Raw genomic sequence first — 66,021 nt, 5'->3', positions numbered from 1 at the left:
GTCACCCCTGACACGACAGTGGGGCAATTATTTTATTTTAAAAAGTGTAGCATGAACTAATGGGTGGAAAGGAGTTAATAGAGGAGTGCTCGTGGCTAGAGACCGGGGCTTTGAACTGTGGGGTACGGTGATGCTTAGCAAGGTCATACGCAGAGTTTAAATAAACAGCCCAGGGGTCACAGACAACCATTAGCTTATGTCAAACCTTTTTTTTTGGTTTGGTTCAATATATTAAAATTATGTGATTTTGATGACAAATGCTACACTAAACTCCAGTGTTTTGTTTATGGGAAAATTTCTCACGCAAACAAACCAACATATAAATTCCATTATATAAATGCAATTCATTACAAGAGAGATCAAGGGACTCTTGACCAATCTGTTTCACAGATCGGCTTCTCCGTTGCGCTCCCAACAACAGCCCGTACGTGTGAACATCGTAACTTGATACTTTAAACAAGACACACAATCGAATGTTGTGACTGTCTGTCGTCTGCAGCGGCTCATTGGGGGAGTCTGGCTCTCAACGGCTCCGCGCTGACCTCCGTGTTCCCTCGTAGACACCGCCCTCCCTGGGTTCATGTGCCTATCGTTACCAGTCGGGCCAAATCCTCCTGGACCTCTGAACTGACCCCGTCCTCCCCCCAGAGGATTGAAAAAAAAAGAAACCCACCATTCCCCAGGGGAGTGCTGGAGCTAACAAGAAAACCGCTGGCCCAAGTCTCTCTTAGAAGTGCCTTGTTTTCCCACAGGACCACTTTCAGCTTAATAAACATCTTAACTAGCCAGCGGTCCCACAGGAGCTGCTGGGAAATCCTCGGAGCGGCCAGAGAGAGCGAGATCCTGCCCGGCCTTTATGGCATCCAGGTGGTTGGTTAAAAAAAAAAACTAAGGGCCGGCCCTCTCATAAATGTCCAATAAAATGCATGTGGCACCTCCTAAGGTGGACGGGGTCAGCGCACCTGTCTGTGGACGGACGCTCCCCCCCCGCCCGACCCCAAGGCCGCCCTGGTGTCCAATCAGTGGGCCGCTGCCCTCGTCTCCGACGCCATCGCTCGTCCGGTGCACACCGTGCAGCTGGCTGTCCGTCAGAACAGCTGACGGTGAGTGTGAGAACAGAGAGACACCTTTCTCCCCACGCTAGATGTTTGATTTGTTGTCCTGGTGAGTTGAACACGAGATGAATAAACACGTTTTTAATGAAAGGATCGACCAGATTCTATAGTGGTCAGGGAGTTTCACTCAAAGCAAGAAGGTTGTCTGTTCGAACCCCACTTTTTTCAAAGTCTCACTAAAGCCATCTTTACCCTGCTCATCAATGAGATGTAAAATGAATTCAGTCCACCACAAAATGTAACTAAATAATAACGCTAATTCCTCATCATCTACTCTGTATCTTGTGTTCTTTCTTTCTGCTAACATGAACACCAAAACAGGAAAGTCTCAACAACAAAAACAAAAGTCTGGCTTTTATATTGGCGGGGGCCCGCTTGGCTCCATCAGAAGGCAGTGTACATCATGGGGGCCCGTCAGCCTCGTTAAGGCCGCTCACACGTAGGGGACCACAAGGACTCCCTTGATCCTCCCGATCTGGCTGCTGTCCGGGCAGAGGGTTAATTGTTGCGCAGGTTGAGGAGAGACCTGCACGGTGTATCGGGCCTTTGATCTCACTTGAAAGGAGTTAATTGATCTCTGTGTTAGGGCCACTTTATGTTGTACTTTCTTGTGAGGGAGGGAGGGAGGGAGGGAGTGAGGGAGGGAGGAGAAAATAAATAGAAGAAAGGAGAGGGGAGGAGAAAGGGAGATTGGGGGATTCCAGTGGTCAACTCAAGGGAGGAAAATAAGAGGGAGTAACAAACAGCAGAAGAGAGAAATAAGCAGAAAGAGGGTGTAAAAAATGAAAAACAGGAAAGAACGAGGAAAAAGAACAGGGAGGAAAGGATGGATTGTGAAAGAAACGAAGGACAGAGAGCGAGGGGGAGAAAGAGTGATTGGGTCAAAAGAGAGAGGGATGGAGGGAGAGGGAGAGATCAGCTCACACCCCACACCATCCCTGCTCAATTACAATAATTTGACTCACATGGGCAGCGGGGAGTGGGAGGCAGGGAGGGAGAGAGGAAGAGGGGAGGACTGAACGGTGTGGGGGAGGAACACATCACTCACCCGACCCCGGGCTGAGGTAGGGCCGGACGGCTCCGATGTGCTGCTGGAGTGCAGTGCAGCCAGGGATCCTGGAAGTAGCAGCAACCGCGGCGCTTGGGAGCCCCTCTCAGTCCTCTCCCTAGGACCACTCACCGCCTCATGACATCAGCCCGGGACCGGGAGACAGGCGCTTGGGGGGCTGGGTGGGTGGGTGGGGGGGGGGGGGGGCGCTGAACCGTGAGCTGGGACTTCTGTTGACTCTTGTCTCAGCACAGGGAGAAGAAATAAATCGTTCCGGCTACATCTGTAGAGGAGTATGCCAGGGGACGTACGCATCTCTCATCCAGCCCTGTTGTACCAAAAGTAGAGGAGTGTGTGTACGTGTGTGTGTCTGTGTGTGTGTCTGCGTGTATGTGTCACAGCGGCAGATTGATTTTGAATGTCAAACAGCTCCCCCCGCCCCCCGTTCCCCTGCCGCTGTGCTCCATCACGCGGGATGCGGTGTGCGTCTCACATCCTCAGGGTGATGCTACAGTGGGTGGGGGGGGGCGGGGGTCTCTCAGCACCCTGGCTCTGACAGGCCTCCTGCCTTCACTCCTTCACCTCATCCCCTCCCACCCCCCCACCTCTCCATCTTGCTCTCTCTCCGGCCGCCCGCCCCCCCCCCCCCCAGCTCAGGGGAAGCAGGGCTGTCAGGGGGAGAGTGGCAGGCTAAGCTTGTCTTAACACAGCGCCTCAAACCACCTCATAAATACAGGCTTCCTTTTCCAATTTCCAGTGCGGGCCCCCCCGTCCGTCCGTCCGTCCGCCCGCCCGCCCGCTCGTGCACCGCTCCGGTGTCACGGTGCGAGGGGTGTGAGTTTAAAAATGACCGGCGGGACATCTGGCCGGGAGGAGGGCGGAGCTTTGATGTTCCACGCGGTCTCCGTGAAGGTGGGGTTCTCGCGGGCCGGGCGGGGGACGCCTCCATGCTCGGAGAGGAGCGGAGGAGGGAGATGATCAGGGGGCGGGGTGAGGGGCGTGGGGGAGGGATGACGGGGGAGGGAGATGACGGGGCAGGGGGGGACTGAGGAATATGAATTGGGCTTGTCGCGTGGTAGATGGAGAGGGAGTTTGAGAGATGAATACCTGGAAACAGATCCACCACATGTTGCAGCGCTGTAACGCGCGTCAAGCCCGCCACCGTCCCGCTCCGCTGAGCCCACATGTGTGTGTGCGCACGTCTGGTCCTCTCAAACCCGGGGTCAGGGGGAACACAGAGGTCTGCACCATTTTTTGTCAGAGAAGGCGGTTAGTGAGGATCTGCGTGATTCGCGGCGTCGTGTCCGCAGCAGAAGCAGAGCGGAAGCACGTGGGACGGCTTTGTGACGGGAGGCGGGGGACGAGGGGACACATGTGGGACTGGAGGTTCTGAACGCTGCGTTCCTCCAAGCCCATCTGGAGGCCCTCTGGCCAGCAGCTTCCTGAACTCTGGCCTAGAGACAAGGCTCTGGGCCAGGCTCTGACCTCACTAAAGGGAGTGGAGGAAGGGCTCTGAGCAGAAGCAGGGACGTCGACCTCCTCTTTGGGGTCAAAATACTTCATACATACAGTAGGACCTGGTCTTTGCAGATACTGCTATCAGCTAACGCATTGAAAGACTCCTACAAAGACACACGTGACCTTGATTATAATGCTATAACGTTTTGAGAAGCATAATAATATGAGTCCGTTTTCATATAAATATAATTTAAAAACAAACAAAAAGGATCTGAAGCAGTCTTTATATGATGGTATCCATTTGAAGCGCAATGCATTGCATCATGATGTAGGCCTACGATTACATTGTGCAATTTTACATTTATATCGATATTGATCAAATATAATATGTCAAATGAACACGTAGCCTACGTTTCTTGATGTTGGACGACTGCGTTTGGATATTTCCATTCGATACTTCAGTTCATACAGAGTTGTGATAAATGTGATCACTCTGTTCACATGTATGTTGTTTTATGTTAATCCCTGCTCTCATACAGCCCTCTTCTTCCTTGTGTGTAGACCGGAGTGGATTTGGCAGCGTGGGATCTTTACGCACGCAGGAGCGAGGGCTGTCAGACGAGTTGAGCTCACGGGGCTCCACTCCGGTGACATGCAGGGGACTGAGCGTGCAGGAGAGAGAGAGAGAGAGAGAGAGAGAGAGAGAGAGAGAGAGAGAGAGAGAAAGGGGATCCTTCACCGGAGGACTGCTCAGACCGTCGCTCTGATTCCAGCAGCAGAACAGAAGGCTCAGCGTGACGATATGTCCCACGGCAGCGGCTTCTGCCGCACACTTCGTTACACATCTGTGTGTACGATGGATGTGGGGAATGGCTCGTGAAATCCACTGAACGAAATTAACAGAAAGATATATATATATATATATATATACATGAATATATATATATATACATATATATATATATATATATATATATAAACATACACACACACACACACACACAGGAGTGGAGGTAACGCTATACCTTAATATGGATGTGTTTTTTGTTTTATAAAGGGTAAAGGGTTATTTGTATGTTTTGAACTGCATCTTTTTGTATTTGTGTTTTCAAGTTGCAAGTTTTGCAAAACAAAGCAAAACAAATGTAATGCTGCAGGTTTTGGTTGATGTTTAGCTTAAGACCCCTCTTTTTCTTATCTTGAACATAACCTTTGAACATAAAAAACAATCCTCACTAACTTCCACCAGGAATCAATGCACCCATACACATGCATCATCTATGCCTAGATTGGGTTTGACAGTATCTTCTACATACTGCATTAGACACGTTTAAAGTTTAAAGGCTCTCGTTCCTATGAGTTAAGACCAGTAGACCCCTACGTCTTAGCGTGGCTGCGTGGGCGTGGCTCCGAGGGGCCCCTAGGTTTCTACGTTCCAGGTTCTGTGATCCGCTCGCCGCCCATGAGGGGTTTTGTGATGAAGAGACGCTGTTCACCGGAACACGAGCGGTGTTGCCGTCACTGAGCCCAGGCTGGGGACTTGTATTCCCTCTTGTTTTGCTCACTGCTAATCTGTGACAGCGTGTTCCCGTTCCTCAGATGAGCAGCAGGGATCGAGCCTGAGCCAGAGCAGAGCCATCGTGGAGGACTCAGAGAAGTGATGGGGGCCACACTCACTTAAAAACAACTACTATAAAGGTTGATGAAACATTTTATTTCATGATTAATTAGTAAATATTTTCATCGTTTATTTTCAAGGATCAACAATTTCCATGGTTGAAAACTAAACATACGATAAAAAAATATGGTTCCTTGTTAAATGTTGGCTATTCTAATTTGATAAAAACAATTTAAAAAATTAAAATACTGAAATTGTTACATTTACAAACATTCGATGCTTCATGTTAAATTGTGATGGTTCAAAATTTACAATAAATAATCATTAAGCTATCCAGCTAACCAGGATTTATTGGGGTCACAATTATTTTGACCTTTAAAATATGTTAAGGAGACGTTCTGTTGCATCACAGCCTTGATGACACCGCGGCTCCTTTCTGATGAGTTGCTTTAAGGGAAGGTCAAAGGGCAATGCTTCTCTCTGTGCTGAAGTTGTATTGAAACTGGGGAGATAACCAAACACAGGATTGTAGCCTATGACAATACGGCAGTATTTTCTCAAAAGTTAAAAACAAAAACAACGTAGATCAGATGGATTAGGTGAAGGGCGTAGGAACCGGGGGGGACGGAGGGGACGTGTCCCCTCCAATATTGGAGACAGGCGCATTTGTCCCACCTAAAAATTATACCGGCGGGAGAAAAATATTTTATTTTATTTTGAAAGTGCAACAGAGTGTCTTGTCACCGCTTCTTATTCTAAAAAACTGGATGATTGAGCGTGCAATTAAAGAATTGATTTGATATTTATCAGTTCATTACTGCCATTCAAAATGTGTTTTCCTTTACATTTACAAATGTATCTTTTTAGTAGAATTAAATATATTTGTGAATTTTTTCAGTGTAGTTAATTTATGACATTTTTCTGTATTTCAAACCATTAACGGATCTGTCAGGTTTCCGGTGTGTGTCCCCCCCAATGTTAAACTCATTCCTACGCCCCTGGATTAGGTGTTTGTCAATAGGTAGGGATATTGAAATAAAGCCTACTGTGGTGTTTATAGAAACCATGTCATTTTAAGGCAGATAATGCAAGTCTAAATATGAACCCAAAGCAAACGGACATTAGCATTGTGAGGCAGGGACATGTTGTTTTGACTAGGTCCCCCAGTGGAACGGCCAGTGTACAAATGAGAACAAACACTGCCCCCTTGTGGAAAGGATAATTGTCTACAAGATTAACAAAGTAATGTATTTGCCTATGTTTAAAAAAGCAGCAGTAAGCAGCTATTTAGTATTTAGTTGTTAATGTATGATATAGAGAAAATATTGCTGTGATTGTTTTTATATTTATATTGTATATTATACTATTGTATTTGTTGAAATTTGTATGACAAGTAAGGCCTTGGTAATTACTAAGGCCTTAATTACCAGTGTAATTACCGACTCGTGGAAGGTTAGCCGTCCACAAGGCGGGCATATCAAACTGTTTATTGCCCTGCCTCTCGGTGATCATCCCTTACATGTTATGACTTGGCAATATTGACAGTAATTTAAATATAAATTGAAGTAGTGAAATAGGTATCAGATATCCCTTAAAGATGATTCAATATAACCATGCATTTACTAAATAACTTATTTCAATATAAGTATATGCTGAATAATAAAGGTTGCTTTTACAGAATCTCTACATAGCTATAGACCTACAATTATCTGTTTTTACAACATCTTGTATTCAAGTGCTTGTCATTTGTTCCACTTTAAAGGCAGAATTTCTAAACAGCAAAACAACAAATAAAAAGACAAGAATAAAATCTAAGCTACGGACCAACTTACCAACCCCTCTGTGAACTGTGAATAAAATGAATGATAAAACAGACAAAGTTCGGATAAAAAAAAGTGGACAAATGTGGAATACTAACCAAGGAATACTAACCAAGAAAACAAACCGATAGTTCAAACTGATTTATGGTTCCCAGCAAAACAAGGAATACATCTTGTGCATTACCGCAGCCAAGCCACTAGGTGATGCTGCATGATCGCTGATGTAAGTTTCCCAACACATGGCCTCATCAGATTCAGCCACCAAACAATAGAGGCTGGAGGTCTGCTCTTTCCAAGAAAACGAGTCTAACGCTCATTTTCATCTCCTTGAGATAGGAGGAAAATCCTCAGTGTAGCACATGCCTGACACACATCACACACCAGTTAGTTGTGAAAATACCCCCCCCCCCCCCCCCCCCCCCACACACACACACACACACACACACACACACACACACACACACACACACGTCCCCCACTACTCGACAATCCTAAAACCCAGTCTTAACATCTGGCTCTGTAAATAAATAACCACATGTGTGTATGCATGCGTATGCACACGTGCATGAGTGTAGATGTGTGTGTATGTGTGGGTGTATGTGTGTGTGTGTGTGTAGGTGTGTGTGTGTGTGTGTGTGTGTGTGTATGTGTGTGCGTGCGTGCAAGGGGGGTATGATGGATGGGGGAGTGGGGTGTTATCAGGGAGAGCATGTATCAATGTCTGCCACTTTTACACACGGGCTGACAGGACAGTGACACTCTGGAACATGGGCGGCAGTCACCTAGACGGGCAGACCTTCATTTCCTGTCCCTGCTCCACTGCCAAAAATATGTGACATGTTGTCTTCATTAATTCCACCTCTATTTGGAGCTCTCTCCCTCTCTCTCCCTCTCTCCCCCTCTCTCTCACACCTCTCTCTAATGCACACACACACACACACACACACACACACGCACACACACACACACACACACACACACACACGCACGCACGCACACGTCGCACTGTCCTCCCTGTACGGTCACATGGGAATACCTGCATGCCAACAACAAACACACACACACACACACACACACATATGGGCACACACAATCATCAACACACACACAAACACACACACACACACACACACACACACACACACACACAGACACACACACACAAGTTGGACCCATGTGGAAATATGCACACACACGCAAACACACACGGATAACTCTGCACCAACTTTTCAAACCCATCACACATAGGTGCTAATAAAAATCTTGTCATGTGCGCATACACAGTCACATCCCCACCAGCCCACTCTCCTGCGTACCCTCCCCGGAAAATCGTTAGCCAGCCGCCAACAAGATTTTTCAGCAGAGCAAACTACATAAAGATGTCACTTTAAATCGCTTACTAATTAACACTTAAAAAGACACAAATTAGATATGCGTGGCTAAAAGCAATTATAATATCCGCAAGTTTTGCGAGTCATTTGGGAAATGAAAAGAATGCCTAATTGCTGGAACCAACATCTTCTGAGACACGGCTTAAATGATGCCTGTTAGCAAATGGTCTTATCTACAACTATGTCTGTGGTTACAACACTGCTCCTCAATTACATGTGAATGTGTGCAATGCAAGCGAGTGCCACTCTCTTTGGTGGATTTAATAGAATTAGAAGCTTTGCACATTCATATGCCAATAGTGCCATTATGTTTCTTTCATGAGGAGAAAAAATAAAAGGCCAACAGTGACCTCTTCTGGACATTTAACCAAGGGACAGATGGTTGTGCACCTGGCAGAAGTAAGAACTGGTCTTTTTCCTCAAACTTTTCCTTTGGCTACAAAAATAACCCCCAATCCCATTGCAGTAAAGCTATATTAAAAAATGTGTGTGACAGTGAGATAAGGCTATATTTGACTATGCAAGTGAAAGTGAAATAAGGCAACAGGGACCACAAAAATAAAATACACAAAAAAATGGAAAATAAAATAACCTCAGTTTTCTATTCTTACAATTTGCTCTCAAAACTATTTAAGCGCATGAACATCACATCTCTTAATAAAAAAACATGACTGTTGGCCATTGTTCAAATATAATTGAATATTACTATTAATAATATAAATAATAAGATATCATATATATATATATATATATATATATATATATATATATATATATATATATATAGAAACACACACACATACACACACACAATAACACAATGGTGAGGGATGTTTCCACTTGGAAACTAATTATCAAGCTATGCGGTGACTTCATCCCAATCAGCCTGGCCCCGCCATTAATCTTGTGCTGTCGTCCACTTCAGTAAATCCTGTGTGTTACACTATCTCACATTTACTTCATCAGCTCCAGCGCGGCGGTAATTAATGATTCCTCGCGCCCTTCCCTCTTACTTCCCTTCCCTTCTCCCGCTCAGCTCGGCTCAGCTCAGCCCGCCATGTGTCCTGCTGCTAATCACAGACTCCCAGAGCAGGAGGAGCGGTTGGGGGAGGGGGGGAGGAGGAGAGGGTGGGGGAGGGGGGGAGGAGGAGGAGAGGGTGGGGGAGGGGGGGAGGAGGAGAAGAGAGGGTTGGAAGGAGAGGCGGGGAAGGAGGAGAGAGGAGGTGGAAAGGGGAAGAGAGGCAGGGAGGAGAAGAGGAGCGAGGAGGAAGGGGGAAAGGCGGGGGAGAGAGGCAGGCTGGTATTGGGGAGAAAGGGGGGGGGAGGCGGAGAGGAGAGGGGGTGGCAGGAAGTAGAGATAAGAACGGGGTAGACAGAGAAGGAGAGGGGTAGGGAGAGGAGGAGAGGGGTATACAGAGGAGGAGAGGGGTAGGGAGAGGAGGAGAGGGGTAGGGAGAAAGGAGGGGTAGAGAGAGGAGGAGGGGTAGATATAGGAGTAAATGGTAGAGAGAGGAGGAGGGAAAGAGAGAGGAGAAGAGGGGTAGGGAGAGGAGGAGAGGGGTAGAGAAGGGGGGAGAGGTTTAGAAAGAGGAGAGGGTTAGAGAGAGGAGGACAGGAGAGAGAGGAGGAGAAGAAAAGAGAGAGGAGAGGGACAGAGAGAGGAGGAGAGGGTAGGGGGAGGAGGAGAGTGGTAGAGGGAGGAGAAGAAGGGTAGAGAGAGGAGGAGAGGGGTAGAGAGATGAGGAAAGGGGTAGAGAGAGAAGGAGAAGGGTAGAGAGAGGAGGAGAGGGGTAGAGAGAGAGGAGGAGAGGGGAAGAGAGAGGAGGAGAGGGGTAGAGAGAGGAGGAGAGGGGTAGAAAGAGATGAGGAAAGGAGTAGAGAGAGGAGGAGAGGGGTAGAGAGAGGAGGAGAGGGGTAGAGGGAGGAGGAGAGGGGTAGAGGGAGGAGGAGAGAGAGAGTATATAAGAGAATAAGGAGGAGAGAAGAAAAGAGTTGAGGAGCAGGTATAATGGAGCAGAGGTTTGATGAGGATAGAGGAAAGGGAAGAGGAAAGGAGGTGGGGAGAGCTGGCAGAGAGGAGAAAGGAAAGAAAAAGAAAAGAAAGGAAGGAAGAGAAAAGGAGGATAGATCATATAGGATGAGCTGCCAGACTGGCTCAAACACAACACACAACTTTTTTATGGACATACAGTATACTCACACACACACACACACACGCATGCGCATGCGTGCACGCACGCACACACATGCACACACACACACACGCACACACGCACGCACACGCACGCACACGCACGCACACGCACGCACACACAAACACACAGACACACACGCACACACACACACACACACACACACACACACACACACACACACACAACACACACACACACACACACACACACACACACACACACACACCATTAATACCTGAGCTGACAATGAGCTTCGTTCGGATGACCAAATGACAAGATGGCGCCTGGGTGTGATTTGGATAATGCGTGACAGAAGACAGAGGCAGAGTGCAGAACAGACACGCGGTTTGACGGGGGACTGTTTACTCTGTAACACATCTCAAACCAAACAGCACCTGTTCTTTTACACTGCTCTGTCACTCGCTGGCTGTTCTGATACCGGGATACTGTGCTAATGAGAGAGAGGAGGGGATGATGGTGGTGCTGGTGGTGGTGGTGGTGCTACTGCTGCTGGCGATGGTGTCACTCTCTTTAATGCAAATAAACACGAACATGCACACACATGCACACACAAGCGCACACACCTTCACTTTTCTGTGCAGAAAAGTAGGCACAAACAAAAGGGACGTGAGCATATTAGAAAACAAGCACTTATTCCACACTCACTTGCTCACATTCACGCAAGCATACGCTCTAGTCACTGAAAGACCTTTTACATCATTTAGAATATTTCAAAATGGCTGCTGGCTCAGCCTCTCATCTGGAGAAGCACTGCCTGTGCTTTTCTTTTGACACGCGCACCTCTGCATAATCTCAGGGCTCTGATGACTACCAGGCTCTTCTGAAAAACAGCTAAAGTTTAACGGGCTAAGACTACATGTTGACATTGACTCCAATAGGGAATTACCCCCAAACTATGATTAAATAAAGCCAAATAACAATTAAACAAGAGAAAAATGTAAACTTTTCGACCCGCTGGATTGAGCTGTGCTGGGAATTAGTTAGGGTATAAACCCAGAGTGTTCTGGATGGGCAGATGAAGCGGCTTCCGAGGCTGGAACCTGCTTCTTATTCAATCTTGGGGGCTTAGTAGAGCCAACGGGGGCCTCGCCGTCCCACACACACTTAATTACAACCCCCAGACCATTTGCTTTGCATTCTGGGCCACTGGCGTCAGCGGCACTCGAGCGTTGCAGACCCTACTCACTTCCTCCTCCACTTCTGCCAGGGACTTGATCGTAATGCCCATTAAACTGACTCGCTGCGTCTGAAATAAAAAGCAGAGCGAGCGAGAGAGAGAGAGAAACACAAAGAGACAGGGAGAGGGAGAGGGACACAAAGAGAAAGAGAGGGGAGGAGAGAGAGGTAAACAAGGAACATGGCGGTCAGGCTCATGGCTAAGTAAGCATGCCTAAAATCTTTAATCCTCTCTTTCTCCCCCTCTGTGTCAATACACACTGGGCGTGAGGGTGGATGGGGGGACAGTACTAGTGACAACCGCCGCAAGCCAGCCAAATGGACTGCATTCAGCCAGTGCTGCCTGACTGCTTGAATTCATCACTCAGTCTGCAGCGACTGGAGTGGAGGGCAGGGGAGAGGCGAGGAGACGGGGGAGAGACGGGGGAGACGGGGGAGAGGAGAGGCGTCGGGATGGGGCCGGGGCTGGAGGAATGGGCCGTGGGGACTGAGGGAGAAGTAATGGCCGTACTGATAGACCAGAGAAGACTATAGTCTGTGTGGTTAATTAGGGCTGTAGGTGTCATCATCAGGGGGTTCTGCAGGGATCATGGACTGAAGGCTGAATGGCACATTCATTTGTGCCGTATGAGAGGCTATCACATGTAATCTAATCATATGTTAAACAAAGAGCCTGATATAATAGAAGGATATCTCATTTTGGCTTACCTCTTTGGGGGCGTCATTAAATCTCTCGGAGATTGTAAAGGGCACACCGTCCATGGCTGTAACAGGGGGGGCACAGAGACGGTTTTGACATGTTATTTCCCCATCAGAGAATACACCCTCTTCTTATCCCTAAGTGTTTCAAATAAACGTATCATTCAGGAGTCAAACAGCACAGCTATTAACATCCTACAGTACCACTGCATGCCTACACAAACAAACACACACAAATACACACATACGTACACACACACACACACACACCTTTTCAGAGCCATCCCCTCCTTCCCTCTCGGAATTAAAAAAAAGATGAAAGCTTTTTATTCTGGTCTGCGTGGAAGCCCTCCCCACCCATCTTCTCCCCTCTGTCCAACCCTCCCCATCCAACGCCTCCACTTTCATTACTCTTTATTATTCCGGATCTGCCTCGTCTCCGAGACGTTCACCTCCAAAAACAAAGACACTCCCGCACGGAATAAAACACCACGCCGAGAGAGAGAGAGAGAGAGAGAGAGCGCGTGGAGAACATTCACCGGATATCAAATTTGCATGAAAATAAGCCCCTGTTCAGTCGGCAAAAAAAAAAGAAAGTGGACTGAAATGAGGACTTGCCAAGAGCATGGTGGTATAATTAGCATTTGACCAAACAAACGAGCTTCAACAGAGCTATAATTAAGCAGGCCTGTAATTAAGTGTATGCCCTTTATCATAATGATCGTAGTTAAAATGGCGCGATGGCTGCCAGTTGATTATTAATGGTGTAACCCCGTACTGCTCACATCCTGCACTGGAATCAAGGTGTCACGACTGTCAGGCTAAGGAGCAGTCCTTTGTTTATAAAATACATCAGGGCCCAAATTAACACATGGTGACAAGATACACAAAGCCGCCGGGTGACAGAATGAAGGCGGAATCTGAGGCTGCTCGGCTTCATTACTAAACTCCAAACAGTGGGGAGGAAAAAAAGGAAAACACTTGCCCCGGCAGAGCCGAGAAAGAAACCCTGCTCACAATCCCCCCGAGAGCGAGCCTCCAAATGGCGCTCGTTTACCTACAGCCTCGCTGTAGCCTGCCGCCGCCGCCGCCGCCGCCGTGCTGGCAAGGAAGACGGAGCTCGTAAATGAAAGCCAGAGTGGTTTGTGAGTCATCGTTTTTTTGGAAAGGACACTTCTTTTCCACTTTCGCCCCGCTGTATTTAAATCTCAGAAATTGTGTTTCACGTATCATTCATCTTGACACCTATGTGATTTGCTTTCCTTTCGCGGGGACGGCATGGAATGGCAGCCCTCCACACACACGCAAGTGCGGGCACTACAATGTGATCCTTGTAATCAAAGCGCCGCGTTCTCCATCCAGTCGACGGGAAATTCCTTCCCCCCACACCCCCCATTTCGTCCGAGATGCCAGCACTATTCCTTTAGTCTTAATTGTCGTATTCTGTCGATAAATCTGTGGCATTAAGAGCATTGCTCGGACCGGGGGCTTAGCCCTAGCTCTGCCGTTCCATTGGTCCGTTCCACGCCTGGGCTCCAACGCCGGGCCCAACGCCGCGTTATTTAGTAACGTCCTCCATGAGGCAATCTGGGGCCAGGGGTTCAGGGGGATTGGGTGGACATGAAGACTTGTTTAGCCGCCGCCGAACACAAGTAAATGAGCTCATGCTACCACTTGGCCCGGGAGTGGCGCTAAGGCTAGGCAGCGGCCGGATGGGAGGCTCCACCGCGGCAACAACACTTGAATCAATAGGCAGCGATGGGATACCAGAGATTGTGGTCGCTGATGGATCTGCGGGGCAAAGCCAGACGGATGTACGCGGCCCGAAGGCCAGCAGGTTTATTCATTGTTCAAGGATTACATTTAAAAATCAGCCCTTGGTTGGTATTCCTGCACCATCCATACTAGGAAAGGCCATCTCACATGCAGACAAATGATGAGGTCGGACGACACCTCCGCTCGCTCAGCAGCGGATACCACTAGATATCACCAGCCGGGGAAAAATGGCAGCAAAGGGCAACGATAACGCGAATCCAATCATCTGGGCAGAGGATCCCAGCATGAGGCATGTTCGGCCCGCTCAAATAGCCCGGCTCCCGGCCCCTGAATCATGAGTGTGTGTTTGAGCACGGGGCCGTGGGTACCCATTCAGTCGTCGTGCGGGGAACGCTCAGGAAACATCTGGTAGGAATTTGGCGGGATGACTTCTGCGATGATGATGATGATGATGATGATGATGATGATGATGATGATGATGATGATGGCGGCGGCTGCAGCGGCGATGGTGATGGCCGCGGCGAGGTGATGATGCCGGCGTTAAGTAAGGAGGACCCCGTGGCTTGAGTGATGGGGATGTAAAGAACGGCGTCAGCACGGGCGCCGTGCGGATCATTGCCTTATTAATGGCTCCGTCAGGTGGGATGAGCAATGACTGCATTGTCATCTCCAGCCCCTGGGCACAGATGAATGGCTGGTGCAGGGCGGGAGAGGGCTCCCTCGCACGCTGGGCTAAGCACTAATCCCTCACGCTTCCATTGTTGGATGCACTGTCGCCCAGGACTCCAGCAGCAACGCACAGAGCCATACATCGCCCCGCCACGGCTGACGCACACGCCCGCACACACACATACACATACACACACGCATGCATATGCACAAACACACATGCACACACACATACATGCATATACATATATAGACACAAACACAAACATCCACCCACACCCGCACGCATGCATATATATATATATATATATATATATATATATATATATATATATATATATATATATAGATATATATATATATATAGTCATGCATTCACACAGAGATATATTATCATACATATCCTATTTTATTCAAGTAAATACGGAAACAGTTCAACAATTTCACAAAGACGAGTACACAGAAGTCCCCGTCATCACAAATTTGAGGGCAATTGTTGTGGGCACAATGTCCGTGCAGCCGTTGCTGATCCTGATGCACGCGGTCATATTCAGAGGCAAGCATATAGAGGGATAGAATGAAAGACACTCACATACATAGAGACACACAGGCGTGACACACACACACTCACACACACACACACACACACACACACACATGCACACACACACACATGCACACACACAAACACACACACACACACACACAGCGCCGGGTGCGAGACGTTGACTGATGGAACGGTGTGCGTGGCTGATCGAGCGAACCCTGCATTACCTGAACCACAACTCAAGTGTAACACCTCAGGAATGTTTGATGAACTTTTATTTTACACCTCACTAATTCTGCAGGATTGCATTGATCTCTGTCTACTATGATTACTCAGGTGAGTCTGTCCCAGGCGCCTGAAAGTCACACACTGTAACAAATCTCATCACCGCATGAGCAGTAACAATGCATATAGAAACAGCTTACTCCTCATACACACATTTTATATATATATATATATATATATATATATATATATATATATATATATATATATATATAAAATACACACGCATATACATACATATGTATGTACACACATACACATATATATATATATATATATATATATATGTATATATATATATATGTAGGTTTATACCGGTATAATAAAATGTTTTTATATATATGCATATATAAATTCATATAAATTAATATTTTATAATATAAATGCATATATATATATTCTTAATATTTAAAAAAAAGTATAAGACCTTCAAAAAGTTGCACCTATACCAACATGTTGAAACCTTCCCAACACTTAACTCCTTCCTCTCCTGTTGCAAACAATCAAAACATTGCCCAAAACATCCCAGGTGCCGAGGCTTTGCGATGGGAGACAGGTTCTTTATGCAGACCCTGAAAATGCTATTCTAGCCACAGACTGCTCTCTGTCAGCTCCACAGACCGCTCTCTGTCAGCTCCACAGATAATGGCGAGGAGATGAACGAGGAGCTGGGCGGCGAAGGACCCCCCTATGCCCACTCACAGCCCTTAAGCCCCCCCCCACCCCCCCCCCCCCCCCCCCCCCCCCCCTGCCCCCCACTGACATGAGCAATGGTGGCCGGCGCTGACAGCATCTCAGAGACATATTGTAGTTTATTTTGTCGCCCGGGCATGCCATCTGTGCCATTCCAATGGAGGGTGTGTGTTCAGCAAGGGAGTGTGAGAGAGTGTGTGTGTGTGTGGGGGGGGGGGGGGGAACAGAGAGGAAAAGGGAGAGAGAGAAACAGAGGGGAGAGAGAGAGAATGAGAGAAAAAGACGATGAAAGAAAGAGGCAAGAGAGGGAGAGAAAGAAAGAGAGGGAGAGAAACAGAGAACCAGATGAGAGACGAAGAGAGAGAGATAGAGAGAGAGAGAGAGAGAGAGAGAGAGAGAGAGAGAGAGAGAGAGAGAGAGGGAGAGAGAGAGAAAGAAACAGACGAGGAGAGAGAGAGAGGGAGCATGGCTGCCGGTCCCTCAGTAGCTCTGCAGCCACGGCAGGTCATTAGTCAAATTGCCTAATGAGAGAGAATACAAATGGCCCCCCTACCCTGACAGGAGGAATTTTGGAGGTGTCAGGCTCCTGACCCATGCTATGAGAACAGATGATAGTAAGTTTCTATTTCCAGAGTCTTTAATGACTACGGCTCTGTAAAACCCATTCTTTCCCTTTTATCTTTTTATATTCCCCTCTCCCCCTTCCAGATCCCCGGAACAGCAAAGTTTGAATATTCATTCAGTGTGTTAAAATTCTTAGTATTTTTTATTAAAATGTTTACTGCACATTCAATTCACATTTAAAAGTATGTATAACGTCAGAATAGAAAAATATACAATGCTCTCTGAATATCTATTTCCATTACATTACATTATTATTTGGCTTTCTGATTGCTGCATAATAGTAAATTCCCCGTCTGTGTGTGTTGACTGCAGACATATCTCTCATAAAATCCTTGTTTGACAGCTAGACAGGAATTGCAGTTATACACACACAAATAGAACCGTTTCAATGCTATGTTTAGGAAGGTGGGACATTTGCGACTTATACCATTGTAATAGTACTGTAACTTCTATTCCAACTATACATATATCTATGAAAATATATAAACATACAGAAGATATTTAATAATTAATTCATGTAATATTTTGACAATATTTTTGTTTGACAATATTATACTACAACAACTGCACTGCTACTACTACTACTACTACTTTGAATTATATGCCATTATTAAAACCCTATTATTTTAACCAATTTTTTTTGTTAATTATTTTATGGATTGCTAAAGATAAATAACTGACATTCACTCTGACTGAAATAAACTACTGGGTTTGCTCATTAACAAATGCATCTCATTAAAAACGAAAATAAAAATATATATTCTTACGGTTTGTAAGTATGAGGAGAGCATTCCACTCATTTCTCCGTCTATGACATTTGGCCCTTGAAAAGAGCCAGGGCCCCTATAGGGCCTTGTTAGGCCCCGGCCCACGCTGCATCCTGAGAGTGGGCACAAGCGGCGACCCCTACGGTGATTTGGCCCCACACTCTCCTCCTGTCAACTTACCTAAAGGAGCCCTGCGCTTTATCCCTTCTCCCCCTACACCCCACACACGGTATGGCAGCAAAGTAAGGCTAGGCTAGCTAATGCTACGCGCTAATGCAATAATACTGAAAATAATTATCAGTTTCCGTCGTAAAGTTAAACTCTTGACAATTAATCACGTATAACCAATGTGAGTGTTGTCAATAGCTAAACTATTGGATATAAATAAAGAACGTATACACGTGAACTGTATACCAAAGACAACCGTCCGCGTAGTCCATGAGTCATTTTTCTTGTTTTGTTGAAACAGCACAAGTGCCCATACGATACTGCCCACGCATTAGCATTAATGGGAGAGCTATTCTTGAACACAGCCACTGCGAGCCCTCGTGAAATTAAATGGACAATAAGACTTTAATCAGCAGCACAATGTGTTCTCAGACGCTGCCATGGCACCACCACCGATCCCCAGCTGTGGTTGCTAGTAAATGCACGGTTAGAGGGTGTATGTATGCGTGTGTGTGTGTGTATGTGTGTGTGTGAGTGTGTGCGTGCGTGTGTGTGTGCGTCTGAGCGAGTGTGTGTGTGTGTGTATGTGCGTGTAAATGGGGTATACGCCTCTCTGGACAAGTGTAAAAGCTGGCAGAGGGTTGACAGTAAATTGCATGTGCCGGATGGGACACAGCAGAAGGCACAATTACACAAATCCCCTCTTAATTAGCGGTTCTGTGGGCAAACTAACGCGTAATGATGTGAGGGATGTGGCGAGCCCCAGAAATCCTAACAAGAAACACTCGGCAACACTCAGCTGGGGGTCACGTGACCCCCCTCCCCCCCTCCCCGCACACACACACACACACACACAGGCCGGAGGGGAGGGCCGGGGTGTGTGGGATACATGATGTATATGTGCAGAGGGAGGATCCGTCCCCCTGCTGCCCGGTGCTCTCTGAACCTGCAGCCCCCTCCCGGCCTGCGGACGGTGGGGGGTGGGGGCCATCAGGAGCAGCAGGCCTCTGGGTGCCGTTGTTATTGAGTTCTCGGGGCGACCCAGTACCGGGCCATGTAAAGTGGCACCTCACACGGTGAATAATGAACTGTGCCAGAGCGGAAGCAAGGACGGGAGGGGGGGGGTGACAGCCAAAGAGGCCTCCCTGGCAGCCGCTAACCTGGGTATCCACCAATTCATCATCCCCCAGAACCAATCTACCAATGCCGTGTAACCATTTGTCATTAATTATGCTAATAAGGAAACCATCTCTTTCTATCCGGATGAAACAGGCGAGTGATATTAGTCCAGGGCACTTCATATCTCCGTGTGTGGTCGGTCTGGTACGGGCTGGGGGAGGGGCCTTGAACTTCAGGGCATAGGGTGTGTCTGTTTGTGGAGGGTGGTGGTGGTGCTGGTGGGGGTGAGGGTAGTGGTAGTGGTGGAGGTGGCTGTGGGGTTGGTGGAGTTGTTTGAGTTGCTGGTGGTGGTGGTGGTGGCAGAGGGGTTGGAGGTGGTGGTGGTGGAGGTGGTGGTGGTGGTGGTGGGGGTGGTGGTGGTGGGGGTGGTGGTGGTGGTGGTGCGGTTTGTGTAAAGAAAATGACTGCACAATAGAGTGGAGTTCAATGGTAGACCCACAAGAAATAAACATAGGAGTCAAAACCACAAGGAAACTGTTTGGGCCTCCACACGTGATACAAGCACCTTGTTTTCCTGAAGACGCCCCTACTGTCTGCAGCTGACCCTGGGGCTCTGCTCTGGGCCAGCCCCCCTGTTCCACACACCTTCTGGAAGCCCCAGATGCCCTGTCTCCGAAAGAAGTATATTTCCAGGATCTCATTGTGTTTCTGAATCACTCCACAGTATGTATTAGAAGATCATTAATTACAAACCTAACTAGTCAGCAGAGCCATTAAAAGATATTTAAGGCATATTTGACCATAAATCTCCTTAAACTATATTTAATGACTGGGTTTTTCTCTTTTTTCTTTTGGGGTGTGAAATATTTTTTTATCAAGTTGTAATTAGATGTGTGATAACAAAGCCCTGCTGTACATGGGGCAAATGAGGCGGCGGCGACAGGGCTATCCATTGAGAGGGTCCACGTCTGGACCCTCACACTAATAGAACATCAGCGCCGTCCCAGCGATGGATGCAGAACCGTGAGGGATGAGACTTCACCGTCCAGCCTGGCCTGCAGATTGGAACTGCCTTCTCTTTTTTTCTTGCATTGTTAATGAGATCCACAGCGTAATTTGGAGCCGAAACCCAGAAAGGCCATCATAATGGAGGGGTTTAAACTCTTACTGTATGGAGACTGATACTGGCACCTAGATTGCTGTATGGTTGCGTTAAATGTGATGGGGTTTTCTGTTGGATTTGAACCCACAAAAATATAACAATTCAAACGGGATCAATGTTCTTTTAAAAGTTTTAACTATGTTGTGTCATCGTTTGCATCTGTCCAACTCTTTGATAGCCATTAAAATATAAAACTTCAAAACGTGTTTCAGAGCTTTCTCCAGCGCCCTGACGCGAGCGCTGGCATCACTTCAAACGTCAACCTCGCTTTCTGAGAAAACCCCTGCTCCATCTCAGAGCGACGGAACGGCCGTAAATCAGCACCTCCCTCATAACACCTCCATCAATGATTCATCCAGCCGTTTAGTGGATGCAGAACCCAGCGTTTGGAGAGTCGTGGTGTGGAACCCAGGCTGCAGTGGCACCGCAACACCACTGCTGAGTAATCTAATCAGCCACCAGAGGAGAGAGAGAGAGAGGGAGGCACAACTTAACACAATAATAACTTCAGGGATACTCGGCCATCCAGGGCTGTGTTTTTTTTCTCTCTTTTTTAATGCTTCAGCCTAAAGAGAAGCGCCTCATGTGAAAATATAGCTATGGTCCCCACGGTTGCCGCGGCGATGCCGGAGCATCGGAGATCCATCAGGCGTGGAGATAAGCAGCGGCGGCGGCGGCTAGCCCCAGCCTCCTCACGCCCGCCCGGCCGCTGAACATCACGGGGGCGGAGATAAGATGGAACTTTTGTTTGAAACCTGATGAGAAGCCTCTTAATGAAAGTGCCGGGCCAAAAATAATCTTTTTTCTTCCATGTGAGTCAATCAGAAAAACGTGTCGATGGAGGGTGGGTGGGGGTAGGGGGGGGCGGCAGGAGAGAAAGAAAGAAAGAAAAGTAATTTTGCATAATCAGCGAGCGCCATCTGGAACAATTAACCAAATTCCACAGAACTCAAAGGATCAGTCATATTGGCTTATTAAAGATCCAGAATTATACAAGTAATAAATCCTTGCAAAGAGGAGCCGTGCCGCTGCCTGTCATGACTATTTTAACTTCAAATACAGTGGAATATTTGATAAGGCAGAAAAGAGGAGATTAATATATGCAAATTATGTCGAGCATTTAAAAGCCCCCCCAACAACTGTCTCTCTTTTTTTTCCTCCTCTTATTACGGGGGGCTTTATGTTTTATTCATACACCAACTCACCTGTCATTTCATAAGCTATAATATTATGGGGGTATTATTAAACAGCATAAAGTGGTGGTTTAATTGGAAAGCTCTGTTGCATTTTCCAATTATTTGCGGCAAATTAAAAGCAGATGCACATAGTTTAATAGGAATTCTTATATTGTTCTCTTCAAAAATAGAACAAAAATCATTGTCATCCTGCCAGGATGTTTTGCAAACCCGAGTCTTCCGCTCACCCCCACCCCACCTCCCCTCAGAAAGATGAACTGTCTAGCGGCTGTTAATTGAAGTTCTTTTAATGGATAGGGAAATAATTGCTCTTCATATTACGTTAGATCGGTGGGGGCCAATGTCAGGATTTCTTTTTGATTAATGCAATAGATATGTTAATGTATTACTTATTATTAGGTTTACTCTTTTTATCAGCGGGACGTCTGCCAGATCCCATATGTCGTTGACAAGGCAATAACGAAGGGAGGCGCCAGCTCGTCTTAATACTGTACATTGTTATCGGGATACTGTACATCGGCACAATGCCAATTTGATCCATGCAAACAACATTGTTTAAAGGCTGATTTTAAAAGTCGAAGTTCAGCAGTAATTACACCGCGGCGTCACCTGGCGCTCTGTCAGTGAATTGACAACAGGCCTAATTGGCAAAACAACTTGTCGGGGATCAAACAAATTCCAAAAAAAAAAAAAGAAAGAAATCCCATAACTCTTCAAATGAGCCCAACTGTCAAGTGAGAGAGGGGGGCTGCACAAATAAACGTGAATTAGTTTTTAATATTCTGGTAATAAATGTCAAGGCACCTGCGCATCACATTTGAACATGATGTGACTGGCGATGACAGATTTCCCAGACATGTTGCCTCTCCGCCCGCGACTCCCTTCTCTTTCTGTACGAGTGTGTGTTGGGCTTTTTTGTTTTGTTGCAAAGTGACGGAAGGTTTAATCAAGGAAGCAGGTAATTCATCAATCCTAAAGAAGGTGCCTGTACTACCCTGACAGAGCGCACATGGTTTTAGACCAACTCGAACCAGGCCAGCTGTCAAGCACACACACACACACACACGCAGCCGCACACACACACACACACCGCCGCACACACATACGCACACGCGCAGTCACACTAAACCAGACACACTCTTATTCAATGGTGCACACACACACACACACACACACACACACACACACACACACACACACACACGCACACACACAGACACGCACACACCAAAACACAGAAGCAGAGTCGCACCGACATACAATCACACACACAAACACACACACACAGACGTACCAAGCTAACAATTAACACAAATAGGCTCTTTTTTACAGGCTCACACGTAGTCTGCAGGCCATCACATTGCTAATGAAGGGTTGTTACATCCACTCAGGTTCTCACTGTGGGGCCCAATGTTGACTAGTCACACCAAGTCAGGCTGTTAAGGAAGTAGGGCTAACTTTTTCAGAACAATAGAAACTTAAAACAAACACACTCCCACACGATCACACACACACACAAACACACCCACAAGCATGCAAACACACACAATATGTCCAGGTCAAATTTGAATACCATGAAGTAGTCAGAGTCTTGAAAAAAAAAGAAGAAAAAAAGCTCAAGATCAAAACAACTCAAAATAATAATAATAATAATAATAATAATAATAATAATAATAATAATAATAATAATGATAATACAACACGATCAACACGATTAATCTCAGTGGAGTTATGTAGCGGGGCATTAACTACAATCCGGTGTCATGTGGCAGATGCCCAGCCACCGGGCTGTGGCGTACTCACTGAACACTGTACAGTCTGTCACCGAGCAACACCAGCCCAGCGCTCCGGCCTCCGCTCGCAGAGCAGGAGGAGCCATCGCCACATGGTGTCTCTCTCCAGCTGAACAACAACTGTTCGCCTCATTTAGCCTGTCTGGAGCTCTCCCTCTCCCCCTCTCTCCCGCCTACGTAGCCCTCCCTCCCTTCCTCACTCAGCCAACTCCTGACTGCACAGGGCTGGTCCGGAATAGCTAGAAGATCCGCTCCCAGAACAATACTTTTTTTTTGCGTTTGAAAAGGAAAAGGAAGGCCGGAGAACCTTGACTTCAGACAGGAAGAGTGGATCTGAGAGGATCTCGTCTCGGATGCAGAGCGTGTGGTTAAAACGTGAGTCTGTCTGCGTGGCGGCTGATGAATTATCGTTGACTGGGCGCTAAATGTTCTCCTGAGCAGGAACGCTGAACTTCTGCTGAGCTGCCTTCACTCAGATGCGCATCTGTGGCGGAATCTGGAGGTGCTACCGGATGCTGTCATCTCTCCCAGGTTCCGTCTGCACGCGCCAGAGCGGACAGACCAGTTGATAAAGTCACAGCTCAATGTCGCTGAGCGGGCTGTAGCTAGGATGATTGGTTCACTATTCAAACTTCAAACGAGTTTGAATAGAATTGAATTAAGGTGCATAATGTTTCCCACAGAGATAGTAGAGGACGAGGAAAGTTCTTACCTGACAAGGCGTAGGACCCGCTGGTCTGATGCTCAAAGTACGGCCTGGTAGCTGGGCTGGGGAGACAGACACAAAGAGACAAAGCAATATGGCGCATGCTCATTTTTCTCATAAGGAAACAATGCAACAATGTGACCGAAAGACATAAAAATTTAAATTATATTAAACAAATGTAAACATAATAAGTCATAGTGTCAGGCAAGATTCTTACCAGATGTTACCAGCAGCTTTACCAGTAAAATAACGGACTGAATGTTACAGAGGTAAAACCAAACACAACATAAATCAAGATATTGTGTTTTTTTACTGAGGAGTAATTGCAGAGAAGAGTCTGTCTTCACCATAACCATTTTCCTTCCTCTGTATTACAGAAGAAGAAAAAAAGACCCTGAAATCCACTTGTGGGCATCCGGAGATAACAAAGCAGATACTATTGATATCCTCATCAATCCCCCCATCATGAATCACACCATGTGACTCAACCCCACTGATCAATAAATCCACCGCGAGCAAGACAACAACACTGAGAGCTTTAAGAGGGTCTGCATAATGTCACTCGCTAGCGGTAATATACACTGTTAGAAAAGATGATGCAATGCATTCAAAAGCCGCGTTAGTCTGGGAACACCACCGGAGACTCAGTACACCCAGACTGGTGGAGCTGCTAAACCAAGCTTCAGATGATCTCCAAGAGAAATAAAAGAAAAGAGGGTTTTATAAAGTTTGCGAGCAAAGTTCGCTGGTTGAAATAAAACATGTCTTTGCTATGTCAACTCCCTTTTTTTTAATGGGGAAAGGTAAAATGTCAGCTTTGCATATTACGGTAGTTGTGACTTTCTTCACCTTATCTCTTTGGGATGAGATAAATAAATGAAATAACTTCCATCAAGAGCCATAAAACACGATCCCTGACAGCTTGTGGTATTTATGAGCCTGGGTCTCAAACTCAGATTTATTTGCGATGAATAGGTCGACTTCCCTCTCTCCTCATTTGCATCGGCACTTGGCCATGTTAAGCGTAGGCCAATGGTGAATTTTTAAAAGGCTGGCATCAATCTTGTGGAAAGGGCTGCCTCCTCTGAGGAAGACCTCGCAGAAAGGTGGGCTCCCTTCCTAGGAGCGAAAAGGTAGTGATACTTCTGAACCAGATGAACTAGAGGCCTATTTAGGATAGGAATATTCCAGGTGTTTACATATAAGCCATTGTCTTTTATGGCCGTTTCTTCAGCACCTTGGTCAACCAATTGCTGTTTTTAGTGTGCTATAATGAACTTGAACTTCTATATACTTGAAGAACACACGTAAAATAAACATATTCACAATTTGTATTACATTCCATACAACGTACACCTAAAATGTTAAAACGAGCAAAGGCAGTTGAAGTGAAGCCGTGAATCTGGAGACTTGGAAACTAAAACACTTCTCTACTCAGCCTCCGTAGGGCTACAATGCCCATCTGGCGGAAACAAAAAACTGTCTCAATCCAAATGTGTTGATTCCTAAATACAATTTTAGCAGCACTGGGTGAGGGTAACATATGGCAAATCAATTACAAGACTAATTCTTGAAACAAAAAACATGGCAAGTGCATTCCTAATCAAGAGGAGTGCCTGAGCTGCTGTAAGTTTTGACAACAATTAATCCTCATTCCCGGCAAGGAGGGCCATATTGACACCTATTTCTAATTTGAATATTCAATTATAACGTGGTGCACCTCATCAAATTACAACAGAACTGGGAACATGGCCTAAAAGATTTAAGTAATTACAACTCTGATAAGGAAGTCGTTTGGTCCCATAAAGGCTGTACCATGGTTAAAATACAATTACTTGGGCTGTGCAACCCGAGGAAGACTGTTCAGTCATCAAGAGTCGTCAAGAGTCTATCGTTACAACGCGAAATTTTCCATCTAATGTTTCAACCAGTCAAATAAGATGGATTCATTCTCTTATTGAGGAAACAGAGGATGACGGCTTACGATTCACACAAAGAGAAACCTGGTTTGAGACATGAGTGTTGAGACTCAGGGGATAGTAAGGGGAGGGGAGGAGATGAGGACAGGAGAAGAGGTAGAGGGAGTAGCAACACAGAGACGATGTGAGAGAAACAGTAGCTGGGAGATAAAGAGGGAGAGGGAGAGCAGGAGAGGGAGAGAGAGAGGGGGAGAGAGAGAGAGAAAAAGAGGGAGAGAGAGAGAGAGAGAGGGAGAGAGAGAGAGAGAGAGAGAGAAAGGGAGAGAGCGAGAGAAAGGGAGAGAGAGAGTGTGCTGGGATTGCTTGTTTTGACACATCTCGCCCCTTCCCGTGACAACGACTCTACACCGCCCTCCATGTGCCAAGTGTGCTGCTTTGTGGGTGCTACTTTCCCACCCATCATTACACTGCGTTAAGATGGTGGGTGTCAGGTGTTGAAAAGACGGCCTTTTCTGAAGACGCCGGTGGTAGATCCTCCAGCGCCTCTCGGCACATCAGACCCGTCTTGATCACCATTTTTGATTCAGTGGCGTCGGCGTTCGGCATCGTTTAGCTTGCTGTGGCGTTGTTAGAAAACGACAAAATAATGAAGGAGTAAACTCAGTCTCTTACTGTACATTTAGCCTGTCAGGCGGCGCACCGACAGCCACACACACACTGGGAGCTTTCTTTACTCCTCTCCCTCCTCCCCGAGGGTGTGGGAGTGTTGTGGCGCGGAGGTTGAGGCAGCGGGGAATGACGGGAGACACAATAGCTCACAGGGTGCGCCGCCAAACAGTCACATGAGGCAGGGCCATGCAAGATGCATAGATATGCCAAAGCCGTGCTGATGACTTTTCTATTATACAAATGCAAGCGCACACACACACAAATGCGCACAAACACACAAACACATTCACACACACCTCGTTTTGGGTGTTTAGTATATATATTTTGCCTTTTTAGCATTTCAACAGCCAAACATTTGATAAAAAAAAAGGCGTATCGTGTTTACAGAACTCTTGTTTTAAGAGAAACGTCAAAACCTTCAGTCCGAGACAGATTCTTTTTTTTTGCAATATTAGCACAAGGCTAATTTATGCTACGAGTCGCCATATCGGTTGAATATCTTCCTCAGATATGACAGTTTGATCAGCAGGTCCAATGGCGTGGTTGGCCATGTGGTAATCTAAAGGACAGTTGGACAGAATCAAAAAATTGTTTTTGCGGGAAGATGATATTTGGTATTACATTTCTCGAACACATACACATATTAAAAACTACTCAAACTGTAGATTACTTTAGTGTTGCCGAAATGTTTGTTTGTTTATTGTATTGCTTACATATTAGTTTCCACAGAGAACATGAAAACATTTCATAAGCTCCAGTTGCCATGCAACTGTATCCAGGGTCGTCCGGGTCTGGACCCACACATCATGACCGGCCCAGCCACGCCTCAGGCCACTTCAAATCTGAGAGGGCTCACCGCCGGGTTCAGAATGATAAGGCTCATTAAAAATGTACACATTATTGACTGTATTTAAAAACATCTTTCCCTCTGAACTGCAAAGGGTACTTAAATTTAAGAGCGCTACTCTCCAGTGGCCATAAAGTTGTTATAGATAGCCCAAAGGAGACTTTTCTTTATGGTGAACGATCACATTTGAATAAAGACCTGCCCTGCCACACCACAGTGACAGTCTAGTATCGACAGCCATAGTTCCCTCCCGGAGCCCTCAGTCACAACGTGAGAACCTGTGCATGCCCAGGCCGGTGGGGAAAGAATCAGAGCAAATTCTTACTGAGCAGGAAGAATGCAGATGAAGAAGGAAAATATCCGTTTTCATCCAGGCTAGCAAGGAGTATCTACTGGCCACAGCCTTCCCCTTAGTTTGTCTGAGCATTAAAGACGTTAAGGAGTAAAAGAAGAAGGCTTTAGCTGTCATGAATTTGAATATTAATTCCAAAAAAAAAAAAAGAGAAAAGGGGAGCGTATGATCTCAGCAGGCATCGGGCGGGGGGCTTGGCGGGTGCTTGCGGGGGCTGGAGGTGGGTGGGTTTGCTTAGAGGTGCAATTTATTCCATCCCCCCGACCTCGCAACAACATGAACGTGAGGCTTCCAAAGGAGCGGAGGATTACTGGGTACTGAGAAGGCGTGCTGCCTACAAGCTCGGACCGTCTCCCATAGGCAAACACCGATATTCACAAATCAGCAGTTCTACAAAAGCATCTTCTCTTTGAACTTGTGGTTCTTCTAATCTCTCATCTCTCATCCAGCCGAGTTGCACATGTTTGAACGGAGTCCATGAACACGCTCTATCTCACTCCGACCATCTCCTGCCTTGGCTTGTGCTATGAAGAGCGTCTTTCCTTTTCACAATTTGACTCCCGACCTGACGGAGAGATTCCTACTTCTGTCTGAACCAACCCGTACCCATGCCAAAACCTCTCCCTCTCTCCCCCCTCTCTCCCCCCCTCTCTCTCTCCCCCTCTCTCCCTCTCCCCCCCCTCTCTCTCTCCCCCTCTCTCCCTCTCCCTCCCTCCTCTCTCTCTCTCTCTCTCTCTCTCTCTCTCTCTCTCTCTATCTCTCTCCCCATCCCTCTCTCCCTCCCACCCTCTGCAGTGCCAACGCCACACCTAAGGAGTCTCGATTGTTTATTTACAATTTGCCGTGGAAATCCCCCAGCCCCGTGCGATGGGATAAATAATGGAGCTGTTTGATCTGGATGCGCTACAAAGGCCTGCAAGTTCTCGCTGAGCCCCAGGCGGAGCAACATTGAACAAGTGTGCCCCCGTGTGTGTGTGTGTGTGTGTGTGTGTGTGTGTGTGTGTGTGTGTGTGTGTGTGTGTGTGTGTGTGTGTGTGTGTGTGTGTGTGCGTGTGTGTGTGTGCCCGTGTGTGCATGTGCATAGAAAGTTAGAAAGGGCCTCTGAGCTCTCCTCCCTTCCTCTGCATCTGTGTCTCCCTCTCCAGGCCATGCAGCTCTTCCTTTTCCTTCCCCCCCCCCCTCCCCCCCCCCCCCCTCCTGTCCCGGTATCGCCTCCAGGGAGCTCTGTAGGAATCGCAGGAGTTTAGCCCTCATTGAACTCTGCCTCTGGTTGAGGGGTCCCTGGTCTCGTCCTCCCGTCTCCTCAGTGTGCCCCTGCCACCGGTGTCTGGTCCAGGCGCAACCTTTTACAACAGATCACCGCCCGAAGAGGGCCAGAGCAATACCTGTGTCGGGGCTGCTCTGGGTGCCATTAAACCGACACATTATATTGGAAGGGGGAAATATGAGACTGAGGGAACCGGCGCAGCAACAGAAGGAACACGGAGGGAAGGAGAAGAGAAGGGGTTAATCTGTCGCCCTTTATTCTTACCTTGCTGTGCTGGTTTGGGTTTTATTGGCGACTGAAGGCAAGCCCCTCTGTGTCGGAGGAAGATCTCCGGCACTGTACCATATGCTCATATTGTTCAACTCACTGTGGGAAACACACATCTGACTGTTAATCCCAGTGATATCTCATTGTTAAGAGTTTCATCATCCAATATATGTACTTTGGCGGACACTTTTCAACAGCGTATAACAATACTGGTAGGATGGGATTCATCTGAGCATGGTTGGGACCAGTGGGAGTAGAACCCCTAACCCTGGCTTTGTAGATGCCTTGCTCCATCAGTTCTGCTAGACAGAGCCATTCAATGATCATTTGATATTGTTTAGCCTCCCCCTTACCCCGTACCCCCCCCCACACACCCCTCTTGCGTGCTATGAACATCCTTACGGTACCGGCAGCAATATAAGTAAATTGCTTTGGATAGATACGTCTTCTGAATATTTCTGCCGTAATCGAAATGTCAATTTTATCCAAGACCACGCAGAAACAATGCTCTTTGAACATCGCTTGATGATGGACGATACGCAATCAAGGACCAACCAACTCACCCGATACAGGTGTAGTGAGTACGGGGGAGCTTGGACCGGCCCATGACCTTGATGTCATAGAGAACCGTCTGGGCCGAAGCACGCGGGCAGACCTTCACACAGAGCCTCCTCTTCCTCAGCGCAGGCTCCTCTAACGAAGCAGGGGCACAGATCAGACAATTTTTTGCGTGATGATAAAGATTAAGGTATTTTCTCAACATGCAAGATGGCCCCTGATCGTCTCTTCTGGAAGTCATCGCTGCCTTGATTCTTTAATTTTGACTCCTGAATATTTTTTTAATTAGCATTGAATTCTTCTTCCATGTTCTAGTTTGCTCAGGAGCAGGTAAGGGCGAGGCGTCTCGTTGAAGGAGGGGTTGTAGACAGGAAGGCTGACTATGGGATTGAACCCAGACTTGATGGACTGGGAATCAAACCCCCTAGCCGCTAGGCTATCCCATAAGCAATCTAATATGTTACAATATTTTTGCTGGATGACTTGCTTGGATTAAAAGAAAATAGCCACAGAATCCACGTGCATTATTATAACCTTAATCATTTCAGTAGGTAAAAATGACAGAGGCAAGTGAACCCTCTATCAGCCATAGTGCACAACAGGGATTTCAAAGCTGGATACTCCAGATAGGATCTCATACATAATGTCAGAGGGATACATTAAACATGGATTCTCACAAAGTAATAAAACATTAAATAACACCATGGCCAAACAAAACAATCTCTTTTGTTCGTTCTGGTACAAAAACACAAAACATTACCATGCTATATATTGCGTTCGTGCAGTGCTCATTTATTTCCTCTGCAAAGCCGGGAAGTGTAGTGCAAATGATAATAAAAATAATAAATAATCTGTCCTTACTCCCCGCCAAAATATTATTACGTTTCCAAGGCGTGGATGAGGACGGGCAGCAGCAGGAGGAGGAGTGTGAATACATAGCACTCAAAAAGCACTAAAGCATTGGGGAATGCATTTCATTAATATTAGATAACCCCTATCCACTCGTCCTCTCCTCAAATAAATACATAAATAAATAAGCCCCTCATAAAGAAAAGCACAGCTCCAGCTGAGATAAACAATGACTCATGATTCTCTTCCCTCTTGTACCTCCGGGGCAAAATGTTTATTTTATTCCCACAGACTACCATAAATTAAGCTAACCTGCACCAATAAAACATTCACTATCTCAAGCAAAGCTGCCCTGAAGGACCGCAACCATAAGCTTATTCCAGAGGCAGAACACAGCAGACAAAAGAAACGCAGCTCAGAAGATGAAAGGCAGAAAAAGGCGGGTGTGCTTGTGTTGTTTTGTGTTGTTTGTGGTGTTTGTGATGTTTGCTTACTGGTGTCCAACGTTTCCAGGACAGGCGTGAAGCCCATTGGCATGGCATCTCGGAGGTCAATGAACTTCATGTCCACAACAACACTGTCTTGCTTTGCTCCGAGGGAGAAAAAGAGAGAGAGAGAGGTATCATTTAAAATGATATCCAGAAACGTCCACATGAAATATATAAGTTCTTTACAGTGTGACGTATGATGGTAGCGTATGTAAACAGAATGCATGAACATAGTTCATAATACTGATCTCAATAGTAAATTGTAATAATATACTTTTTACAACCTTGTTGAAACAATGTGATGAAAATCCATTTTTAAATCACATCTTTAAAAACTGAAAGGACAACTTCCATTCTTAAGTGGCCCCTTCAGTTTATTTAAATTGTATTTATAGTTTTTATATTGACTTAAAAAGGAATATGGATACATATCATTGCTTTGCATGGAACAGTACTGTAGCTCTATCTTCTTTCATTCTTCCATATTTTACTATAAATATTCGGAATAGTGTACCATCATAATGTGACAAAGGAAGGCATCTCTCCCGACCTAGAGCGCCAGGAATCACAACTTATTTACTCGCTTGCCATATATCCAGGGGCTAATTCTGCTGAATCTGTTTTTGTCGTACACAATTAGAATTGAGGCGTCATTGATTGGCAGACAAAATAGCCTTTGTTGATGGCTCTGTCATGTTACATCTGTGTCAGCACATTGAGAACAATGCCGACATGAATTTAAAAAAACATACACAGGTAATGGAGGGAGGCTATTGGTTGAGCTTTATTCGTAACAGAGAGAGAGAGGCCATGAAGTAAATAAGTATTATAAATAATATCTATGAAAGACCATGAAAGAAGAATCATTCAGATTTTTTTTATATTACTACTCATGCGCTAATTATTATACACACAAAAGAAAACAGTACATAGTTGATACTATATTCAATTTTATAGTTAAGTATTATGACTGAGATATGAGTTCTTTAAATGTTTGTAGTGGGGAATATAGCGATGAATTCATTATTATTACTGAAATAATGCTATCTAGGCATAGATGGATCTTGCATCATCAGATGCAACATATAAATAGCAGACCTAACCAGATGGGCTTTAGACGTGTAATTTCCATTAAGAGAGACTAGTTAAACTGAAATAAAAATGTAATCGCTTGAGATATCTCTGAAGAATCCCAGGTTACAATTTGAATAACAACCAACACTATTCTCAGGAGGATACAAAACGTAACGAAGTTAAATCCCCAAAAAGGTATTATTCGTTAAGGGGGCAGAAATTTGAAGACATAACACTTTTGTTTGAGTGCTGGGTTCCCATATTGCAGATCCTGACATGACTTTAGCCCTTGCAGAAGCAAAACACCAAACCCCACCATACAGGTGTTGGAGAAACGCTGTTGCTGGGAGAAAGAAGAAGTTTCCATCTGCACATACGTTTTTTCTGGTGAAACAGAGATAGCGGGTGACCTTGGATTTGAATAAGCCGTCCTTCCACAGGTCTGCATCTCCGCCATCTGTTGTTTGTGCAACCTATGTGAAAAAACAGAAGAAGAGGAGAAAAAATAGAAGGCAACACATGGAGAAAAAACTGCGGTGCATAAGGTGGGATAAAGTTAATGTATGTGCGCCACGAGCATGTTGCTTTCCTGCCTTTTCTCCTACCATACGCTAGACTTAATTAAGGCTTGCCAGCACCACTGCTCCATCTCATTAGTGCTCTGTGTGGGTAAAGGAGTCTCAGCCTCCACCAAAAAGGTGGCTAAAAATACTGTCCCCCAGGGGCCAGGCTGATTAAAGATGCCCGACAAAGATCTGCTCTAATAAGGAAAAAATCCCAAACTTGTTTTTTTTTTGCTTCTGTGGGAAAGCAGGGATTATATTTGGCATGAATATGAGGGAGATCTTAAAACTCTACTGTATCCGCTGAGCATCTGCCAAAGGGTCACATCTTGTTTGGGGTCTGTCGTTTGTTTGTGTTAACTTCGAAACCATCAGCAAGTACAACTGACGATAACGTGCCAATGAACAATAAGAATATATTAACACCGAAAATAATGTGCCCATGGATGACACAAACCCCTGTTTGTAGTTTGTCTTTGTTGCGTCAGTGGAGGTTGAGATGGAGAGAGAATATAGCTCATCGATAGCACATTTAGTGATTGCATTTTGCAAGTCAAACTAAAGGTCTCATACATCATTCCTCAAGAATGACAAAGCAAAAACATATCCTGCCCTCGGATCCACATAGAGACTCCTCCATCGTTTTAGCAAATACGCCCGATTGGAACGTCATGTTCCATTGGCCATCACGGGCCAATCCCCTAAATAACTGCCAGGCTTATTTTCTAAGGGGATCTTTTACAAAGAGGAGTCAATCTAATGAGGTTCATTCAAATGAAGAAGTCATGGATCTCCGCACCCACCCACACACATTACTACCCCCCCCTGCTTGACAATAATGATGAATGACCCCCACAGTGTCTGGGTATTGCGTGGGGGGGGGGGGGGGGGGGGGGGGATTCATGGCATGGAGAGACTCATGCAAAACCACCACTGACTAGATGGGATGAGCAGGAGAGGAGGGGCAGGTGGGGGATGCAGGGGGAGAGAGAGGAAGATGGATAGATAACAGAGAGAGAGAGAAAAAGAGAGAGAGAGAGAGAGACAGAGAGACAGAGACACACAGAAGGAGGCAGAGAGAAAGATAAAGGCAGTGAGACTCAAAAAGGAGAGAGAGAGAGAGAGAGGGAAGAAAAGAGAGCGAGATCGCAGGCTCCCCCAATGGGAGTGCCGTGAGAGGCGTCCCAGAAGGAAACCAATACATCATCAGCCTCGCTCTCTCCACTACAAGACAAGCCGTCTCGGCCACTTTTTCCAGGTCAGTAGCCAGCGCATCCTGTCAGAGTAAACAAAGGGCTGGCTGGGTGAAACCTAAAGTCAAGTTGAGGGCTAACGAGGGCAGGGTCCTCTGAAAAGGCACCTCAGGCGTCATCCTGCCAGTGCGGGCAGCCAAGGTGCGACGCCGCTCGCATGTGAATCACCCACCAACTGCTCAGACGCCGCCCCGAGGCACCGGCTCAAAATCAACCGGGAAAAAAAATGTAATAAATAAAAGGTAGGGACAGGGGGACGGTGGGAAGGAGGGACGGGGGACAGGGGGGATGTTGAGGGGGGGGCTTGTGTTTACAAGTCCTTTCCTTTTTTTTTTTACTATCGAGATGACTACAACGCTGAAGGACAACAAGATACATAGAGAGAAGATGTTAAGGCGTCGAGCGATGATGGCGCGAGGGCAGGGCTGTATGCATATTCCCAGACGGGCCGTCTAACCCCGAGTTCCACGACTGCTGCGTTGAAGGAGATCCAAAGGCTGCTCTAGGTCAAAGTGTTTAACGAGGATCACGTCGAGGAAGAATTAATGTCTGTGCCTAGTAGACACACTCCCTCTTCTGGTCATATCACAAGGAGCTGTGATGAATAACTGTAGCACTGACGGCCCTTCCACACTGCAGAAGCTAGCCTGGTACAGTACCCATAGCATCCGACCTGCAGCACCTTATGGCTCTCAATCAAGAACTCATTTAGAGCAAATAAAACAAAAAATATTTACCAGTCCACAGAGTCACACAGAGATATCATTGGTTGGTTACTTTAGAAGGCAACTTATTTTAAAGCATATCTGATATCTGATAAATGGCAACTTTACACCTGCATTAATTGAAATAAGACAGCAATTCTACCTTTTTAACTAGTTACATAATAAGAACAACAAAAAACAGATGAATCATCCCAAATATTATTTAGTAGAAGCGATAGCAGAGTATTGATGAGTATGCTTGGATGAGCAACATCCAACACCAAGCAGGAGAGAGACCAAATGTCATAACAAATCACATTCAGATCCCTAATAACTACTTCTTCAAATAAACTTGTGTTATGGTAATGAATTCATGTCAAATACCCAGCTGGATTTGAATTATACACACAGACACAAACATATACACACACACACACACACGCACGCACACGCACGCACACACACACACACACACACACACACACACACACACACACACACACACACACACACACACACACACACACACACACACACACACACACACACACACGCACGCACACACACACACACACACACACACACAGGCACACACACACACAGACACCCCTGTGCAGCCCTACCAGGGCGTGTGGGCTGTGTAGATGTGTCTGCCCGGGATGTTTGACGTGGGGAGGGGTGGTTGGCAGTGGCTCGGTGAAGCTCCATCCCAGTGGAGGGTGTTTGATCACAGCCTCTGCTCTCTAGCGTACAAACAACCTGCTCACGTTCAGAGATTTGATCACACTTTAGGAGGCAGCAAAAGAGGGAATCAGCCGCCTTTATGCACTGTATTAAGAGTATGGATCAACGTCTATTTCAAGTCTACATACACTCAATCCTTTAAGAAAATATGAAATGCAATATTGGTTTTCGGATGAACATATCCATATCTGTCTTCTATCGTAGAAGTTCATGCCGTCTTTTGCATCCAGTTTGTTGGTGGAAAATATTAGGATAATATTTTATGGATTCATTTATTAATATTTTATTTTTAATAAATAAATGAAAGTTACGCTGGAGCTACAATGATATCTAGTACACAAAACCACTGAGGTTTAATAAGTAGGGCAGTTTTGTATCAAATTGCCTGTAACTCCCTTTGCATCTACATATGTTTTTCCACAGGTGCATAGAAATGGTCAAGAAGACGAAGATTATACTACTGAGACAAAGGAATTGCACGAGGTTCTGTATAGTCAAATGTGAGCCATAATGTCTCATGTATTGTGTCAGTCGTCGCTTAACTTTCAGATAGCATTTAACTCGGCACGCTTTGAGAGAGACAGAATCTCACACTTCCTTTGTGTAACACTTTTATTTTCACGCCATGGCCCTGCTTTACAGAGGTGTCATAGCAGGATAAACAGGGCTGGAGCTCATGCCATTCATTCATGGGAGTGCTGGATTTAGGCATGCCAGCTTCCCAGCAGGCCTATAGACAAATCTAGTCGAGCGCACATCCAATACCCACACTGGGATTTCATCATCCCTAACAGACTCCACATGTAGGCTAAGTAGTGTGTTATAACACTGTTTGTACCTGGATATTATATAGATGTTAACATAATCATATTTACTAATTCCCTGCTGGATTAGAAAATGATACACAAAAAAAGTCAGATACAAGGCTTGAACACAGAACCTAAATTATATTAATGTTGCATTGTGCCAAGAGTAAACAAGATTTATCAACAATCTCCAGTAAACACCGGTTTCCAACCTCATTTCCAAGTGTGTATTACAAGGGAACAATTGTGAACACACTTTTGTTCCAAGCCCTGCAGAACATGCACAGTGTTCTGCACATCAAACTGCCACGCATAGTGCAGAGCTGGAGCACAGAAGCAGGCAGGAAGTCTGGTGGGGAATCTCTTTGTTTGTCAGTCTACCATGTGGTGTGTGTTTAGCTTCCCTGCCAGTGGCTCCATTTCCATGCCAGCCTGCCATCATCTGCCAGCTTACAATAAACAGGGTTTGTAGGTCGGAGCACCATGGGAAATGAAGGAAAAAGAATGGAGAAGCAGGAGGAAGAGGAAGGGGGTTTAGGAAGCTCCTCTCCATACGTGGACCTGAGCCAGGACAGAGAAAATTATATTCATTCCCTTTTGGGGACACTTTTACCCAACACGTCTCACGATACTGTTCGTAGACTCAGACGTTGATAGCATTTGGTCAACGTTTACAGGTGTAACGTTCTCTTAATTTATTCCATCTCCACTCCTCTACTCTCTACCATGACCCAGATATCCTTAGTCTTGCGTAACTTGTTATGCTAGCAATACCATTTCCAATGAGTCTAAATGCAAAATGGCAGTTGAAAGCGATGGGCATCTGCTGAGGATCATTAAATCTTAGCCTCTGGTGAGTCAAAGAATGTCTTAATATGAATAAATACATTTGGGAAGAGGAACTCTGAAAATCATCAAAGTAAACTTAATAAATAAGTAATTATATGTTGCTACTGAACAAATAGTAATCCCTTTAAATGCTGCCAACAATATGGCTGTGTTGGATTGTACAAATATGTTCTTTGTGTTTTATTATGTCATTTAACGTGAGAAAAACATGAATACATCAATTATTACAAAGCTCAATCCCTCAAATTACTACATCGCTGTGAAGCATATCTTTAATGCAGTGTTTGACTAGAAGGTCGACTCACAACTTGGTAGCCATCAGGGACCTTGTGCAGCGATGCGACCACCCCCACAGACCCAATGGGCTCTGGCAGGTCTGGGCTTCTGCTCGGATCCAGCGTGTCAGACATATGGGGGGGGACTGTAAATACAGTAACCATACTTCAGCATCCCTATGCCTAATGCAATCAGAACATGAATGAATGTGCTGAAACGTAGCAAGGTAGTGCAGGACTGAGGGAGTCGGCTTTCATTTGCATATGTTTTACAAAAGAATAGAACATCCCTGCTGTTGGCGTAAGAAGCCATCACTCGTCATGCAGAGGTGAGGTTAATGTTAATGCCGGTTCTAAGTCAATTGAGGGAGAGTGAACACATAGGCTGCATCCTGGTGGTTCCCCCCTCACTAAGACTATTAGAACTCCACAGTAATGACTTCTGCCTTATTATGCTCCGGAAGAAAGAAGGGCTTTCTAATCCTTGGCCGGATGATAAGTGAGACCAACGACGAAAAAACATTTGGAGACCACTCCATGACTTCACCAAATACAAATTAGTAGAAGTGATCACATATTTGCAAGGAAATACCAATCAATTGCTATCTATTCCTGTCCAGGGGAATTTTAGCTTAATGGGTATGCAAGCCTTTAATAGGCTAAGTGGTTTCCAAAGGTTCCTCTCCACTTTTATTAGATTACTTTAAAGCACCCAGCTGACAAAGTTGCTGCACTTAATCTTGATGTTTACAGAATCTATTGCAATTAAGCTGATCAAATTAAAGGATAATTTATACAACAAACAGCAATTTGTTAAGCAAAATGCTGGATAGTTTTACGTATTCAGACAAAACTGAAAAACAAATGAGCAAGAATGAATTATACTTTTTGGAGTGTTAACTTGCAATTCTGTAATATAAAATTAACTATCAACTGTTGTCAAGCATATATGATTATTCCAACGTTAATTGTTAACGTTATTCCTTCAATAACGTTGCACACAAATAAATGTCAATGAATAATAAAATGTTCATTTTACTAAGGTTTAACAAAAAATAAAAGATTTCCACATGTGAACACAGCAAATGAGTCAACTCATTAATGACAATATAAAATGGCCTAGGTGGGACACTGTGCTCCGACCCAATGAATAAATGTCTGTTAACTCCCTAACGTTACTCATATACATTTACACAGACAATGCAGTCAGATGAGAATCATACTTATCGTTATTCTGTTGACTTTTAAAAGCCGTCTTGTTTTGAGTGAACAATCAACTTCTGATATAGACTCTGGACTTCGACACCTTTCCAGGGAAACATTTCCGGATCATTTGTGTCGCGTGAGCAAATATTAACTTTGCAGGTTCAAAGCCCGCCCGATGATGACGCCACGATAGCATTTTAGAACAACGTCTTTGACGTCATATTATTGTTAATCGCTTAAACATATTCAATTAAATTCAATTGCTACATTTCATTTCAAAGAACACTAACATGTGGCGAAATTGGCTATACTGCTGCCTTTTACCTTCAACTGTATGTTTTATTCATTCATGCCCATTCTGTAGATTATTTAACTTAACTTCTGCTATGTTGTAGGCTACTGCAAGTGTCATAAGCTGAATTATGGGCCAATTGATAAAAAGTGAATTTCACAGATTTGCTAGTATACTAATAACACAGTTACATTATATGACCTAAGCCTCATTATTATGCATAAACAGCAATTTATTATATTCATTGTAAATAACATGCATAGCACAGACATATATTTCACAACGTATGCTAATATAGGTAATAATTGAGGTTAACATTGGTGGGCAGATTGAAAAATAATGCTAGGCTTAATAGCTGATTGTATCACACTTTCTTTTTAATTTTCTTTACAGATGTGCTCTGTTGTGATAGTTGACTTCTCGCTGTTGATCTCCAAACCGCTCCGCCATGGAGGTGTTGACATCCAGCTAATGCATCCATGCTCACCTTCTGCCGAAATCAAGGCACTGCGGAAAGTCTTCATGTGTCAAAGCTCAAAAAAGGAAAAAAAGCGCATCTGGCTGTGAGCAATGAAGCACCTGCTGAAGTAATCGTCTAATTATGGAATAGGTGAGGACACACTCATTGGAAGTCTTGAGATGTCAGCAACACATGATAACAACTGTGAAAGGCATCAGCGATTGCAGTGTTTTTGAGGTGAGGTGAGGTGTGTGTGATGCACGTGACAGTCTGTTGTGTGTATATGTGTGTGTTTGTGTGTGTGTGTGTGTGTGTGTGTGTGTGTGTGTGTGTGTGTGTGTGTGTGTGTGTGTGTGTGTGTGTGTGTGTGTGTGTGCGTGTGTGTGTGTGTGTGTGGGGGGGGGTCTCTTAACTCTTAATCCTTACTGGTCAAGAGTACACTTTAGGTCTCACCACACAGATAAGGTCACCAAGGCATGAGAATGCTTGCAGACATACACACACAAGGGGCATGCACAAGCATACAAACACAAACAAAAGCACACACACACACACACACACACACACACACACACACACACACACACACACACACACACACACGCACACACACACACACACACACAAGATACACTTGAGCATGTCATTGTGAATTCAAAATACAATGCATTTATGAGTAGTATCATATCTGTTCATGTTCCACTGAAAACGATGGCTACCCCGAATAGCATAACAGCAGCATGAACCAAACAGCAGCATAATGCCACGGACTAAATTATGCCTCAAGTGAATCTCTTCACACCCGAACCGGTCGGAACAGCAAAAGGTTTTCTTTTCACGTGTAAAGGTCATTCAGTGTGGTTTGTAATGGGGCTGACACCCGTCTGGGGACGGAAGATGGAGATTTCCTGTGTTACCACCCCGAGAGTAATAATATCCCTATCTCAACTTGGGAAATCTACTCTGGCCCAATGTCCCCATCACCCGCATGAGCCTATTATGGGCTGTGTAGAAATCTGCAGGTCTCATTTTCAGATATGACCCCCCCCCCCCCCCCCCCCTCCCTCGCCACTCTCTCCTCTTGTCTGTGCACATAAAAAAACCCTGTGTCTTCTGAATAGCTTATAATAACACACTTTAAGGAGCCCGCGCTTACCGGCCCCACAGGACGCCGCTTCGCAAGGCTTTATAATATCCATGCTTTGTGCAATTAAAGGTCACCTGCTCTAGTCTCATTGCTGCCATGTCTGCTCCCCAACCCAGGAACAAAAATACAGCCAGACCCAGGGTGGCTTTTAATATAATTGGAGTTGTTGTTTTGGTCATCTGTTTTTTTTTTTTTTGAATGGCCATTTAAGTTCATGGTGTATGACTCCCATCTATGCACAGCACTCAGCTCCACTTAATCCGATTTTCCACTGTTTTGCACAAAAAAAACACTTTTAAATGTATCTTCTAATCAAATGATTTATTTCAATGTGTAAAAAAAATGTATGTGCATATGAATTGTATATTTCCAGTACAATGAGTTATTGCAATATATATACAGTGATATCAACTCGTATTCCCCAAGTTCACTGTGTCCAGTGAAAGTCACATGAAATTGTTAGCCTCCAGTGATGCGCGCAGTGACATTTTATACGGCCTCCCCTTTGACCTGCCTCCGCATCTCTCTCCCTCATAATTGTAACCTGACATCACATGCATGGTCGTGCGCATGCACATGCACAATATGTCATAAAATAGTGTCATAAAAACACACACATATGCATGGACAAATAAATACCCGCACACTCAAACACGCGCAACCACCCACCAACACACACACACACACACACACACACGCACGCACACACACACACACACACACACACACACACACACACACACACACACACACACACACACACACACGTCCCCCGTCTGTTGGAGAGTCTGGCCTGCTCCGACTGACTGCGCCTCAGTGCCCTTGTGCAGTGGTGAGCCAGTTGTGCCTTCCCCCATTGCTATGAATGCCACCATCTGGTGTGCCACGTGGACATCATAATCTCCCCTTAATTACATTAGCAGTGCAATCAGTTACTGCATTACAAGGCCGGGCGAAGAGCTTTTAAATCTTGGAGGAAATCATAAATAATTGCACTAAGTACCCGGCGCCAGATGTGCGTGCCAACTTGGCTGGCATGAGATAAATAGTAACCTCGGCAACGGTGTTCAATATCGTATCAGCAAACATTTTTTGGACGGTCTCACCCCTGGCCCCCCACCTTGTCCTCTTGCTCCTGTTGCGCTGTCCCTTACGCTACACTTTTGTTCTTTGCCATTTGGGTGCTTTCACCTTGGTGGGATGGGGGTGTGGGACAGAGACTGCACGGAAAGGGACCTGTTGCTGTGGGGGTGAGGCAGCCCCACAGTGGCCTACCCCCGTATATAGCGTTTAGTAAACTTTCACGTAAGCTTTCATGTAAATTCCGTATTCCGTATAAATACGTTGTTTGTGTGAGATGTGTGGTGTGTGTGTGTGTTTATCTGTCTCTTTGTTTGAGAGATTGTTTATCTGCCGTGTGTGTGTCTGTGTGTGTCTGTGTGTGTGTGTGTGTGTGTGTGTGTGTAAGTGCATCTTGGTATGTGTATACATGTTTGTGTGTGTGTGTGTGTGTGTGTGTGTGTGTAATATATCAACGCGTGTAATACATCCGTGTGTGTGTGTGTGTGTGTGTGTGTGTGTGTGTGTGTGTGCGTGTGTATGCGTGTGTGCAATAAGACTTTTTGCGTGTGTGCAAGTAGACATCATGTCTTCCTTCTCGGAGGGGATGTAGTGTTGTGTTTCATGGCACTTTTCACTCATCTTCCTGTCATGTTCCCTGCTCCCCGGGGCCTCTCCCGTTGACGCATCCCATCTTGAGTTCATTGCTATCCCATAGCCTCTGCTATCACCCACTGGCTAGACAGAGCTGTGGAACAGGCTTGCAGTAAAGAGGCTCCATCCTTTATGATGGCCCGGTGTGATTTGATTGGATTAAACCTATTGAGCACTTGTATGCCCTATTCTGTGGTTGAAATGCATGTAGGCATATAGAACTAGTTGTTGAATTGTTCCGGCACATATGATGGTGACAGGGTTTTCAGGGGTTTATTTACTGAAAGGTAGGCCGACAAAAAAAGAGAATTATGAATGGAAAGGAATGCAGGGCAGTAGAATGTGCCTCTAAACCCAGAGAGACAGACTCGCGTGTGGGGCGATAATCTTTGAAAGAACATAAAAAAAGATGCATATCCCTTGATTGCTTCAATGCAATTTAAATAAGGAAAAAATAAGGGGAAAGAAGTGAACTGTTGATACGTTAAGTCATGTAAATGAGCTGGTAATTGGCAGCTAAGCTAATTGGCAGAACGTAAATCACCAGAGAATGCTCTTGTAGTAACTTATAGCTATGCAAAGTTGCTTAGGTGTAAGCATATCATTAACTGGCAAACCAGATGGGGGTGTGTGGTCATTAGCTATTCTGTCTTATGGTATTCTTATAAAAATATAAGGAAGACGTAATATTCACAAAGAGACATGGTGACAATCCATCTCTTTGATGGAGTTATTGATATTTACATATATTATGGACTATTTTAATAAAAACACAATCTGGCTCTTGACGATTTTTATTTAAATGAACTAGTGTCTTAACAAGCACAGCGAGTGAGGACAACGACAGGCCTAGAAGGAAGAAAGAGAATTACACATGTTGACTAAACACATCTTAGCATTTATCATAATTTCTCCATTCACTTTGTCACGGCTTCAGCTTTTTAAAGAAGATAGATGATACAAGATGTTGTCCTCTCTCATATGTTCCGTGTTCTGGCAAGTGTGTCCAACGAGGACTTATTTTACCCCCTTGCTGAATTTTCATGGTATTCTGTTCTGTTGTCCCCTCCTCCTAAACATTTTCTTTCCTTTCTCCATCAATGAGCCGAAGTGCAGTTGACTACATACTATCTATGCTGTTGTTTTCCCTCTAGTGTGTATATATATATATATATATATATATATATATACACATTCATATATGAGTGTGAATATGTTTGTGCGGGTTTGTGCGTGTGTGTGTTTGTGTCTGTTTGTGTGGTGGATGTGGTGGTAGTGTAGGTGTGTGTGTGTGGCATTCTTTTTTCTTAGATATATATATATATAAGAAACGCAGATTATAAATTTTAACAAATCATATGCATATATGATTTGTTAAAATATATAATTTGTGTTTGAATCTCATTGGAAATGCAAAATTTCAGGTCATTGGTAAAACATTTTTAAAAAGCATGGGTGATTTACTCATTCTTCTATCTCTGCTATCCATTGCTTTTCCTTGTGCAGGGAGCACCATTGTGCTGCCGTTAGAAGGCAACATTCTGAAGGCGGTGGCGTTTGCCAGGCCAGGTCCCGGTGGACCGGTGCTGAGTTGGCCGGTACTGCAAGGGCAGCCATTAATATCCCAGAGGAAACCTTCCCCTGGTCGGTTCGCTGGCCGAAGGTGGCCCTGCTCTCCATAATACAGACACATACGGGGATCAAAGGTCAAACATAAAGCGCTGACGTACCAAATAGTACCAGCCATCTGTTCAGAAATATTGCAAATACCCCCCTATGGCCCCTGCCCTTCCTTAACATCTTTAAGGACAGAAGGGATCTGAACTCCGATTTATCTTTGCGCCGCACTTTTCCCCTAATATTAATCAAAGCTCAGATTCACACACACACACACACACATGGATAAAGGAAACCAGGAGAGGCTGAGAGTTATTTGTTTAATTCAATTTAACAGCCGCATGGTTAGCCATCAAAAAAACAACATTTGCTGTCTGGAGCATACTGCGATGCAGTGATTTTTAAACACAGCAGACTTTGTCACTCAACTCTGTACAGTGTATGCGTGTGCGTGTTGTTAGCCCTGCTGCAGTGATTTAGAGGGAACATTTTATCAGAGCAAGCCAAGCAAGCCAAGCAAGCCCCGTCCACTGGGGAGTCAGGCATTTTATAAGGGTATAAATAATCAATGACACTGCATCTGTAATGGCCTGTAATGCAGTTTGTTAACCCTCCCACACACACACACACACGCTCAAACGCACATACGCACGTACATACGCAAGCACGCACACACACACACACACACACACACACAGACATACACACACACACACACACACACAGACACACACACACACACACACACAGACACACAGACACACACACACACACAGACACACACACACACACACAGACACACACACATTCACACACACACCACAAACACACACACACACACACACACACACGCACACACTGACCTGCACCACTACCACATCCACCACGTTTGTTAACCCTCCCACACACACACACACACGCTCAAACGCACATACACATGTACATACGCAAGCACGCACACACACACACACACACAGACACACACACACACACACACACACACACACACACACAGACACACACACACACACAGACACACACACACACACACACACACACATTCACACACACACACACACACACACACACACACACACACACACACATACACACATTCACACACACACACACACACACACACACACACACACACACACACACACACACACACACTGACCTGCACCACTACCACATCCACCACACAGACGTGCAAACACACACACCTGCACCACCACAACCACATTCACCACACACACACAAAGACACCCACACACCCGCACATACAACAATCGATTGCCAGGGCTAATTGACAGGGCAGAGGAATGTGTCTTTCTCTGTTTTCCCTCTCCCTTCCTCTCTCTTTCTCCCTCTCCCTTGGTCTTCCGTTCTCAATCTTTCTTCGATCTGCCTCTTGTCTCTAGCCCCTGAGTTAACAGTCCATGTACTGGGAATTCTTCCATTAATACTCTTACTGCGTATCACAGATTTCAGCTGCATTTATGGCTCTTGCTAATGCCCAGCCTTGGGTGCTGAACACAAACAGATATTCTGCATGTTGGATGCTTTACCCCATATAACATATAGTTCATTCTATAGTCTCTATTCTTTTATTGAGATGGCGGTGGATTCTATAACTGTGTTGAGTGCCTGCAAATTAAGGTTTATAGGTTCAAATGAATAATTGACAGACTTTACAATGAATGAAAACAATGAACCATGTTTTAAACCATGTCAGATCCGACCGACAATTACGCTTTCATGACATTTGTAAGGCTCTGCATAATGTGAATAAACATAAGACTTTTATAGACCAGTAATGAGTTGAAATGCGTTTAAAAGTCTGCACATGTACCGAAGCAGCACATGCATACTGAACATTATCATAATGTGCCCACACAGAGAATTACACTAACGAGTTTTGCGAGACCATTGAGGAGAATAAAAGAAGAAAGAAAGCGTGGATGTGGAGGGTATTTTACATGTACCGCATTACAGACGTGTCCACTTTACCATAACTGCAGCATTCATCTTTCCCAACACATAATAATAAACCATTGACAGAACAGCATCAAGCATGCAGCCGCCCCCACCCCCTTCCCTCTGTTTAGACACACTCACCCACCCGCCCCCACCTTCCTTGATCTCACCCCCATGAGCCTCTCTGATTTCCATTATTATTAATATCTGCCTGTTTAATTTTCGGCTCTGTCATAACGTGTCGGCCTAAACTACAAGAGACAATCCCTTATTGATTACTTTCCCAGCAGCCCCAGCGCTGCCCCAGCTGATGGCCGCCCTCGTGCAGCAGACATCTCATGCATTTCAGATAATAAGCCGCTGCTCTGGAGTTGAAACAAATTGGATGCGCAGTCAGTCACTGTCCAAGAGAATCATGTTGCAGTCTGTCAGTGGACCGGGGTCCGGATTATCGTCTTACCCCACCGAGGCTCAAACTGGGAGACAAAATGCCACATGGTATAGACTGGGGGAGTGCGCGGCGCGGTAATACCAGGCGATTCCTAAACCTGTTAGAGAGATACATAATGACTGATTATTCGTTTTAGATTATACAGTGCTCCATGGAGTCTCCCCAGCCAACATGGGTTCATGGGGACATGAGAGAAGGGCATCTCAGCTTCTTCTACATCTCTGAACCTCCAGTATCAGTAGGAGGTAGATGAACCGTTAATATGTAAATAAAACACCAGGGAATTATGGATGCTCATTTCTAATGTGTGGTATGTACTTCGTACCATTATTATTTTGCTTTTATGTCGATTTGCTGAATGGAGCTAATATTAACCCAGCAGTAGATCAATGTGACACTAGATCATTCAAGTTTTAATGTCATCAAACGTATCACAGCAAATAGTATATGTAATTATGCAACGCCCCCCCCCCCCCCCCTCCATTGCTATGTAACCAATTACACACTTCAATATAAATAAAGGTTGATTCAACAATGATAGAAGCAGCGCAAGATAAATTGCAGTTATGTATCCTCAAACAGCCAGCATCCCATACAACAAAATGAACATCAGTACTTTGATCCAAATTGGATAATTTGTGAGGAGTGAAGCCTTTGTGGGTTCATGAGTTAATTAAAATGAAAAGGCCTGAAAAGAGGAGCAACGAGCAATAAAGTCCAAGAAATCTTCTGCTCAAGCTTCTGGAACATGGACGTTTTGGGCAGGTATATGTATTCGTCTGAAAGCACCATTCCCAGTATTCCCCTTAACTGGATATAGACCAAACATATACCGTATATGTCAAAACCATTCCAAACAGCCTGCGATGCTGCTATTGTGTCCTGCCTGCACAATAGGAGAGCAAAATCAAGCACGCTGTCATCCCAGACCCGGGCTCTGTATCCAATTCACTTCCTTCACTTCCTCAAAACTTCAAAATCATAAAGTTTTTGGGGAGCTGTACTGGAGGACACGATTAATAAAACATCAGGATTATAGAGCAGGGGCTGTGCTGACTATAATAAGTCCATGAGGACAATAGAAGATATACATACCCAGGCACACCTGAAGATCTGAAGATAATTATTCAGCAGAACATGGAGCACCTCCTTAGCCATCCGTGCAACTATTATAATACATTTTAAATATTGAATATGCATAACATCTACAGTATATAACTAAACCAATTCAGTTGCTAATTCAGAGTCTTGCTGGCTGTTGAGGTTACGCGGTGAAGTACACCTGGGCTCCTGCGTGTGGTTGTTCAGGTGTTTCCACAGCGAAACCCTGAGAAGTGGAATAATTGGCACCCTGGTGGAAGATCTCCCTCTCTTAGGGCCAGCTGCTTCAAATATGGATGATTCTGTTTTCACCGCCAAGCTCTTATTGAGTTCTACCTCAGCCGCACGGTATAATCCTCTGTCTCTGACCTTTTCTGGCATGTGGAGAGAAGGATAAAAACAACAGCAGCCCAGTAAATAAACAAGGCACTGATCTTCCTCCTGAGTTTGCTGCAGCCCTTTCAGTGGATCTCATCCAGGTGTCGGGATACAGCTAGCTGTCGGCGGCACGGAGCGCAAGCTAGCCCGCTCTCTCTCCGTGGGGCCAGATCATCCACCGGGCAGCGGAGAGCAGGAGGAACGGATCTGCAACTCTGATGATTGTATGAAAGCAGTAGTAGACTAACTTTATTGGTCTGTCTGTCTGGTCTATATTTGTACTGCATGCAGGATGAGGGGAGGGCATATTGACCTAGGGCCATGCTGGTCTCTATATTTGTGTTTTCTTCATTTCTTTCTTCTGTACTCGGAACAAACATAAAATAAGGGCTGAGGCTACGGAAGAACGCCCCAAGGGATTTGTGACAATGGTCAGTTTCATAGAAAAAAACACACATTATTTGATACAATGACGTTAACTTTGCGGTACAGTAGTGATATTGTATTATAGAGGAGAGTATATTGGGTTTAAAGTATATATAGATTATGATAAACCTTAAATCTAATAATATGTGTTGCTGGTATGTGTATATGTTGCATCCACACTGCCGTTAATAACAAAGCCTACAAAACCACGTGGACGTGTGCTGTATTTCTGTCTAAGCAAGGCTTCTAATGAATTCCATACTGACTTGACTCAGTGTTCCCCCATGTCACCCATTGTTAACTCTTGCATAAATACATAGATGAGAAATGTATTAAGTCAAGTCAAGTCCCTCCTGTTGCACCGTGTCTCCTTAAATCATGCAGAAATCTGATAATTACCCCGGCTAGGGCAAAAGGGCCCATCACTGCCACTTTAAATCCAATAAACGCCACAAGCTGATCACTATAATTGACCATCTATCAGGGTCATTGAGGAGTGCAATGTTGTTAACCACTGCTTATAATTCCTCCTGATCATTGCTAATTAAAGATAGTCGCGGAAACCAATATGGCGAGCACCCTATTGTGATGGCAGCACCTCAGCCGAATAAAAAAATAGTAGAACAGTTCCTGTCATTTTTTAAATCAAGTTGAAATTAATTGATATCTGAAATCACTCACGAACTTGCTGTGTGAGGTGTCAAGTTGCAGTGTTGTCATGTCCTTAGCAACAGAACAGGATTTAATTAGCCGATGTTGAGCGCTGTAGCGGGTAAACAAAACATTTGGCATTTAAAAAAAGAATCAAACATCTAATATTGAAGCCATTGTGTACTTGGAGTTTTATAGAAAGGCTTTAGGGTTTAGTGTGACAAGCGACATTGTGTTACTAAAAGGGACAAAAAGCAGACAGGCTTGGAATTTCATTATGCAGTTAAATGGTTTGGGAGCATGGATATAGTATGTGTTGTGTTTGGCCAGGCAGTTATTTCAAACCAAACATCACCAAATGCAGATGGGTTTTAATGACTTTCATGTGAAATCGTGTGAAGAACACTCAAACACTTAAGCTCCTTTGATAAATGGCTGAATTATTAACATTACCATTTTAATGCTTTTCAATACTTTTTCTCATGCATATGCCACTGTTTTTTATATAATGGCTGGTTATTTTTCGTCCAACAAGTCATTGAGAGAATGCACAATTTATTGTAATTTTATGGAGGGCACCCTGACCCACTTTCACCACCACACAATTACGTAAAAAGCCATTGAGCTCGCGAGTAATCCTTTTTATGGCAATTCATTTATGACTCTGGTCACTGAGGGGGATGTCTGCCCCACCACAAACACCCTCCGCCATGTGTGGGTGGCATAGCAGGGGAATCAGCGCTGAAGGGCACCCAACTTTCATCCCTGCTCTGTGTTCATAAGCACATCATTAAAAAGACCAATTCCATCCATACAATCTAGACTTGTTTCATTATGAGGTCCACCATTTTATTCCCAAGTAATAGAAAATGGCATTCAGAAAAAGTGCTCATTTGGGTATTTCCAAACGTTTTTCCTTGATAGAAAGCACATTGTTTCGAGCCTCTCACAGAAGGGCGGAGCCAAAACGGAAAAAAACCCTGAGAAGACGAAGACACTGGAAACGAAGGCGACGGACAGGGAACAGAAAAAACTGAAGAGATGGGAGACAGAGAGATTGAGTTAGCAGAGAAGAGACGGGGATCTTCTCTCGTGAGATGAGGATGATGATTGCACCTCCATTTCTCCACACAGGCCCTGAACCCTTGGAGGCTGTTGAAACGTAAAAGAAGAAAAAAATAAAGAAGAAAAAACGACTTCTTTGTCTCTTCATCGTACAACATTTAGGGAGGCGAACTGCTCTTCTCCTCCTCCACCCTGAACATTCCTCACATTGCTGTTCCCTGAAGCTTGAAAGCACTACATTTCTCAGCCCGTAACTCCCACTGGGACCACAGCCCGGAGATGGAAATTCAAAGGATATGTTTTATTGGACAGTCGCAGACAAATAAATCTAAATATGTATTTTGGTCATGGTTTGTGTGTAGACCCCGTCCTCGGGGACCTGAAATGATTATATGACATAAATAACACCAGTCTAGCATGTTATTAGGTCATATGTTTGCATGCCGGGCGTTAGGGTGGAAAAAAACAAAACACCAAAACAAATCCGTGGACCTATTCTTCTTCTCTGTTTGAAGTCCGCGCTCATCGCCCTGGGTGCCATGGAAACCACGCTTGCTCGCTCCACGACACGCCCGCTGTAAACTATGCACGGGGCGAATTAAACCAGAGTCAAATGAGTTGAGATGCATTCTGGAGTGAACACAAGTCATTGCTGCTGGCGCTGAGAAGGAGGGGGCGCGTGCGAGAGCACAAATCAAGCTGTCGGCCGCTGTGGCGACGGCCCCGGCTGCCCGGGTCACCCTGAATAGAACGGTTGGGGCTCACCGATCGGCTTGAAGGGAAGTCGATAGGAGGTGTCAATGAGAGAGTGGGGCGGAGACTCCTGCAATCACAAGGCCTGTGATTGGCACGTTCTAACCTGGGGGGGAGGCTGTGTGAGATGTCAACACTACCTCTGTCTTACGGCCCTCTTCTGAGATACACACACACAACCAATAGGAAAACAACAGAGTGAGATGGAAATAATGCACTTTTTGTCTGTGTGTTATTTACTGGTCGTTATGTGTAATAATTTAATGGTTGTTTTGATGAATACAAACAAGAAAAAAAAACAACAATCTGGGTTTTAATACAAGCTAGCGGCTAGATTGCGCAGTGCTAATGTTTCAGCGGGAAACATCCAAGCTTATTGCTATTGATATATCCATTCGGATTGATTATCTGTCCCCTCTTACTTTTCGGTACACTTGATGGAAGATGTCATCTCAAACGCTGTTTCTCTGCAGAATATCTAATGGTCCTGGCTCATTATGTGTCCTGCTGCGTTGGCTTTCCATTGAGAAGACAATCAGGCATGTGTATGTCTGAGACGGCTGTCATGTTACGTAACATCTTTTGAGCGTAACATACGGCTGATAGTCCTCGATGAGAGGTGCTGATCGATCGGCAGGATGTGGTTCAGGATTTTTCTTTTTTTTCTATTGATAGCTTTGTCTTAACAGCTATTTCATTCACCTGTATACATTCACGTTGTTCATGCTCTTCAACTTTTAAAGATTTGATAATTATGTATGATATTTGCATCGAGCCTCTTCGTGAATGTACATCATGGCTAACTAAAGTATAGACCTCTAATTCCCCCTCCGCCCTGCAATGCGCACAAACAGCTAATTCCTTTGTTTATAATTCAGTTTTTGGTCTCTTTTTTTGCCATTTGTGACAAATGAGCCATGCTGTTGTCTGGATTGTTCGACCACATGTGTAATTCTTTTGTTTCTGTCTATATTCCAGGACTGCATGCCTTCTACCTCACCAGGAATAGGACAGCAGGAGAAGTGCCCTCCAATTGTTCCCGCTCTCATGTCCCTGACATGCATATCTGTCTGCGTGTCAGCAGAGCAGCTCTGCAGACGGCTCTGCCTCTAATGAAAGAGCCCTGCAGCCGTGCTGTGATGTCACATCTCAGCCATATCGTCGCCAACACGGTCCCTATCTCTGTTTTACTGTATCTTTAATGCCCTCATCTTCGTGGTTCACTACAGCGGCGATGTGGTTTTAGTTTGATTCATTTTATTAAATGACTCCCACAGTCAAGATAATTGTTAAAGAAAAAATAGGATATTTCCAGTATTTTTCAAGAGACAATACAATAACGTTGAATCAATGTTTAAACGTTCCTGTTGTGTAGTATACTATGAGACTAGCCCACCACCGGCAATACACGGTCAACTCCCTCCTAAAAACCAAGAAAAATAGAAATCCAAGATGCGATGGGTTGAGCGTGCGAGCCGTCAGAGCGGCGCTGTGAGACGCGGCTCCTCCTCGGCGCTCTGTGCTGCAGCTGGAGAACTGAGTGCCTCTGCTGCAAAGCGGTCACAAGAGGGTAGCATTGACACAGCGGTTCCAGGCCCCTTCAGCAGGCACGGCGAGCAGCAGGACAAACTGCCTTAGATGTAATTGAGGTCTCGGACCTCTTAGAAAAGCATATATTGGTTTGTATGGGGAAATGTTCAAGGAACAATGGATTTCCATAAGTGGATGTAAAATTGTATTTGGAGCATCCGCGGCATGCTAACCACTCTCTAAACAATGAGAAAAAGGAGTCCTTCAGCTGCAAACGGGTAATTCCCCGGCACTTACGGGCTGCAAGTGTAATGGAATGTAGCATTAGGATTAAATGTGTGACTAAAAGATGCAGACTTGAGTGGTTCCAGGCCTTTTCCCGGGTTATTCATTCAAATAAATATGGATATTTTCTCTTGGTTTTGAACAGTGTCACACTATTTTCTAATGCAGGCCAGCAAGCAGCAGAACCCCGTATTTTTATTCCTTGTTGTCCTCAGTGTAAAGTGTGAGTGTGGGCTTTGCGTGCTTTTGACTTAAAGATGGTTATTTATATTGCATTCCGAGAAATCGTATAATATATATAGCAGGCATTATAACTTTGTCCCATTGATTATGTTGTTAATTATCAATCATACCATGGCCACACAAATAGTCGCCTTTATAAATATTTGTATCTATCCATCTTCACGTGCAAAGTATTACTTAAAAGTAAGAGTCTGGCAGGGAGTCATAAATAAAGGTTACCTATTTACATATTCAGTCTATCATGAATATTGCATACTCTGTACATAAAAATTCAAATGTGCTGTTTATGAAATATGATCATGAACCAAATGTAAAAACACACACACAAACACATGCATACACAAGCACACACACACTCCCCACACCAGACCTTGAGGGGAATTCTGAATTTTCATCTGTGATTAATAAAGAATGAAATAGACATTTGTGGAAAAAACAACAACAACAAAAAGCATAACTACCTTTTGCAAAAACAAATTATTTTTCCAAAAGATATGTCAAAAACCGAAAAAGACTAAATGTAGGATTTGCCCGACGGTCACACGGGATTACTGATGGGTTAATGTCCTATTAAATCAACGCCATTGTCAAACCCATGCTGATCTGTAACTCCACCGACTAATAATTCAGTAGAAAATAATGTTAGCCATAAAACAAGTATGGTTTACTGACTTGTCCCTCAGTGGTCAACTTCACTTCCGCTCGTGATTTAGCATGGACAGAACTGCTTAGTAAAACACACAGCAAATCATGCATATCTCTGACGTCAACGTTGTGCAAAAGCTGAGAGAATGTTTTTTTTCCCCCCTTTTTTTTTATCTGCCTCTCTGTTCAAAAAATGTCAAAGCACATTTACTATAATATATCTCTGCATTATGATATTGCTTTCCACTTCAGCAGGCTAGCAGAAAGTGAGACAGAGTCCATGAGAGAGACGGAGAAAGAGAGAGACGGAGAGAGAGATGCCGGGACCCGAGTGTGGACACACGGTCACAGACTACATACCACGGCATGCAGCGGTGCATGCATGGCCAAGGTAAAGGCGCTTCATCGTGATACACTTAAAAACCAGTTTACGGCATAACGGCGTCGGAGGATGCCCAAACACGGTGCGACTCAACGGTGTCTCCTCCCTGTGAAATACTTAACCTGGGAGAACAACACCCCCCCCCCCTCCCATCCCCCCATCTGCCTTCCCATCTACAAATGTGTTTCGGCGAAAGCAAATTACCTGGGTTTTGTGGAGGGGAACTAATCTCTCCAAGCATGACACTGGACAGGAAAGGCCTCTTACTGTTATTATGATGTGTCGGCTCGCGTTAGATGGAAGGCCTTGATGGCCCGCATCAAGGAGCGCCATACAAGCCCCTCCGCCATGACAGCCTGCTGATGGATGCGGGGGCGGGGGTGGAGGTGGTGGTGGTGGTGGTGGTGGTGGTGGTGGTGGTGGTGCTCGTAGTGGAGGGAGATAGAGGGTTTGAGGGCTTGAGGTGGTGTGGTCGAGGTTGGGAAGGGAGGTTGGTGTTACTAGGGAAGAGGCAGGGGGGTTAGGGTGGGGTTGGGGTGGGGTTAAGTATGAAATGTGATGGTACCTTAGCGCAATGCTAACGGTGTCGTTAGCATGTGGTGGAGGACGTGAAGACATGAAATCTGTAAGTAAGTGCAGAGGTATACGGTTCCCCATTTCTGAGTATATTTAAGGATGATCTGTGCCTGCTTCCATGAAATAACCAAATCCAAATGATGAGAACAATCTCGATAAACAAGAAAACCATAAGATATATAAAAAATATATATTGATCAATAAATATTGAACAATATTATCCTTGCTTTAATTGATTCAAGATGATCGGAATAATGATCTAGAACAGAATGATGATCATCGTGCCTTTTTCAAAAGTGAAAATTTGTGTTATTCATTCTATTTCAAAACATCACCAGGTCAACCAGTCCAGTTAATCAATACTGATCCTCTCCTGTCTTGCTGAAGCACCAGGGCTTAACTTATTTCCCAGAATCACGGGCCAGACAACAGCAAGGCAAACAGTGTGTACTCTTCATCTCTGTCATCATTACCCATACCTCAGCCATGTTGAGACAATGCAAACATCACATGACATGGACCGTGCCATCCAGAGTGGATTTCAATCCTAGTGCTTCCCTAATAAGACCTAACCTAGCCCCCCCCCCCCCAGCCCCACAACAACAGATCATTAGTGATGTTGTTCCTCTAACATATAGTCGCAGTGCTTTATATGCCAGCACTAGTGGAGACAGGCACTTGTTGGTGTATCACTATGTTGTTGTTTTGGCAAGGGAGCGTTAGAAGCTTTACCCACACAGACCCCCACACACACACACCAACACGGAGAGACACACACGCACGCACAGAGAGACAAACACAAGGACACACACATACAAACACACAAACACACGCACGCACACACAAAAGCGGTGTGCATACTGAAATATTAATGCCCACTTTTCCCCCCATGTCAGCAGGCCTGTAATTTGATTTTCTGGTTAAAGAATGGCGTTTTCTGGGGGGGCGGCAGATCTCCCCAGCCCACAGACATCCTCCTCCCCACTGCTCCTCTGCTCCTCTTCATCGTGCTCCTCCCCGGCTCCCTGGAGACGGGGGGGAGGAGGTAGTGCTGTGGGGGAGACCCAGTGCTCCTCCTTGGCCTGGTAAAGATGGGGCGGGAGGGGGAGGCACAGTGGGGCAGGTGTTCCAGGCAGCACACATGGGGAAGGGGGCGTTGGGGGGGACTAGAGGGGCCGTGGGCCAAGGCCTGGCCCACATCTATCTCTGCACCTGGGGGAGATGAGCGGGGAGGACGTGCCCCAAACCGTCCAGCATCATCACGGTGGAGAGATAGTTCCTAACAATGAGCCACGGCGAGGGAGCCCCGTATCATTACTGAAAAGGAGACACACACACACCCCCCCCCCCCCCCCCCCCCCAATATGAACATCCTGGGCTTCAGTTCAACCTTTCGTGGCATATACAGGGGCCGTGGATCAACAGCAAGTAACCAAGGAAAATAACCGCGTATCGTGGAGTCTCAACACCGGGCTCATCTCTTAATCAGCATTGCTTTTCCTTCGATTCCCTTACAAACACTACTTTTCACCCTTTATTTTTTTTAAACGGTGTGATCTTTTCCGCTGCCCTTTGTCTCGGAAGAAAAATTCATTCTCATTTGCATTACCACATCTGAATGTCAGCAAGCGATATTTTGTTAGACATTAGTAAAGCTGGCAGTGAGAGGTGCTGGATAATTGCACTCAGCCTAGCTCAGGGATTTACATAATTCCAGATAGCAATTAAAGAATCCTTGGGAATGTTGGCTGTTGGAGGGAGCTCGCTCCTCCAGCCGCACAAAGGAAGCATTCGTTTACATTAAGCCCTGCGCGCCATGCTGTTCATTTGCATGAAATTAAGGGTTTTCATGATCCCGAGCAGCAGGGTAACGTTTAAAATACTGTTTTAAAGCCTCACCTTGGAATAATGAAATGCTTTTTGCCTGACTTTTTCTCCCCGATGGCAGTGGGTGTGAGCGTGGGTAGGACTGCCTGTCCACACACAACTTCTAATTCTTTCTTTTCTCCCCCGTTAATTTCTATGCACTCACACAACAAAGTGCTTGTATTTGCTTTCAATATTAACTGATTGACTTTGTTTTTGTCCTCTCTCACATGTCCCTGCGATGTGTGTTAGTTTTAACGGCGACACCCCCCCCCCCCCCCCCCCCCACACACACACACACACACACACACACACACACACACACACACACACACATGTCCCGCCCCCGGGCCATGTGACAGGTATCCATTAAAGCCTGGTGGTGGGGTGGGGGGAGTCATCTCACATTGTTTCAACAAAAAAGAACAAAGCTAAAAACTAAACTAGTATGGTAAGACTGTTCTGGGAGTGGAATACTCCCCACCTGTCTCACCCCTATCTCTTTATTTCTCCCTGTCTCTCTCGCTCCCTCTTCTCTCTCTAACACCCTCCTCCTATCACTCTCTTTCTCGTTCTCCATGTCTTGAGCTCTTTCTGCATCTCCCTTGCTCTCTCTCCATATCTGTATTTTTTTTATCTCTATATCTTTCTCTCCATCTCTTACTCTCTCTCTCTGTTTTTCTCTCTGTCTTTCTCTCTCACTCTCTCTCTGCATCTCTCTCTCTCTCTCCCTCCATCTCTCTCTCCCTCCCTCTCTCTCTCTCTCTCTCTCTCTCTCTCTCTCTCTCTCTCTCTCTCTCTCTCTCTCTCTGTCTCCCTCGCCACCCAGGGATAGTAGCTGCAGCAGTGTGAAGATAAACCTTCCATGTACAGTATCTTTAATTAGGTCCCTGTGGGTCCTGCAGGGTTATCTGCCATGCTGATTAGGATGAGCATTAACTCCCTTCGCCGTGAGTCCCATCATAGCCATTGTTGTGTGTAGGAGAGGAAATCCAATTGGTCTTTTTTTGTTGTTGCATAAATCGTAATACATTCAAATAATATATATATATATATATATATATATATATATCTATATAAATAGATATATATATATGTTTTTTTAGAGGGATTATGTTTTCTGCTTCGTTGAAGTTCAGGAAAAAATGGCTTTAATACTTTGACAGAAAGGAAATGTATAGATTCTGTTCCAAGTGACACATTTGATTCCGGTGTGGCTCATAAGGATTAGTCAAAGCAAAGCCGTCTCTCGTTCCATGGAGTTGCTCTGAGGCCAGTGTAAATAACGCAGGAAACCCAATTTCAATCCGCCTTTTCTTCTCTGCGACTCCTGGGCTCCTGGCCTCTCATTGGTCGAGTCCAATATTCACTTTCTGAGCGGATCAGACATTATTTTCAGACTACAACAAGACCAGAAACCAAACTTTTATTTTCATGAGGCAACATTGACACAAAAAATGGCAGAAGCTACGACCGAGGACACGAGTCCGGCTGCCTCCGCTTCGCCGAACACAAAAACACAACAGAACTATTGTTCCCCCCCCATACTCTGTCTCTCCCGCCACACTCAAAGGCATCAGAGAGCGTTTCCCCGCGCCGGCTGTCCCAAGGCACAGTGACAGTAACTCAATAGGAGGCAAAGAGCTGAGAGAACCCTGGGTTCATTTTGCGCTGACACTGCTGTTTAATCCCGTCTGCTGCCAGCCTGACATTTCTGCTGCCACTAAATATTAAACATGTGTACCCCCTTTTTCATTTGCATCTGGTAATGAGGTGGCAGACAGGCGTCCCGACCGGTCAAGCCTGCTGTTTGCTGCTACGCCACCGCAGCGACGCCCGCTACACCCTCTACCTCCATCCAAGCTGCCTCGCTCCAAAGGCAAGGATGAACCAACCAACATCTCTAATGGCAAGGGGGAGTGGGAGGCAGGCCGGACCAGACGTAGGAAGAGGTATGCATTGATGTGTGTGTTGCGGGGGCGAGGGGGGATGTTGTGTGTGTGGTTTTGGGTGGTGTCTTGGGAGGGTTGTGCGTGTGTGGTATTGGGCTGTTGGTGGTGGGTGGTGTCGAAGGAGGGTGTGTATGGTAGGGAGGTTGTGTGTGTGGTAGTGAGGGAGATGAGTGTGTGTGTTTGGGGGCGGGGAGAATGTGTGTGCGGTAGTAGGGGGTTGGGGGTTGAAGGATAGTGCACCCTTTATGTGTGTGCTCCCTGGAATTCTAAAAAACCCATTCTGAGAATGACCCACAGCATTGTCTTAGTCTGCCACGGCTGACATTTTTCCCTGAATCTTTTAAGATGCATCCCTTGCTGCAAAATGCATTAGTAGAGAGAGCGAGAGCGAGAGAGAGAGAGAGAGAGAGAGAGAGAGAGAGAGAGAGAGAGAGACAGAGACAGAGACAGAGACAGGGACAGAGACATAGACGTAGACAGAGAGAGAGCAAAGAGGAGCCCAGGAGAAGAGGGTTAAATGTGATTGCTCTAAATGTCATCACATCTTCATAATGCAATATATATTCATGATGTGGCCGTCCGGGAGGGCAGACATCACAGTTGTGCACTGTAATTCAAATGTTTTAGCCCAATTTTGATACACCATTCAATTGTGAGGCCATGTATAGAACCAGGATATGCATCAGCAGCGGCTCCACCAGCAGCATATGAGAGTCTGATGTGGATTGTACTCCAACACAGGATGAGTGTTTGGGGAAAACAAGACAGACATGCCGGTTCAATATGCATCGGGCCATCCCATCACAGCCTTCCATATTTTCGTGCTGCACGTCTTTACCCGTGTATTTTGTTGTCCGACGTTGAGTATGTTTTTTCTTCTTTGCACGTTGACAGTTTAATTCAATGTCTAAACAAGTCAATACGGTAATGAAACTTAACAAGATGAATACTAATAGAGAGCCATGGCTTTCGACAACATAGATAGCCATAGACCATGGTACCCCCATGATAGCAACAGTACTTTTCAAGAATGTAACAGATTTCAAGTCAATAAGTAAATGGGAAACACTGGTCTGTCATTTTTCTGTTCATCAAAAGGCAGAGAAGACAAGTGAGACACCCACCTTCTCTACTAGGGCTTGTATCTCTTTCATAAACCCCATCAGGTACGTCGCAGGAAATCAAACCCTGATCAAAACACCAAAGCTGACTGTCTCAGAGGAAACAGGGAAAACATCAAAGATCTTACCGTAGAAATGGCAGGGGGTGCTTGAAGTATATCTAGGCATGTGTGTGTGTTTGGCACTGTGTGTTAATGTGTGTGTGCATCAGTATCTATGTTGGTGCATGTGATCATACGTGTGTGTGTGTGTGTGTGTGTGTGAAAGTGTGTGTGTGTGTGTGTATGTGTGTGTGTGTGCGTGAATGTGTGTGTGTGCATGTGTGCATGTGTGTGTATGTTATTGTGTGCGTGCATCAGCATCCATGTTGGTGCATGTGACTATAGGAGTGTGTGTGTGTGTGTGTTAATGTGTGTGTGCATCAGCATCTATGTGCGTGTGTGTGTGTGTGTGTGTTTGTGTGTGTGTGTGTGTGTGTGTGTGCGTGCGTGCGCGGGCGTGTGTGTGTGTGTTAATGTATGTGTTTGTGTGTGTGTGTGTGTGCGTTAAAGTGTGTATGCACCAACATCTATGTTCGTGCATGTGACCATAGCATGTGTGTGTGTGCACATGCGTGTGGTCCATGCACATGATGCTAGCAGCTCCATGAAGCCCCACCAGCCCTGAGTCAGTGGGAGCCGTGTCCACTCTCCCGGGCCCTCTGGTGCGGTGGGACAGCATGTCCTGAGGTTGTACTGTTGCTAGCCTGTCATGTCCACGTCAACAGCCATTATCGCCCTCCGTCTGGGCGGCGGAGACGGTTTCCCGGGCATTTAGCTGCCTGTTTGTCTTCTCTTGATTCCCCCCCCCCCCCCCCCCCCCCTTCTCTTTTCAAATCTGTCACATACAGTGTTCACCTGACACCTCACTGAGGGTTCCTCCCGCAAACACTGTCAAAACAGGACGCTCAGACGGTAAGAGATAGCAGGGGGGGTGATGGTGGTTGGGGTGGTGATGGTGGGGGACACTGATTAACAGATACCATGCTGCTGTTCAGGAATAGCAAACAATGACCAGTGATTATCAGAGCTTTCATGGTCTTGCTTACTTACAGTCGGTGAAATGTTGCTTTTTCGATTCAGGATTTTGTATTTTTCGCATTGTTGTTTTTTTATCCTCTCATGGCAAAAATGTGTTTCACAATGAGTGGACCACGTTTCTACATCTCTCACAGTTAGCATTCTATAAACGTGAGCGTTTTCCGAGACGGCATCAGACTGCACTCCATACAGCCAGGGTGTGGCGTAGTGTCGCATAATCAAAGACTTATCTGGGCTGCATTCGTCTTTGCTGCCTTTGTTCCCCTTCTATTATTTCAATAAGCACTTGGTCTTAATGCATTATTGATCTTAAGGTTGAACTAAGGGCCAGGGCATCAGGACCCGTATTCCAAAGCCCATCACAGCGTGACACATCATGTACTCGGTGAAAAATTATACCAATTATGAAATCAACCAACAAATACCTCAAAGACCAATCAATTGTCACATTGGAAAGCATTCTGTCCTTGCGAGCTCCTGGCTCTGTGGTTTACACACAGAGCAGCGGCCGCTGGATGCTTAACGACCCCCAAACAGCCATTCCTCTCTTCTCCTTCTCTTTGTTGTCCCCATTACCATCTCCGGGAACGTCGTTCCCTCCTCAAAGCGGGACCCTCTGGCTGGTGTGATGTTGTAGGCCGAGCCCCCCATGTGTCAATAAGACAATGGCATCTCTCATTGATTGGCCGGTATGAGCTCCCAGAAAAGGCAACCATGTGCACTTAAAGGGCTGCATTAGGGCGATGAATTATGATAAGTATCCCACGTCAGTGCATTAGGGAAAGATATTCATTTCCATTCAGTGAATACACATACACAAACCAATCTCGGGTGGCTGTGGGGAGAGGGAGTAAAAAAAGCATTTCTAGGCACCTCTGGAGAGGGAAGGGGAGAGCGGGGAGAGAGGGAGGGAGGGTGGGGGAGACGAAAGGCTGAGTGCTTGCGGGGTCAAGTGCGAGCCATGTCTTTGACAATGGATGCCTGGCTGGTGTTTCCATATCGCGACGTTCAATCACGCCGCGCCCTCATGCAGAAACCTTTAACTCAACGCTCAGGAATAACGGCTGAGCAGAGCGCAGCCCTCCGTGTGCCTCACACACCACCAGCCACCGAGATGCTTAAAGGGGACTCTGGAACCGGCATTTCACATTGTTATTGTCTATACTACAGTGTACATAGATTGAAAATACACACACAGTACATGCATTTACTATTTATATATATATATACATGTATATATATATATATATATATATATATATATATATTTGTACACCAACAAATACCTCAAAGACCAACCAATATTTACATTGGAAAGCATTTAGTCAATACCAATACATCACTTATATATATATATACTTTATATATGTATAAGAGGGGATTCAGTTACAGGTCAGGTCACTAAGGAGCAGGTAGCTAAGAGATATTGAGGTTGCACCTGGTGCTTTGGGCGGAGATATGGAGAACACCTCCTCCACTCTCACCACCCTGAGCCCAAATAAATGAAGTGAGGGACGGCAACACAGTGATGGAATTGCAGCACAGAGTGACACCAGCCCCCTTCCTCCCGCGGTGGAGCAAGTGAGCTGGCATTAAACAGACAAGACATCCCCTTCCGTCACTTATCAGCCCAGGAATAATGAAGGAACTGGAGGGGGCTGAGGGGCAGGGGACCGGCAGGCGAGTCCCCCGCCCCTCCGCCCCACAGCACCCATGCAGTCAGCCAAGTGGAGAATTTAATTTTGTGCAGGTTTCCCCATCCCCGCTGAAGGAATAAAAAAACGGTGTTTCCATGGCTGAACATGGGAGTGTGTGCTGATGGCTCGGGCGAGCGGGGACGAGTCCGTGTTCCAGGGCCCCAGCCCGCCGCCGTCTCTCTCTGCCACCTCAGAGATGTGCAGCTGATGGATCCGCGGTGGCCAGGGAGGAGGCAGGGCTTTTATAGTCGGGGCCGTCACACCGTTTAAGAGCTGGGAGAGAGGGAGCGATGGGAATGGCAGGCTGTGTAAAAGTAATTCCACGGCAGCGATGTGTTATTAAGTAACGTTGTGTGTTCCGCCATGTTCGGCGTCAAGCTCAAGTGGCCATTTTACCTCATGGATTACTCCCCCCCCACTCCAAAATCCCTTCCATACTAGTCAGAGCTAGTCGACATCTTTGTCCACCCAACTGATCAAAACACCATCAGACTATTTGAACTTGTACATTCAAATTAAACCATCAAAACAAGTCGCCCTCCTCAGTGGATTCTAGCTTTTCTAAAAAGGCACAAATAAATCCCTTCCATCCCTCGGTCACATGGCTCTGTGTGGATCCCAGGTGGTGTCAGCTGCATGCTGAGAAGCCGTTGCCAGGCGATGTCCCCCCTCCGGCCTCCGTTTGGCCAGTACCTTCACATATCCGACCTACACTGGCCCTACACTGGCCCTATACTGGCCTATGTCTTGCCACAGACATTAGACATTAGACATGCCTGTTTTGTTTACGTTTTTACCTTCTCTTTAGTATTTGAGTAGAGGATTTTATTTCAAGCCTCTCAAAGTGAGTTGTAGATACAAGGTATGGGTTAGGCATCTTGCAACTATTATTATTTTTATTTAATTTTTTGGAAAGAATACCCAGTGTACATAGTAATAATATACTTATAATATAAATGCTAGAGAATTAACTAGTACAATTCTTTAGCAAAGATAACAAATAACCATTGAAATAAAAATATAAATGCTGAAGGTGCCTTTAATAAACGTGACTGTGATTACTTTGAGGTCATTTCTCCCCAGCGCGTTGGACCAATCAACACTGACAGGGCAAGGTCACGGCAAAACCACAACTACCTTATCGATTATGTTTGATCATCTGGGCCCTCAATCTCTCTGCTGTCAGAGCGGCACCGTGTCTCAGGTGCTACTGTACAATCAGGCCGTTCAACACATGATCCTATGTCTGGGAGACCATTTGGAACTGAGGAAGATAGACTAACGAATACTTTGTCAGGTTTCATTTTTAGGTTAAATCTAAGTATGCATTTAGTTCATGTAGATCAGGGAGCTCTTCATTCTGTTAAATACTGCTCCCACCAGGGGTATTACACATTCTAGTTATTTACTGAGATCGCATTGATTTCAGCCGACAACACTGTAACAATTAGTGGAGAACGCTGGGAAGATGCACCTGTTCCTTGATCCCTCTATTAGATTCTCTCCCGATAGACTTCACATGACTTCTGCTTGAGTTCTCATTAAGCTCTTTATACTAGATCTCCTCTCTGTAACCAGGTCTAGTATGCTTTTGTGGTGGGGAGGTTGAACAGCTCTCTCCCATTAAACAGTCACAGAAACACATACACATACAGGCACACTCACACACACACACACACACACACACACACACACACACACACACACACACACACACACACACACACACGTGTGCACACACACACAGACAATCATCCACAGAAACATAAAAAATTCAGGCATACATGCCCAAAAATACACACAAACACACAATCATTCATGCGCACACACACACACAGATAGGGATGCGTGCACATACACACAACACACGCATGCAGGCACCCATATACCCAGAAACACACACAGCCACACGCACACACACACTCACACACATGCATGCACAAATGATCAGACACTACATTTGTCCTTGTAAATTCCAAAAATATATAACAGTATATATATCTATAGTTTATATGTTTCAAAATGTAAGGAACCCCCCCTGCACACGTGTTATACATTGGCAATGCATATCAGATTTATCGTGCTATATTTGTACTCAGCCCATCAGTGATGCATGTGTGTCTGTGCAGGTGACCGCACAGCCCAGCATACTCCAGGGCCTGCCGCTAACAGGAAGCCGGGCCCCAGGGCTGTGTGAGGGCCAGCCGGGGGTCGTCCGTGTCCGCATGGTGGAAGTAATCCAGGGATGCATGCTCCATTGAAATCCACTGTTTAATACAATAATAATTCAATTAAGTATCCCTCGTAGCAGCTGCCACACTGGGTTTGGATCAAGGGAAACTCCTGATTTGTTGCGTGAACCAAACTGCACCACCCCAGGGCTGAGATCCCAGTGGTTGTGGCCGGGCTGGTGAACTTGTAGCTGGTTTGGAGATGCGGTCTTGTTTCGCTCCACAACATGTACTGTATGTGTATCCTGTACAGTATTTAGGTATAGATGGTATAGTATATAAGTACAGTATAATTTGCATGTGTTTATTGTATAGTATGTGTGTATATGTATGTATATATAGTAATTATATGTATGTATATACTGTGCAGTATGTATATATTTGTATGCTGAAAAATTTGTGTGTGTATATGTGTACACTGTATAGTGTGTAGGCTCTATATATGTTAACTGTATAGTATATGTATCAGTATACTGAATAGTATATATATATATATGTACATTGTATAGTATATATATTTATATATGTGTGTGTGTTTGTGCATACTGTATAGTGTATAGGCCATATATTAGTATACTGAATTGCAGTGGTTCTCTACTGGTCTGGCCCCGGGACCCACATTTCATGGTCATTAAGCCGCGACCCACTTTTATAAAATTCTACCAAAATAATGTAGTTCTCAAAAAGTGGCTAGTAAACATACACACACACACACACACACACACACACACACACACACACACACACACACACACACACACACACACACACACACACACACACACACACACACACACACACACACACAGTATCATTATGACCTTTTTAAACATAAATAAACACATATTTTTATTTCTGCATTTTAAGCACATTGCTCAAGCAATAAAAAAAGATCCTTATTAATAAACTGATGAGTATGAACATCACAACTGGGAGCTGCTGATCCTAGTGAATAAGTCAAAGAAAGGAAGAGCATAACTGTTTAACTCCATGATATGATAATGTCTCAGAGTAGAGTTATTTGACCACACACTCCGACCACACCCATTCATAACAAGTCTGCGACCCCCTTTTGGGTCACGACTCAGCAGTTGAGAAACACTGCTGTATAGTGTGTATGTGTACATGCGTATAATGCATTATATGTATGTACAGTGGTAAGAATAAGTTTATGCACCCATGCTAAAGTTGACTAAAAATAGGAATAAAAAATCATCTTTTGGAAATCGATCTTAATGCCTTAATTAAGCAAATGAGGAAGAATCCAACCTTTTAGGCCACCAATTTTCTTTGTGAATGAATAATGTATCGTAAAGAAATAAAAAAATTCATTAAAATACAGGATGCATAAGTATAGGAACCCCTATGTTAAATTCCCATAGAGGCAGATGTATAGATTTTTTATTTTTAAAGGCCATTTATTTCATGGATCTAGGATGCATCCTGATGAAGTCACCTAGGCCTTTGGAATTAAACTAGAGTTTGGCATGGTTTTATTTCAGTTAGCCTATTAGCTGGTTTGATTTGCATTGAGAAATCATTAGGCTAACTAACAGCTATTAGGCTAACTGAAAAGAACCATGCTAATCTCTAGGTATGGTGAAGGGTATGTGATGATGTGGGGCTATTTTAATTCCAAAGGCCTAG

General features: G+C 45.2%; 1 protein-coding gene across 1 annotated transcript; it reads right to left on the bottom strand.

Moving 5' to 3' along the window:
- Positions 1 to 5,699: 5,699 nt before the first annotated feature.
- Positions 5,700 to 37,665, bottom strand: LOC307088018 (multivesicular body subunit 12B-like; the record flags this gene model as incomplete). The annotated part of the gene is made up of 9 exons (XM_079753766.1): positions 5,700 to 5,741; positions 11,853 to 11,912; positions 12,551 to 12,606; positions 24,053 to 24,108; positions 29,365 to 29,466; positions 29,931 to 30,060; positions 31,269 to 31,359; positions 32,714 to 32,809; positions 37,561 to 37,665. The coding sequence occupies 9 exons, from the start codon at positions 37,663 to 37,665 to the stop codon at positions 5,700 to 5,702; spliced, it is 738 nt and encodes a 245-aa protein (XP_079609892.1).
- Positions 37,666 to 66,021: the final 28,356 nt, after the last annotated feature.

The sequence above is a fragment of the Pollachius pollachius genome (assembly GCF_949987615.1).
Source record: "Pollachius pollachius genome assembly, chromosome: 1".
NCBI classification, from domain to species: domain Eukaryota; kingdom Metazoa; phylum Chordata; class Actinopteri; order Gadiformes; family Gadidae; genus Pollachius; species Pollachius pollachius.
The sequence above is the reverse complement of the archived record's forward strand: the minus strand, read 5'-3'. Positions and strand labels throughout refer to the sequence as shown.